The 72089-nt window shown below is 42.5% G+C and overlaps 1 protein-coding gene, 1 long non-coding RNA gene and 1 pseudogene across 2 annotated transcripts; all 3 read left to right on the plus strand.

Annotated features, from left to right (window-relative positions):
- The first annotated feature begins 13406 nt into the window (after window positions 1-13406).
- Window positions 13407-43563, plus strand: IFNAR1 (interferon alpha and beta receptor subunit 1). Its single transcript, XM_054468293.2, has 11 exons — window positions 13407-13656; window positions 23765-23888; window positions 28622-28797; window positions 30879-31036; window positions 31149-31290; window positions 32810-32924; window positions 36640-36839; window positions 36938-37092; window positions 40303-40453; window positions 41188-41333; window positions 42864-43563. The coding sequence occupies exons 1-11, from the start codon at window positions 13581-13583 to the stop codon at window positions 43095-43097; spliced, it is 1677 nt and encodes a 558-aa protein (XP_054324268.2). The 5' UTR covers window positions 13407-13580; the 3' UTR covers window positions 43098-43563.
- Window positions 22692-23605, plus strand: LOC129022695 (upstream stimulatory factor 1-like; annotated as a pseudogene).
- Window positions 43564-54130: 10567 nt separating the features above from the next.
- Window positions 54131-60653, plus strand: LOC134738973 (uncharacterized). The gene is made up of 2 exons (XR_010125279.1): window positions 54131-54364; window positions 59101-60653. It is a non-coding gene; the product is annotated as an uncharacterized LOC134738973 (long non-coding RNA).
- The last annotated feature ends 11436 nt before the right edge of the window (window positions 60654-72089 follow it).

The following is a 72089-nucleotide window of genomic DNA, read 5'->3' on the forward strand; positions in this document are numbered from 1 at the left end:
CTGGGATGCATTCAAAGCAGTGTGTAGAGGGAAATTTATAGCACTAAATGCCCACAAGAGAAAGCAGGAAAGATCCAAAATTGACACCCTAACATCACAATTAAAAGAACTAGAAAAGCAAGAGCAAACACATTCAAAAGCTAGCAGAAGGCAAGAAATAACTAAAATCAGAGCAGAACTGAAGGAAATAGAGACACAAAAAACCCTTCAAAAAATTAATGAATCCAGGAGCTGGTTTTTTGAAAGGATCAACAAAATTGATAGACCGCTAGCAAGATTAATAAAGAAAAAAAGAGAGAAGAATCAAATAGATGCAATAAAAAATGATAAAGGGGATATCACCACCGATCCCACAGAAATACAAACTACCATCAGAGAATACTACAAACACCTCTACGCAAATAAACTAGAAAATCTAGAAGAAATGGATAAATTCCTCGACACATACACTCTCCCAAGACTAAACCAGGAAGAAGTTGAATCTCTGAATAGACCAATAACAGGAGCTGAAATTGTAGCAATAATCAATAGCTTGCCAACCAAGAAAAGTCCAGGACCGGATGGATTCACAGCCGAATTCTACCAGAGGTACAAGGAGGAACTGGTACCACTCCTTCTGAAACTATTCCAATCAATAGAAAAAGAGAGAATCCTCCCTAACTCATTTTATGAGGCCAGCATCATCCTGATACCAAAGCTGGGCAGAGACACAACCAAAAAAGAGAATTTTAGACCAATATCCTTGATGAACATTGATGCAAAAATCCTCAATAAAATACTGGCAAACCGAATCCAGCAGCACATCAAAAAGCTTATCCACCATGATCAAGTGGGCTTCATCCCTGGGATGCAAGGCTGGTTCAATATATGCAAATCAATAAATGTAATCCAGCATATAAACAGAACCAAAGACAAAAACCACATGATTATCTCAATAGATGCAGAAACGGCCTTTGACAAAATTCAACAACCCTTCATGCTAAAAACTCTCAAGAAATTAGGTATTGATGGGACGTATCTCAAAATAATAAGAGCTATCTATGACAAACCCACAGCCAATATCATACTGAATGGGCAAAAACTGGAAGCATTCCCTTTGAAAACTGGCACAAGACAGGGATGCCCTCTCTCACCACTCCTGTTCAACATAGTGTTGGAAGTTCTGGCCAGGGCAATTAGGCAGGAGAAGGAAATAATGGGTATTCAATTAGGAAGAGAGGAAGTCAAATTGTCCCTGTTTGCAGACGACATGATTGCATATCTAGAAAACCCCATCGTCTCAGCCCAAAATCTCCTTAAGCTGATAAGCAACTTCAGCAAAGTCTCAGGATACAAAATCAATGTACAAAAATCACAAGCATTCTTATACACCAACAACAGACAAACAGAGAGCCAAATCATGAGTGAACTCCCATTCACAATTGCTTCAAAGAGAATAAAATACCTAGGAATCCAACTTACAAGGGACGTGAAGGACCTCTTCAAGGAGAACTACAAACCACTGTTCAAGGAAATAAAAGAGGATACAAACAAATGGAAGAACATTCCATGCTCATGGGTAGGAAGAATCAATATCGTGAAAATGGCCATACTGCCCAAGGTAATTTACAGATTCAATGCCATCCCCATCAAGCTACCAATGACTTTCTTCACAGAATTGGAAAAAACTACTTCAAAGTTCATATGGAACCAAAAAAGAGCCCTCATCGCCAAGTCAATCCTAAGCCAAAAGAACAAAGCTGGAGGCATCACACTACCTGACTTCAAACTATACTACAAGGCTACAGTAACCAAAACAGCATGGTACTGGTACCAAAACAGAGATATAGATCAATGGAACAGAACAGAGCCCTCAAAAATAACGCCGCATATCTACAACTATCTGATCTTTGACAAACCTGAGAAAAACAAGCAATGGGGAAAGGATTCCCTATTTAATAAATGGTGCTGGGAAAACTGGCTAGCCATATGTAGAAAGCTGAAACTGGATCCCTTCCTTACACCTTGTACAAAAATCAATTCAAGATGGATTAAAGACTTAAACGTTAGACCTAAAACCATAAAAACCCTAGAAGAAAACCTAGGCATTACCATTCAGGACATAGGCATGGGCAAGGACTTCATGTCTAAAACACCAAAAGCAATGGCAACAAAAGCCAAAATTGACAAATGGGATCTAATTAAACTAAAGAGCTTCTGCACAGCAAAAGAAACTACCATCAGAGTGAACAGGGAACCTACAAAATGGGAGAAAATTTTCGCAACCTACTCATCTGACAAAGGGCTAATATCCAGAATCTACAATGAACTCAAACAAATTTACAAGAAAAAAACAAACAACCCCATCAAAAAGTGGGTGAAGGACGTGAACAGACACTTCTCAAAAGAAGACATTTATGCAGCCAAAAAACACATGAAAAAATGCTCACCATCACTGGCCATCAGAGAAATGCAAATCAAAACCACAATGAGATACCATCTCACACCAGTTAGAATGGCAATCATTAAAAAGTCAGGAAACAACAGGTGCTGGAGAGGATGTGGAGAAATAGGAACACTTTTACACTGTTGGTGGGACTGTAAACTAGTTCAACCCTTGTGGAAGTCAGTGTGGCGATTCCTCAGTGATCTAGAACTAGAAATTCCATTTGACCCAGCCATCCCATTACTGGGTATATACCCAAAGGACTATAAATCATGCTGCTATAAAGACACATGCACACGTATGTTTATTGCGACATTATTCACAATAGAAAAGACTTGGAACCAACCCAAATGTCCAACAATGATAGACTGAATTAAGAAAATGTGACACATATACACCATGGAATACTATGCAGCCATAAAAAATGATGAGTTCATGTCCTTTGTAGGGACATGGATGAAATTGGAAATCATCATTCTCAGTAAACTATCGCAAGAACAAAAAACCAAACACCGCATATTCTCACTCATAGGTGGGAATTGAACAATGAGAACACATGGACACAGGAAGGGGATCGTCACACTATGGGGGCTGTTGTGGGGTGGGGGGAGTGGGGAGGGATAGCATTGGGAGATATACCTAATGCTAGATGACGAGTTGGTGGGTGCAGTGCACCAGCATGGCACATGTATATATATGTAACTAACCTGCACATTGCACACATGTACCCTAAAACCTAAAGTATAATAATAATAAAATAAAAATTAAAAAATTAAAAAATTTAAAAAAAGAAAATGGAAGGGAGGAAGTATTTAAAACATGGTGCAAGGATGAGACTTCTGCTTCTGGCCATGATGGAGTAACATGGAGCAGATTTATTCTTTCACCTTAAACTATAAATAAACAACCAAAACAGCACAAAAGATTTAAAATACATATTTTTAGATATTAGACAATAAAAAACTCAGGACAGTGATCCCTGAGAGAAGAGAAACAATTGAGATGATCTCTACAATTGCCCAAGCTGACTTACTGGAGAGAATTTCCAGGCCTCAGCATAGAGAGAAGGACTCCATATCCCTGTGGGTCGAGGAAACACAGCTAGCAGTCCAAGGAGGCCAGGGCAGCTAGATTTCATGGAGTAGAGAACCAGATAAGACAGAGCTGCACACACAGAAAAAGCTCCAAAGAGCTGCAAAGAGTATTAGGCTAATTACTGATCAGACAATGTGTAGTAAGGAAACTTGAGGCCAGGGAAAGAACCACACTAAAAAAGCAAAGGGATAAATCCCCAGGGTTCATGCTGGGCTGAAAATAGTTTCCAACCAGCATGGAAAATCTCATAATTCATGAAGCATCAGGTAGCATACTCAGGGGACTATTACTTCAATAGTGGGGCAAATGTGCTCTTACACCAAACACTTCTCTGGTCCTCTCTGACAAAAGCAAGCCTCAAAAGTACCAAACCATTTCCAAGTAGCTCAGCTGGATCCCAGAATAAAACTCAAGCAATATTTATAGGAATAAAGAAATATCCAGCACCCAACAATGTGAAATTTTTAATGTCTGGCACCCAATAAAAAATTACTAGGCATGAAAAAAGGTAGGAAAATACAACCCATAATGAATGAGAGTGTTTTTTTAAAAAAAAATTTAAACAAATTAAATTCAATAGAGTTTAATTTAGCAAAGAACAATTCATAAATTGGGCAGCCCCCAGAATAAGTTCAGAGCAACTTCAGGGCTGCCACATGGTCAATAACATTTTTAAACAGAAAAAGGAAAGTGATGTACAGAAAACAGAAGTGAGATACAGAAATAGCTGGATTGGTCACAGCTGTTTTGTTGCCTTATTGAAGCTGGCTTAAACAGCTGGCCACCTGTGATTGGCCAAAACTCAGCTGCTGTGATTGGCTGAGACTCCGCTACTTGTTACAAAAGCAAATTACAGTCTGTTTACACATCTAGGTAGGCTACAGTTCATGATGTACAAAGAAGCCTTTAGGCCAAACTTAAAATGTGTAAGGAGGCAGCTTTAGGCTAAATTTAATTTAACAAGAAGAAAAGTAAATCAATAGAAACAGTAGATAGAATTAGTAGATTGGGACATTAAAACAGTTATTGAAACCATATTTTATATGTTCAAGAAGATGAAAGAAAGTATTAGTATATTAAGGAAAGACATGGAATATATTTTTAAAAGACCAAATCCAACTTCTAGAGATGAACAGTACAATGTCTGAGGTGAAAAATATACTGAATTCAGACTAATAGCTGATTAGACACTGTAGAAGAAAAGAGCAGTGAAATTGAAGACATAGTGATAGAAACTATTCAAAATGAAAGACACAGGTGAAAGGACAAGAAAAATGAAAGAATAGCATTGAACACAACTTTAAGGAGTCTAATATATGTGCATTTTGAAGGAGAGTAAAGAGAGGATAAGAAAAAAATGGAAAGAATGGCCAATAGTTTTCCAAGCTTGATGAAAACTATAAACCCATCGATCCAAGAAGCTCACCAAACCCCAGCCACAAAAATAATACATGAAAATTTTCTTCAGCTGGAGAGACACAAGTCCTCAAATAGAAAGGGTCCACTGAATGGTGTCAAGCAATCAGGTGTCCAGGTAGTATTTAGGACAATGAGCTGAACTGAAAATAACAACCAAGCCTTTATTAACTGCAAGCAAGAAGCAAAAAGAGGTACCAGCACCCCAGTATTCCTTTTTCCCCTACAGAATGGCCAGGAATGCAGATATGCTTATGAACAGGGTTGGCCAGAGGTGGTGTGGGAGGTGGGAAAGCTGAGTCCTTAACCACAAATCCCTCTAGAAAAATGCAGTGCACTGTAGTGCACATGGAAGTCTGCTGTGGGGAGGGCAGTTTCTCCCCATGAGGACTGGCAGACAAAGCTTTGTAATTTCTGTGGTCGGGATTGAAAGATCACGCACAAGATTTTGGGATGGAGCCAGACTCCTCAAATAAGGAGCAGAATCATTAGGGGAATAAAAGCTCATCCTCCTCTTTCCAATACACAGATAGATACAAAATCTGGATATCAGGAAAGAAATCTAGGCTGAAGACCAATTTGGGAGCCATGAGCATAAATGACAGTCAGTGAACTCACAGAAGAGGAAGAGACCACTATGGGAGATGAGAAAAGAAGATGAGCCAGGACAAAGCAGTGAGGGACACTAATATTTGAGTCACAAGCAGTGGAGGGGGTTGTCCTGGAGATTGAGAAGAATGGCCAGAAAGACAGATGCAACAGCAAACGAGTATGGAATCATGAGAAGAAGAGCATGGGGAATGATAGATACCAAATGCTATGGAGAAGTCAAGTAAAATCAAGGCTATAAAATGTCTAATAGATCTGAATACTAGAAATTAGCTGATGATCTGGGTGAGAAGAGAATAAGCAAAATGCGACAGAAAGATAAGCTTAGTGGGCTGAGGAATACATAAGTGAGAAAACAAAGATAGTTGTGGACAAATGTAGACAGATTTGGCTACGAATAATAACAGGAAGGACAGCTTCTGGAGTGAATGCAGCATATACGCCTTTTTAAATTGGGAGAGACTTGAAAAGTTTAACTGTTAATGAGAAGAAACTAAAGAGAGGAGATAAAGTCATGCAAAAACGTAAAAATAATCAATGGAAAGCCATCCCTATGAAGGGGTGGCTCACAGAACCGGACAGAGAGATTTTCATTTGACTGAAAGAAGGATGTCTTCCCAATGACACGGAAAGACAGAATGGAAGCAGGTGCAGGTGAGTTTGAAGTTTTGGTGATGGAGAGCTGAAACCTGATCTGTTGACTGTATTTTCCAAGAAACTAGGAGCTGGGTGGAGGAACATCTGTTGAAAATCAGAAGAAAAGTTGTAGGGTAGAGATTTGAAGTAAGTGTAGGTTTTTAATTTCAGCTCAATTGAGGTTGCAGACTATGAAGTTTTGATCATTGGGGCTATTTGATCCTTCAGGTTTTCTCCAGAAAAACTAGATCTTCCCTCTGAGCCCTCCTGAAGTAGGAAAAACAATAACCACGATGGTCAGAAAAAAATAGCCAAAATTACTGAGCACACTGTGCCAGACACTAAACTAAGCTCTTGATGTGCATTAACTGATTAAAAATTCATCACACCACTATGATATAGATATTGTTATAGTCCCCATGAGGAAGCAGGAAAAAAGATTAAGTAACTTGCCCAAGATCCCAGAGTGATGGAGGTGGGATAGCAACCTAAGTGAACTTCAGAACTCGACTCTTAACCAGTAGGCCAGTCTCTGTTTAAGAGATACTTAGTACCACTTGAAAAGGCATATGGCTGTCTTCCATGTTACTGCTTAAAAACAGACATCTTTCTCAGTATGCAGTGAGCATGCAGCCACACTCAATCTTTCCTCAAGCTATGTGAACACAGACTAGACCTTCAAATATGCTGTTCCCTTTATTTAGAATGCTGTATCCCTCTTCTTTTCCTACTTATACTCTGCCTCCCCTTAAACATCTCTTACTGCAGGTCACCTGCTGCAATCTATATCCCTCACCACTAAACTAGTTTAGTGTTCCCACTGTTTGCTTCATCATCATCATTATTACTATTTTGAAATAGCATCTCACTCTGTCGCCCAGGCTGAAGTGCAGTGGTGTGATCATGGCTCATTGTAGCCTTGACTTCCTGGGGTTCAAGCGATTCTCCAGGCTCAGCCTCCTGAGTAGCTAGGACCACAGGCCTCTGCCACCTCATCCAGCTAATTGTTTGTATTTTTTGCAGATATGGGGGTCTCACTTTGTTGTCCAGGCTGGTCTCAAACTCCTGGGCTCAAGTGATCCTCTTGCTGCAGCCTCTCAAAGTGCTGGGATTACAGGTGTGAGCCACTGTGCCAGCTTCACTACTATCTTTTACTGAATTGCCTGCCTACTGGGATGAGGAAATGTATAGGATGATAAAGCACCAAGGAGAAAGACATTCTGGAGACTCCAGAGTAGAACGGCTCAGATTCCTTCCTGAACATCCCGGAGCTAGTGTTTGTACACCCTCAAAGTCTGTGCCACTGGGCTGCTACTCAGCTAGAACTCTTCTCCTTTCATCTACCAACCTCTCCTCCCAGAAAGAAGTGAATTTATTCTTCTGGAAGTTTCTAAAGCAGTGATTTCTAATCCAGGGTGCACCCACCCTAGGGGTTTGTGTTGGAATTCAGGGTCCACTGAAGTGCAATGAAATTCTATTTACATTCTTTAATAAGAAATAAATTAAGCTTTTGATATTTGATATATAACCTAGCACGAGCACCTTCACTCGGTCCAAATGCCAGAGGATCACGTCACATTCAGTGATGTGTGACACACTTGAGAACAGAGTGAGAAACTCACAAGGTGGAAATGTGCAGCGATGCTTCTGCTTGTACATTTTTGGAGCTTATGACTATGTCTAGCCGTTTACTTGGCTTGATGTGTGTTTACAGGTCGTTAGCTAGTTTTAACTAAATTAATGCTCACAAAATGGATGTGACAAGATTCTTGCAAATAAATTGGAAATTAAAGATAGTACTATTAATACACAAGTGAATAAGATAACAGCAGCCTTGACATATTAGCTAATCACAGTATGAAGCCATCACATTAGGAAGACATTTTCCAGAAAAGCAAACCCCCACAATTTCTTTCCGAGAGTGTTTAAAGTCATATGATACTCATTCGTTTTGGTTCTTTACAAAATTTCGTAATTGGTGACAGTGTTTAGAAACTGCTTTGGGGGTTCTTAATAGCAAAAGACAAAAAGCCACATGCCCCTTGTTCTTCTTTCTACAATATGACAAACTAAAATACATTCCTTAGTCAGCAATAGTGTTGGACTATGTACAGCAAATACGGCTGACAATGTGAAGAAACAAGAGTTCAATTTCACAGTGTGGGAAATCTGCCATGTAATCCTGTGGAAACATGCTCTAAAGCACAGATGTTTCTAACATGTCTTTTTCCAGAAAGTGAAATACACAAGGAACGACTTTTTCTTTGTTAGCCAAAAAGGGAAAGATAAAATATACACTCAACAGTAATTTACTTCCTTAATTAAAACAAAAAGTTTTAGTGCCCATATATTGGTTTCTAAATACCATCCCCCAATAAAAACAACAACAACAACAACAAAAAGCAGGGCCCCTTGAAGAAATGGCTGATTTTAGGGCTGCGCAGGAAAAATATAAGATGAATTTGGAACATCTTGTGCTAGAAAGTAAAAAAGTGTTAGAAAAAATTATGAGCATATTAGCAGAAGGAACAAGAGTCAGCTTGAAGTGGCTGCCACTGGCCAAATCTGGGACAATTTGAGCATTAAAATAAATAAGGAAGGTGAATTGGTAGAGCACAGGAGATATTTAGGGCGGTGAAATGCCTCTGTACGATGCTGTAATGGTAGATACACGACATTATGTTGCAAGTGGTTAGGTATGAGAGGGGCAGAAGACGGCTCTTCCCCCACCCACCAGGAACGTCAGGTGATGGTTCAACAATCACATTGCCTCTCTAAAAATAATTCAGCACCCAGCGCCGAATTATCTCCTAATGGTCCACAGCGATTACATTAGAGTGTTAATTGAATGTAGGCGCCAGGGAGAAGCAAAAAGAGCTTCCAATAATCTCCGGCATTGGGTGAGTGAGCTCGAGCAGGCACATTAAGAGACAAAATGGCAGAGTATGACCTTCCGGGGGCACGCCATCGGAAAAGGGAAGAAATCTTCAGATGGGCATGCGCACAACTTCCTAAACACACTGCACATGTTCACCTCCCAAGCGTAAGAAGGGCACTGCGCAGGCGGGCAGCCCACCCTAAGGGAAGAATCATGGGAAAGGGGTACAAGACCCCAGAAGTGGGCCAGCCTATAAATCCTAGAATCACAGTTAAACGCTGCACGTGTCCTTCAAGTTGCCCGCTTGGGTCTCTTCCAAGTGTACTTTCCTTTCTTTCCCGTTCCAAAGCCTTTTAAAATAAACTTCCACTCCTGCTCTGAAACTTGCCTCAGTCTCTTTTTCCGCCTTATGCCCCTCAGTCGAATTTGCTGTGCAGGTAACTGGGATGCCTTCTACCAGTAAAAATTATACATTGTAAAAACCCATAGAATGTACAACACCAAGAAAGAACTCTTACGTAAACTCTGGACTTTAGTTAATAATAATGTATCAGTATACGTTCATCAGCTGTAAGAAATGTACCACTCCAATGCAAGATGTTAACAACGGGAAACTGAAAGCAGGCTTGGGATGAGGGGGTATATAAGAACTCTCCACACTGTCTGTAAACCTAAAACTCCTCTAAAAGTTGTGCATTAATTTTAAAAATTTAAATAAGGATAGCAATGAACTATAACCAATGAAATAAAATAAGAATCTGTGAGTCTATACTAATAATAAATGGAGAACGGGCGCGGTGGCTCACGCCTGTAATCCCAGCACTTTGGAAGGCCAAGGCGAGCGGATCACCTGAGGTCGGGAGTTGGAGACCAGCCTGCCCAACATGGCGAAACCCCGTCTCTACTAAAAAATTAGCCAGGCATGGTGGCAGGCGCCTGTAATCCCAGCTACTCAGGAGGCTGAGGTAGGAAAAATGCTGGAACCCAGGAGGCAGAGGTTGCAGTAAGCCGAGATCGTGCTACTGCTCTCCAGCCTGGGCAACAAGAGCAAAACTCTGTCTCAAAAAATAATAATAACAATAATAAATGGAGGCTAGGTGCAGTGGCTCACGCCTGTAATCCCGGCACTTTGAGAGGCCGAGGCGGGCAGATCACCTGAGTTCAGGAGTTTGAGACCAGCCTAACCAACATGAAGAAACCCCGTTTCTACTAAAAATACACAATTAGCCGGGCATGGTGGCACATGCCTGTAATCCCAGCTACTCGAGAGGCTGAGGCAAGAGAATTTCTTGAACCCAGGAGGCAAAGGTTGCAGTGAACCGAGATGGCGCCATTGCACTCCAGCCTGGGCAACAAGAGCGAAGCATCATCTCGAATAAATAAATAAATAAAAATAAATGGAAAGAAAGAAAAGCTCTTTCTTAAATTGCGTCAACTAATATTTGTAGTGAGAGGGTTGGGGTTGAAAACTTACCAGTTCATGACCATCACAGGTAGGATAGTTCAGGCAAGGATGATTAATGGATGTTAATTCTAGAAGAAAAGTTTGATGAACAGCAGAATATTTGCAAGATTTCCGAGTGTCTTCCCACCAATTAGCTGCAGGAGGTGGGGTGGGAGGGGAGGTCGATAGCGGGCGGAATAGTAACTATACAATGGAGACTGTAACTATAATACTTTGATAAATGATCAAAATTAACATCACATATGAGGTACTAATAAACTTAATGTGCCTGTGAATAGACTGAGGACACCACACAAGCCAGGTACGCATAATCTGAACTTAATCAGGAGAAACCATCAGACAAGTCCAAATTGGAGAAGCATTCTATAAAATAGTTGGCCTGTGTTTAAAAAAAAAAAAAACCCAAATCAAAAAAATGTCCATGACATGAAAGACAATGGCCAGGGAATTACTCTGGATTAAAGAAAGCTAAAGAAGTTCAGGAAAATAAATAACATACATATATGACTTCGTATGTGTATTTAAAGAGGGAGTGCAGATATGGCAAAATATTAACGATTTGCCGAATCAGGGCAAAGGGTATGTGGGAGCTATCTTACTATTTTTGCAACTTGTCTGTAATTTGAAATTATTTCCAAGCAAAAAGTAAAAACGGGACTGGGTGTGGTGGCTCACTCGTGTAATCCCAACACTCTGGGAGGCTGAGGTAGGTGAATTACTTGAGGCCAGGAGTTCAAGACCAGCCCGGCCAACATGGCAAAACCCCGTCTCTACTAAAAATACAAAAATGAGCCAGGCGCAGTGGCACACGCCTGTAGTCCCAGCTACTTGGGAGGCTGAGGCAGAAGAATCGCTTGAACTCAGGAGGCAGAGTTTGCTGGGAGCCAAGATCATGCCGTTGCACTTCAGCCTGGGCAACAGAGCAAGACTCCCTCTCCCCTCCCCACCAAAAAAGGTGAAAAAGAACATGCTATATGGAAAAACCGCCAGTGCAATCTCTAATGGACTGTTTTGACTAGAATAAAGGAGAGAAGGGAGGTTCTGGGTTAAGGTTACAGAGCTAGCACCACAGGGGAAATTAATTCATGTCTTATCCTTAAACAAATTATTACAGCAAAAAAGTTGAAACTAAAGTACACGAAGTACTTACCACAGGGTGTCACAGCTGTGGCAAATTTTATTAAAGCACAATCCAATTTTATTAAAATACAATTCAATGTTTATAATAGGTTGTATTAAGATGTGGAAGACTGAAAATCTTAGGAAAGGAGGAAGAAGAGGGGAGGAAATTGTCAATGTGTTCAAAAATCTAATTAAACGTTTCAGTCGTTTTGAGCTCATTGTTCTAAATATAAAAATGCATCCTATTCCAACTAGTTTGCAAGAACTTTTGGACAGCAGGAAATGGAAATTTTAATTTAGACATGCAGAGTCATTTGAAAGGCTTTTAAAATAAGTATTATTTTGTAATCGCAACCAGGAATTTTTCCTCTTCCATTTGGATCCACGTATCTTCATGGGGTGTTTTTCCACCTTTGATGTTGTTAAAACGAAGTACTGACACACTCAGAATCAAACCCCCAAATCGATGAATCATAAAGTGATAATTCAAAGTTTTTTAAACGATACCTAACAACTGGATAGATTGCCTAAAAATCATTATTCACTCAAACTGTGTGAATTTCATGATACATAAATTATACCTCTAAGACGTTTTTAAAATAGGCATATTTCCCCTGGGCGTGGTGACTCACGCCTGCAATCCCAGCACTTTGGGAGGCCGAGGCGAGCGGATCACTTCAGGTCAGGAGTTCCAGACCAGCCTGGGTAACACAGCGGAAATCCCATCTCTACTAAAAATACAAAAACTAGCCGGGCGTAATAGCGCACGGCTGTAATCTCAGCTACTCAGGAGGCTGAGGCAGGAGAATCGCTTGAACCCGGGAGGCGGAGGTTGCAGTGAGCCGAGATCGCGCCACTGCACTCCACCCCAGGCGACAGAGCAAGACTTCGACTCAAAAAAAAAAAAAAAAATATATATATATATATATATATATATATGTTCCATTGCATTGTTCTTTACAAACATTCATTTAATTATGTAATTGCTAATTAATTGCTTGGTTGTTACAACAACGAAGTATTTGATTCCTTATTTTATCTCATCATTTAAATTTTATTTCGCATATTTTCACAATGCACTTGATCTATTACTGAGGAATTTAATTAAATAATCATTCGAACGGTGGGCTCGAATTGTTTACTGATAAAGCTCGACGACCAAAACAGCCTAGCGACTGCTGTTTGGAGCCCCTCGGCCCAGGGCCTGTGGCGGTAAAAGGGACCATCTCGCCCCTCAGCCAAGTCGCCCCGAAAACGAGCGCTCCACCGCCTCTGCGCCGCTCTCGCTCTGCACACAGTAACGGTCTGGTCGCTCAGCCACTTCCTCCTTCCAGCCTCATCTGGTTCCCAGGCCGCTGGGGACTCCCAACGCCACTGTCCAAGGCTCTAGGGTCAGCAAGCGCCCTGGGCGGAGAAGGGCGAGGACGAAGAGCGCCGGGCCGCGACCAGGACCCCACCCGCGCCCTCCGACTGCAGACAGGTGGAAGAGACGCGGGAACTCCAAAATCGCTGGGTCTGCGCAGGTGTGTGCCGCGATCCTGTGAAGGTCAAGGCCTCCGGTGAGGCGGAGTCTTCCTGGAATGCGATGGTGAACCGCTCCAGATCTGCCACTGGCCGGAAAGAGTGAGGAAGAGGATGCAAGAGGCCTGCAATTTCTAAGGCGCGCACGCACGGGGTGGTGCAACTACGATGCTGCAATGGGAGCTTGGAAAGGGGCTGCGGGCTAGGAAGAAAGACGCGTGCGCTGAGGGACCGCGCGTGCGCAGAGGGGCGGTGTGGGCCAGGAGAGGCGGCGCGTGCGCAGAGGGGCGGTGAGCGCTAAGAGGGGCAGCGCGTGCGCAGAGGGGCGGTGTGACTTAGGACGGGGCGATGGAAGCTAAGCGGGGCGGCGCGTCCGCGGAGATGTGACTGGTGGGACCTGCGGCGGCACCCAGATGATGGTCGCCCTCCTGGGCGCGACGACCCTAGTGCTCGTCGCCGTGGCGCCATGGGTGTTGTCCGCAGCCGCAGGTGAGAGGCGGGGAGGAGGGTCTCGGCGCAGTAGGGCGCGCAGCTGGGCTACGGGGGCGACGATGGTGTTGGGGGCGACAGACGCCCAGTCTGGGAAACCTTCGGTCCACTTTGCCGCGGCAAAGATTAAACCCGACCTGGGCTCGAAAATCAATCCGGAGAAAGTGGTGTTCTGGGTCCTCTCTCGCCGCTTGCCTGTGGCCCGTGTACGGGTCCTCCGGCGCGCCCGGGTCCCTCCCCCGTGAAGTGGCGGTGCCAGACCTTTGTGTCGAGTTTGCTTCTTTCCGGGAAAGTACCGCGGCTCCGCTGATCTGTTTGATAATAAACAAAACATTTCCCGAAATGCATTTCCTCAATCTGGTAAATAGGCGCCCAGTCCCACGGGGGAGTGAGCTAAGTGTGGCCAGGATTTCTCTGCCCTCAAGATTCATACAGGCCAATAAAAAATGACAGTCGGAGTGACTGAGGCATAATTCTCAGTCCTGGAGGTTTACTAAGCCTGCTTCAGGGCGCATCCGGGAAAAACATGAGCCACAGACACATCTGTGACTGGTTTTCCAGAGGTTTTCAGGAGGTGAGGCAGGAAGTTAGTGAGGCAAATAGTTCTGTGAGACTGTAGTTAGTGCCCAAGACATCTGTATTTTAAGATACCATGAGTGTCTTGAAGAGAAAAAGAGAGTAAAGAGAGTCAGTTATGCAGATGCCTCTGGGTAGGTGGAGTCTTGACTTTGGCAACTGAGAAGATAAGCTTGTAATTGACATTGTCAGTGTGGAAGGCCTGAACTAGTTTTTCAGGTTAACTTTGGAATGCCATTTGTTTAGAGGAGAGGTCCATTCACATTGTTGGGGGCTTAGAATTTTATTTTTGGTTTACTTAACTACCTACTTTTTTCCCAAAGAAATAATCATGTTCAAAACTCAATGAAATGTTATCTCAATGAAATTGTAATGTAGCTCAGTCTTTCAGAAGTCATAAAAATAGTCATACTTTTTAAACTACTAAATGCAATTCTAGGACCCAAGACTAAGAAAACTGTCCAAAATATGGGAAGACGTTTTTATTTATACTTTTTTTTTGAGACAGCCTGTTGCCCAGGCTGGTGTGCAGAGGTGTGATCTCAGCTCACTGCAACCTCTGCCTCCCAGGTTCGGGCGATTCTCCTGCCTCAGCCTCTTGAATAGCTGGAATTACAGGTGCACGCCACCACATCCGGCTATTTTTTGTATTTTTAGTAGAGGTGGGGTTTTGCCGTGTTGGCCAGGCTAGTCTCGAACTCCTGACCTCAGACAATCCACTTCAGCCTCCCAAAGTTCTGGGATTACAGGTGTGAGCCACCGCGCCCAGTCTATTTATGCTTTAGACTTTAGTTTTAGGAACTAGACTCAGGTTGTAGACCTGAAGTTACAGTTGGCATCCCCTTGTTTATGGGAGACCAGCAAAGAATTGACTTATGAATGATCTGTGGGGGTAGCCCTTCGCAGATGGTTGAGTCTTTTTATCCTTCCTTGGGGATTTGGCTGAAGCATAATGCTAGTAACAGCCATTCATTTGGAAGAGGGTGTTGCAGTCACTTGGCCTCTGGGCTCAACTAACTTCCCTTTTGCATAAGAAAGTTGGGAGAGGTCCTGAGATTTTTTTTTTCTTTTACAAAAATAATAAAAGAAAAATACAAAGGCAGGGCGTCACCAGGCTAATTTGCTGAAATTCTTCATACTTACTTGGGATGCATGGGGGAATGGCAACTATTACAAGGTTGATAGAGAGTGAGAGGTAATTTTGTAGTGAGGAGGGGTACCCAAAGAGAATCAGGGCTAGCATCCCACTTCAGGAGTCCAGGTGGTCTGTGAGCCTGCAAGTGAGTTCAAAATACTTTACCTGTTGGCTTAGGAAACCATATACCTGTGTGGTACATGATATCCTATTTCTCAAACTTTTCCACAAATATGTAGTATACTTTTCCTAGGATGTGGGTACTAGGGTCCTGGTGCATCCCATAGTAATTTCTTTGAAGTCTTTTGTTTATGAAAAACTTGCATTAAACTCGTGTTTGGTTTGATGTGAAAAGAGCTTTCCCAGAATTTTCATATAAAATTGACATTCCAGGAGGGTGCGCATTAAGAAATTAATTTAAAATTAGGTTAGAGGACAGGTGGCAAGATATAACTTATAGGCATTTATCATTTCTTAAGCTCTTAGCTGTGTGCCCGGCACTAATCTAAGTGTTTTAAAGGTATAAACTCATTAAGCTTTCAGAGCAGCGTAGATACTGTTATCCTTAGTTAACAGACAAGGAAACTCAGCAACGGAGAGATCGAGTAACTTGCCTGAGGCTGTATAGGCCAGTCCGTGGAGGAGTGGGGAGTCAAATCCTGAGTCTGGCCTAATAGCCTTGGGGCTTAACCAGACTAGACTGTTTTCTCAAAGGCCAAACAATTTAAATTCCTGATTGTCCACTTGTATGTTAAGGGCCTAATTATCAGTATCTTTCAGTTAACTGTGAGCCCAAAAATATCTGAGACCGGTCTGAAATCAACTTAGAAAGTTTATTTTGCCAGGGTTAAGTATGCATTCATGACACAGCCTCAAGAGGTCCTGGCCACATGTGCCCAAGGTGGTCAAGGTCCAGCTTGCTTTTATACATTTTAGGGAGACATATCAATCAGTACATCTAAGATGTACATTTGATTGGTTCGATCTGGAAAGGCAGGACAACTCAAAGCAAGGCTTCCAGGTCATAGGTAGATTTAAAGATTTTCTGATTGGTAATTGGTTGAAATCAATGGAAAGGAATGTCTGGGATGTCCTAAGGGGTTGTGGAGACCAAAATTTTATCATGCGGATCAAGCTTGTCCAACCCACAGCCCACTGGCTGCATGCAGCCCATGACGGCTTTGAATGCAGCACAACACAAATTCGTAAACTTTCTTAAAACATGAGGGGTTTTTGTTTTGTTTGTTTTCTTTCTGTTTTTTTGTTTGTTTGTTTTTTAGCTCATCAGATATTCTTAGTATATTTTGTGTGTGGCCCAAGACAGTTGTTCTTCCAGTGTGGCCCACGGAAGCAAAAACAATGGACACCCTTGATGCAGATGAGGCCTGCAGATAGCAGGCTTCAGAGAGAATAGATTGTAACTGTTTCTTGTGAAACTTAACGTCTGTGTTGTTGTTAATGGTGGTTAGCTTTTTCTGAATTCCAGAAGAGAGGAGTGTATAATGAGGCATATCCAAACCTCGCTTCCCATCATGGCCTGAAGTAGTTTTTCAGGTTAGCTTTGGAATGCCCTTGGTCAGGAGAAGGGGTCCATTCTGATGGTTGGGGGACTTAGAATTTTATTTTTGGTTTACGTAACTACCTACTTTTTCCCCAAAAAAAAATCATGTTGAAAACTCAAGACCTTAAGTTTACAGCTCAAGCTGATCCTGAAAGTTAACTCAGTGAGATTGTAATGTTGCTCAGTCTTTCAGAAGTTGTATAAATATACCTTTTAGCCTAGTAAATGCAATTCTAGGACTCTAGATTAAGAAAACTATCCAAAATATGGGAAGACATTTACTTACATATTTGTACAGATATCTATATTTGGATTTATGTCAGACTTAAAGATATAGTAAACCATTTTGGTCATGAAGATGAATGTGAAAGGTTGAAAGCAACCAGAATTATAAATGCATTATATATATATTAGATTAAATGTCCATTTATACATTTACATGTGGGGTAATAATTGTTAATATACTAATATAAAACATTTTAATATACTAGTAAATTAATATATTGTATGTTAATGTTACATAACAATTTATGAAAAAATTATTAAAAGGAGATTGCCAATACTAATAGAGCAAAATCTGTGAAAACTAAAATCCTGTTTAATAACTTTATTTCCAAGCCCCCGTCCATTTATCAGTCAGTTATTCGTTGGTCTTCCAAATGCCAACATGCCTGTAACTTCAGGGTCTCCTTCTTTTAGCAGTAAAGGATTTTTTTTCTCCCTGAGGAAATCGCTAGCTGTACCCTATAACATTTTCTATTCTTGTCTCAAGGCCGAAAATTACTAGAATTATAATATTCTGCACAAGATATTGTAAATACTACAAATGCCATCAGATCTTTTGTTAAACTCTGTAAACCCAGTTGCTACCCTTTGGCTGCATAGAATCTATAAATTCTAACAAATGGATGAGAAGCAAGTTAAGAATTCTAGAGTGGGATAAGGGGATGTGATGTATTCTATTCAGGGATGAAGTTTTAGAGACTCCAAGTATGAAACAGAAAATTGAGGATGGGGATACCTGATGGGTACCACATTAAATTAAAAAAAAAAAAAAAAAAAAAAAGACAGTGTTTTCTCAGCTGTCTCCCCTTTTGACCCCATACTATAAGATCTAACTGGAAAGAGCAAGAAGCTGTCACAATTAAGAAAGTTCTATACAAGAACCCCTGTGGTAGAACAAGTCTACAACGAGATAACATGATTGCCCCAAGGCAGAAGTAAAAAAAAATTGTAGGAACCATAAATAAATTTAAAAGCTGGTCTTTTAAAAAATATATAGCTTATCAAAGTGAGAGATCAGTCCTTTATGATATTTAAGGAGTTCCTGTGAACGCACCATCATGCTGTATACTCTGAAAAAATGCAAATCAAGTATGAAGCAATATAGATTCTGCCCTTAAGGAACTTGCAATCTAGTTGGAGATTTATGTTTAACACAAAGAAGCAGTTTTTACAAATACTTCTTTTGAGGATTCTGGAAAGATGGCAGAGTAGAAAGCACCAGGAATCTGTCTCCTCACCTAGACAAGAATTGTACTGGCAGAATCTGATGTAACTATTTTGGAACTCTGGAGTCTATTGAAGGCTTACAACTTCCAGGAGACAGGCTTAGATGGTAAATTGCAGTTAATTTTGGTCTATTTGAGCTCTTAGTACAGTAGCAGCTACCCATCTTCCACCTCTCAACCCTTAGCAGACAGCTGTGCACGTTATTAGAGCAATCTGCACACAACTTACAGGAATCAGGTGGGCAAAAAGAAACCCACCATCCAGCTATCTGGGATCTGTGCTCTGATTGCTCATTGCTCCTTCTCATCACAAAAGCACAAAGAGATGGGCGGTTGTTGTTGTTACACCTTACTCATTGTTACAACCCCCTCCCCACTCACCCCCCTGCCCCATGGATTTAAAGGGCTAGAAATCTCCCTCTGCTTCATTTTTCTCTTTTACTTTTGGAAGCCAGATATTAAAGACTAGGACGTTAAAAAACAACTGCATTTATGGGGAAAATTAGAAAGTCACTGTACATACCTAGGGAAAGGCTCAGGAGAGACCTTAAGTTTATAGCTCAAGCTGATCCTTGGCACAGGATTAACAACAATTAAACAGCAATTAAACAAAGCAAACACACACACACACACAGTGTAGTCTGGGAGAGTGATGTTAGCAAGATGGCCAACTAGAAGCCCCTTCTGCTCATCCCCTCATAAGACAGCCAGAACAACAGGTAAACAACTACATTTTAGCAAACTTAACTAAGAGTGCTAGAGTGCATCAAAGAAGTAACAGAAATCATAGTGAGCAGAGAAAAGTGGGATGGCCACATGGAGAATGGGAGGAAATGCCAGGATTCCTAGGATCATCTGGGAACCAGGAGGAACTTCTTCCTACGGCAAGGAGATAAACAAGAAGATCCCAGCTACACCATGGGCACCAACAGATCTCACCACTGGGGTTCCTTAGAGTCCGGACAGCAACTAAGCCAAGCTGAGGAAGCTGCCTAGAGTCTGCACAGCTGTGTTCCCTCCAGAGAAGGAGCCCACGCTGTGCTCCACCTGCTGTGGCCCACACAGCTACTGTGCCACTCCACCTTGGAACTGGAACTACTTCTGGAGTGTGTCTTGCTTCGGGAACTTGTAGCCATGGCTTCCTTTCATCTGAACCACCCCAGGCTGGTGGCTCAACATCCCTAAGCTAAACTTTAAGCAGCTGTTACACCCTTCCCTGTGGGGTCAAGCAGAGGTAGAACTACTCCACCTACTCCTACCCCACCTCCCTTGGGCTAGAGCTGAAGCAGTATCCTGGGAACACACTACCTTGGCCACCCAGAGCAGTCATGCACCCCTGTGCCTAAGCTGAAGTGGTATACTGCATTCCAGGGAAACAGGGCCTGAACCACCCAGAGCAGTCACACTCCCCGGGCCTCAGCTGAAGGAGCACATCACTCCCTGCAGAATCAGTGCCCTGGCCAAGCCGAGCAGCTATGCATCCCAGGGCTGAGCTGATGTAGTACCCTATGTCTCAGGGAAACAGAGCAGTGGCTGAGCTGAGACACCCTGTTCTACAGGCCAAACAACTGTAGTACCCTGCTTCCCTGGAGCTGGACTAGTCTTCTAGAGTCTGAGCTGCTGAGACACTCTGAGGAGTAGAGTCATCACTGTGCTGTTCCCTACCCCCCATTCCCAGCCCAAACAACAGCTATGCTTCACCATTTTGTAGTACTTGCTGCTGCTGCTACACCTGGCCTCACAGTCTGGGGTACTGCTTATCCCCAGCTATTCCAAGATTTAGAGTCATGACTTCATGGTGCCTCATCCCTTGGGACCTGTGTTGCCACTGAGCCCTACTAGCTCATATTCCCAAATTAAAACCATACCCTGCTCCCCAGGCCCAAACCTCCAGAGAACCCCTTCTTTAGAGTCAGGCCAGTGCTATGCCCTGACCCCCATAGGGGTAGAATCAAAGCTACAACCCATTCTCTGGGCCTGAGCTGCCAGGAAACACCTCCAGGTCACAAATCCTGGCTCTATGAGCAACTACGTCCAAGCCCTGCCACAGAGAGCAAACCCACCTCAGGAACCAAGTGTCTCAATAGGTTTGTGAGATCCTGAGCCTAGGACCTTTGCCCAGTAGCCACTCTGAATACCTTTACCTGGAATCAAGAGCTGCTGCAGCTGCATGTGTATAGCCCCTGTCAGACCTGACACCAAGAGGTATCCCCTTGGCTGAGTCTCCCCATTGTGGGGAAGACAAGAATAGGAGGATCCTAAAAGCCTTCAACACTGAGGACATTAACAACCTACACTACCACTGCCACAAACTTCTGCAGCCTAGGCCCCTGAGGCACCCATTTACTACTGACATTGAACACAGGTAAAGTAGCTGCTTTACCATACCACTGCATCTGTCAGGAAACAGTCACCACACCCTTCGAAACCAGCATACTGAAACCCAACTGCTAATAAAAGACTTTATCTTTGAAAGCCAGTGTCTGTAAAGTTTGGAAGAGGTAATTATCCTATCAACACAGAGACACAAAAACATGAAAAAGCAAGGAAATATGACACCACCAAAGGAAAGTAAGAACTCTCTGACGGTGGCCCAATGAAAAGAAGATCAACAAATTGCTGGAAAGGAATTCAAACTAACGATCTTAAGGAAACTCAACAAGATACAAGAAAATACAGATAGTTCAACAAATCAGGAAAACAATTCACTATACAAAAAATTCAATAAAAAAATTAAAACATGATGAAAAAGAACGAAACAAATCCTACAGTTGAAGAATTCAATGAATTACATTTAAAAAATACAATAAAGAGCTTCAATAACAGACTTGGTAAAGCAGAAGAAAGAATCTCTGAACTCGAAGATATATCATTTGATATTACCCAATTGTAGAAAAAACAAGTGAAACCCTACAAGACCTATGGGACATCATTAAAGGAACAAACGTTCATGCTATGTAAGTTGCAGAAAGAGGAGAAAAGGTAAAAGGCTTATACAAACTATTTAATGAAATAATAGCTGAAAACTTCCCAAGTCTGGAGAGAGATACAGACATCCAGATCCAGAAAGCTCAATGATTCCCAAATAGATTTAACCCAAAAAGGTTCTCTCCAAAGCACATTATTATCTGTTGTCAAAAGTCAAAGACAGAGAATTCTAAAAATGGCAAGAGAAAGGCATCAAGTCATATTTAAGAAAATCCCCATTCAGCTAACAGCAGATTTCTTCACAGAAACCTTACAGTACAGAAGAGGATGGGATGATATACTCAAACAGCCAAGAATGCTATGCCCAGCAAAACTATCCTTCAGAAATGAGGGAGAAATACAGTTTTTCCCAGACAAGCAAAAACTGAGGGAATTCATCACTGCTAGACCGGCCTTATGAGAAATGCTCCAGGGAGTCCTACATCTGGAAGTGAAAAGAGAGCAGTCAGTATCATGAAAACATGGAAAAGTCTAAAACTCACTGATAGAGCAGATGCACAAAGGAGAAAGAGAAAAGAATTAAACCTTATCACTAGAGAAAACCATCAGACCACGGTGATAAATAATAAGAGAGGAAGAAAGGAGCAAAGGATATTATTAGAAAACTATTAACAAAATGACAAAAGTAAGTGCTCAAATATCAATAATAATCTTAAATGTAAATGGATTAAATTCCGCACTTAAAGAGACTGGCTAAATGAATATTTTTTAAATGACTCAATTATATGCTTTCTATAAGAAACCCACTTCACCTATAAAGACACGTATAAACTGAAATTGAAGGGATGGAAAAAGTTATTCCAAGCAAATGGAAACCAAAAGCTGTCAGGAATTGCTATACTTCTGTCAGATTAAACAGACATTAAGTCAAAAACTGTAAAAACAGACGAAGAAGGTTATTATATAATGATAAAGGGACCAATTCAGCAAGAGGATATAACAATTCTAAACATACATGTACCCAACACCAGAGCACCCAGTTATATAAAGTAAATATTACTATACGTAAAGGGAAAGATAGACTCCAATATGATAGTAGTTGGGGACTTCAGCACCCCACTCTCAGCTTCGGACAGATCAGCAAACTCCAAGTACAGTGAACTCAAAGAGACCACACCAAGAAACAGTCAAACTTTTGAAAGCCAAAGACAGAGAAGTGACTTGTCATACACAAGGGATTTTTTATAACATGATCAGCAGATTTCTCACCTGATACTTTGGAGACCAATGTATTCAAAGTGCTAAAAAAAAAAAAACAAAACCAAAAAACTCAAAACCCTGTATACAGCAAAATTGCCCTTCAAAAGCATAAGGAAATTAAGATGTTCCTAGATAGACAAAAGCTAAGGGAGTTCATTACCACTAGACGTGCCCTGCAAGAAATGCTTAAGGAAGTCCTGAAAGGTGAAATGAAAGGGAACTAGACAGAGGGGACAGTGCAGATTCAGGCAGGTGCAATGGCTACTGGGGAAGACCCAGCCAGTGGGGCTATTGCCAGCATCCAGTCAGCTGCCACCTTCCCTGACCCCAGTGTCAAGTGATGCGCAGGGTGATCCAGGTGTGTGAGGGGCAGCTGGATGTCCAGACTGAGGGCACTGGTGCCATCAGTGGCTATCCTGCCACTCAATTTGTGACCCAGGTGGTGATCCAGGGTGATATCACCAGTTATGATGCAGTTAACACAGAGGGGAAAGCTGCTGAGATACACTATACTTTCCCACCCCTGCAGTGGGAGATGGGGCAGGGGGTACCATATCAGGGAGTACAGCTGCTGTTGTTACTACCCAGGGCTCAGAGGCACTGCTTGGGCAGGTGACTCTTCCTGGCACTGGTCAATTATTTGTGATGATGTCACCACAAGGAGTACTGCAGGGAGGAAGCCAGCACTTGATTGCCCCTAGGACTCAACCTTATTTATCTGGAGGTAACACCATTGTAAGTCAAGAAGCATCTCTATCTATCTGTGAACACACAATGTGAAATCAAATTGAGGCCATAAAACAGTTGAACCTCGTCATAAGAGTGACTCATTGGTGTCACTTCTAAGACCGAGAAAAATTCTATTTTTATGCAGAGACCATTTGTTTTTTAATTAAAAGACAACTCTTTTTCAAAGAGGAAAAAAATCAACTCTTTTTTCAGCTCTCTCAGATGCAGAAATGTAATTATCAGCATCCCTGTGCTGGGAGCAATCATTAGATTTTTTTAGATTTTTAAAATATACTTCATTATGTTTCACTGTATTCATTCTTTAGTCAGGGATGTGAGGGATAGAATAACATTTAGAATATCTGTACAGTTTGTATATAATGTTCTTATTTCTTGTTGCTTTTATAGGTGGAAAAAATCTAAAATCTCCTCAAAAAGTAGAGGTCGACATCATAGATGACAACTTTATCCTGAGGTGGAACAGGAGCGATGAGTCTGTTGGGAATGTGACTTTTTCATTCGATTATCAAAAGTATGTGACTCTACTTACTGATTTGTCAGAATGACCTGAATAATTTTTACAAGTTTAACACCATAATTTTCAGATTTGGAAAGTATTTGGTTTTTCTATTTTTTAGAAATGTTATGCCTATTTTACATAATATTTTTAACTTTGTTTCTGTAGAGACTTAGTCAAATACATCTTTGGGTGTTGAAGCAAAAAACTGGGGATGAGGATGGTAGACAGCGTCTCTAACCCATAGCCATTCCTTCTTTCTTCTGGGTGTTCCAGCTTCTTTCAATATAAGTTAGGGTCTGAGCTAGGGTATATCTTGAAGATATGACATAGTACTCCAAAAGGCCCATCCAAGACCTTGGAATAGGCCACCAGATTTCCTGTGATCAGGCTTTCCTATTATCTCCATGATATTCTATATTTTAATTTTAGATACGCTTTTTTTTTTTTTGAAATGGAGTCTTGCTGTGTTGCCCAGGCTGGAGTGCAGTGGCACAATCTTGGCTCACTGCAACCTCCACTTCCCGGTTTCAAGCGATTCTCCTGCCTTAGCCTCTCGAGTAGCTGGGATTGCAAGCACGTGCCACCATGTCTGACTAATTTTTTTTATTTTTAGTAGAGATGGGGTTTCGCCATGTTGGCCAGGCTGATCTCAAACTCCTTACCTCAGGTGATCTGCTCACCTCCGCCTCCCAAAGTGCTAGGATTACAGGCATGAGCCACTGCCCTGGCCTAGATACACTTTGTAAATACATTGTTAACTGGGCATGGTGGCATATGTCTGTAATCCCACCTACTTGGGAAGCTGAGGCAGAAGAATCGCTTGAACCCAGGAGACAGAGGTTGCCGTGAGCCAAGTTTGCACCACTGTACTCCAGCCTGGGAGACAGAGTAAGACTCCATCTCAAAAATAAATAAATAAATAAAATAAAATAAAAATCAATATATTGGACCTTGCATTTCTAAAGACTCAGTTTTTCTGGAGTGTCGATGTCTCTTCGTTAGTACTTTCTACTTAATTATTCAAGAGGAGAGGCAGACAGGAGGAGGAATATAGAAGGGAACACAGATCAGGAAGTACAGTACTTTGCCTTCTGGTTATGTGTTGGGGCCCCACCTGCTAACCATGTTCCCCTGTCCAAGAAAAAGCAGGCAATGAAGAAATAAGGCATTAGGTCCTCCAGAACCAGGATCCCACCACTTCAGCCACAGCTGTGACACTATTCTCGAGTTGTAACTAAAACTGGGATATGAATCTCACAGCTTCAGTAATTGTGTATGCATATATAAATAAATACACACTGTATATATACATATATACAGTATATATACTGTATATATACATATATACAGTATATATACTGTATATATACATATATACAGTATATATATACATACTGTATGTATACATATACACACATTGTGTATACATACATATACACACATTGTGTATACATACATATACACACATTGTGTATACATACATATACACACTATATATACATATACACACTGTATATATATGTATATACACACACAAATTCATATATGACTTTTCTCAGAATTGATAATTTAAAATTTTTTACCTCTAGAGATTTTCATTAAATCGAACTTTGAGTTTGGTTACCAGTTTTGTTTTTTCCCTCAGTTTGGAATTTCCTTATGAACAACTATTTTAGGTAGAGAAGGAATTATTTCAGATACCCTTATTTAATGTTACTTGTATAAAGAAACTATTTGCAAAATATGCATCCAACAAGAGCTTAATATCCAAGGAGCTCAAACAATCAACAACAAAACCCAAATCCATCAAAAGGTAGGCAAAAGATATGAATAGATATTTTTCAAAAGAGAACATACGGTGGCCAACAGGTATATGAAAAAATGGTCAGCATCACTCTTATCATCAGAGAAATGCAAACAAAACCCGCCATGAGATATTGTCTCCCCGCAGTCAGAATGGCTGTTATTAAAAAGTTAAAAAAGGCTGGGCATGGTGGCTCACACCTGTAATCCCAGCACTTTGGGAGGCCAAGGCAGGTGGATCACCTGAAGTCAGGAGTTCGAGACCAGCCTGACCAACATGGTGAAACCCCGTCTCTACTAAAAATACAAAAATTAGCCGGATGTGGTGGTGCATGCCTGTAATCCCACCTACTCGGGAGGCTGAAGCAGGAGAATCGCTTGAACCCAGGAGGCACAGGTTGCAATGAGCTGAGATCGTGCCCCTGCACTCCAGCCTGGGTGACAGCAAGACTTCATCTCAAAAAAAAAAAAAAAAAAAAAAACCCAACAAATATTGAATATATTTCATGCCAAACACTCTTCTGACTGCTTAGAATGCCTCAGTGAACAGGAGAGGCAAAGATGGCATGAAGTTATATTACGAAACGGATTTCATGAAGTAAATATTACATTAGTTACATATTCATATTTCATATTCTGTTCTGAGCTAATTATTGCATGTGATAATGGTTTTTTTTTGTTTTTTTTTTTTGGGATGGAGTCTTGCTCTGTTGCCCAGGCTGGAGTGCAATGGCACAATCTCGGCTCACCACAACCTCCACCTCCCAGGTTCAAGCGATTCTCCTGTCTCAGCCTCCCGAGTGCCTGGGATTACAGGCATGCACCCCTACGCCTGGCCAGTTTTGTATTTTTAGTAGAGACGGGATTTCTCCATGTTGATCAGGCTGATCTCGAACTCCTGATCTCAAGTGATGTACCCCGCTCAGCCTCCCAAAGTGCTGGGATTACAGGTGTGAGCCACCGCACCCGGCCAATAATGATTTTTTTAAGAAAATATAAAAGTAGCTTCTGCTGCAATATCTTGATTAGATGTGAAACAGTTTTAATGGAGCATGCATCAGCATCTCCTGAAATAGGAAAGACAGATGTGAACAGTGAGGTTGGGTTGAAATTATATTAAGTTTTAAATTTTTGATAAGGTTTTCTGTTTATAAAGAGAGCTTCTGGATTTTTAGAAATAGATTCTGATGTGGAACCTTTTCAAGAATGTTTAAGGTATTTTTAATGCCAGCTCTAATCTCAGGCCTCAGATATGTAAAAGTGGAAGTGAAAACTGGCCAAGAATGAAGTATTTCATATGCTAGTATATATTTTTGGTAATTTCTTAAAATTGTTTCCATTTTGAAAAACAAGGTAGACTTGATTTGGTTCAGCAACAAAATTATTTTGGTATTATCTCTGGTTTCTAATATCTAAATCATCTTTAAAATGGCATCTGTGATATTATTAAAAATAAATAAATCAGCTAATGAATTAGGCTTGACAAAAATGCCTTCCCAGAAGATAGTTTCTCTGCTACTTACGGTCAATGGGCTTAACATAGGTAAAAGTTTGGAAATCTGCTAAATTGGCCGGGCATGGTGTCTCACGCCTGTAATCCCAGCACTTTGGGAGGCTGAGGTGGGCAGATCACCTGAGGTGAGGAGTTTAAGATCAGTCTAGCCAACATGGCAAAACCCCATCTCTACTAAAAAAAAATACAAAAATTAGCCAGATGTGGTGGCACACGCCTGTAATCACAGCTACTCGAGAGGCTGAGGCAGGAGAATTGCTTGAACCTAGGAAGTGGAGGTTGCAGTGGGCCGAGATTGCTCCACTGCACTCCAGCCTGGGCAGCAGAGTGAGACTCTGTCTCAAAAAAAAAAAAAAAAATGAAATCTGCTAAGTTCATTTCTATCCCTCACTTTCCCTGCAAGCTCTTCTTCCCCTTTCTGGGCAACATGTCCTTTTCTGCTTTAGGGACTCCATGCCCACTTGATTCTTCATGTTGGCCCCTTTTTCGAAAGGAAGAATCTAATATCAATCACTTCAGCTTTCTGATTGGCCAGTTCCACTTCCAAAAATTTATTTGTTTATGTAAACATTTTAAGTTTTGTGGTTTCCTATGATGTAATAGAAGAAATTACGGAGACAGACAAGCAGAAGGGATGGTTTGCTTTTGGAGAGGGCAGAGGAAACCTTGAAACCATACTGATTCTGAGGTCTTTCTTAGGGAAGGTAAGTCTATTCATAGGAGGAGGTCAGAAAGGAATCATCAAATCCAATTCCCCAGTTTCTATTTAATTTTATTTTATTAAGTAGACAGGGTCTTGCTCGGTTGCTGAGGCTGAAGTGCAGTGATATGATCATAGCCTACTGCAGCCTGCAGCCTGCAGCCTTGAACCCCTGTGCTCAAATGACCCTCTCACCTCAGCCTACCCAGTAGCTAGGACTGTGGGCACATGCCACCATGCCCCGCTTTGCCTTTTTTTTTAAATTTCTCATAGAGACAGGGTTTGCTATGTTGACCAGGCTCCGAACTTTCAATAAGGAAGATAAGATCCAGAAACACAAAATAGTTTACCAAAAGTCACACAGCTATTTTTAACAGAGCCAACATACTAAATCCACTTTTACCTTATGGGTCATTTATTTCTCTGCTTCCTTGAAATCCTGAAGCAACCACCCACAAAATTATATAAAGAACTGTATTTTAAAATTCAATTTTATAAGTAATAACTTGGCTTATATGCATTGAAAAAGAGTGGAAGGGTGTACGCTAAAATGTTAATAGGACATTAGCTCAAGTAGAAGAAATAACTCTTAAACCAAAAATAGAAATAACTCTTAAACAAGAGTTATTAAGAGTTAAGAAATAACTCTTATACCAGTAAAATAGAAAGTATTTGACAGTTATATTTATACATTTGCTCACTCATTCATTTGTTTTTTTTACTTTAAAGACCTGGGATGGATAATTGGATAAAATTGCCTGGGTGTCAGAATATTACTAGTACCAAATGCAACTTTTCTTCACTCAAGCTGAATGTTTATGAAGAAATTAAATTGCATATAAGAGCAGAAAAAGAAAACACTTCTTCATGGTATGAGGTTGACTCATTTACACCATTTCGCAAAGGTAAGAAAAAGTTGCTAGCTGAATTATATTCTTTAGTAAATATTACCAGAGCCATTCATTTGCATGATGCAAAATCTAACATCTTTTAAAAAGAACAAAAATTCCCTTAAACCTGTATCTTCTTCCTGCTATGGCTCCATTTGTCCTGCTTTCCCTGTAGCAGTAGTTCTCAAAGAGTGGTCCTCAAGGCCCTTTCAGGGGGCCGTAAAGACAAAGCTATATTTATGAAAAATCTAAGACTTACTTGCCTTTTTTATTTTTGTTCTTTCTTGTATTCACAGTGGAGTTTTCTAGAGGAGGCTGTTTGATGTGTGATGTGGTGATATGGTCACTGATTTAATGTAGAATTCAATGTGAAATTCATCTGCCTTCTTTATTAATCCAAACATTCAAAAGATTTGGAAAAAAATGTAAAACAGCACCACTCTGAAGTTTTTATGTTCCTGTGGCAAATGTTTGTTACCATCAAATAGGTTTATCATTGTTATTTCTTTTTTTTTTTTTTTTTTTCCTTTTGAGACAGAGTTTTGCTCTTGTTGCCCAGGCTGGAGTGCAATGGCATGATCTCGGCTCACTACAGCCTCTGCCTCCTGGGTTCAAGTGATTCTCCCGCCTCAGCCTCCCCAGTAGCTGGGATTACCGGCATGTACCACCATGCCCGGCTAATTTTGTATTTTTGGTAGAGACAGGGTTTCTCCATGTTGGTCAGGCTGACCTCGAACTCCCAACCTCAGGTAATCCACCCACCTCAACCTTCCAAAGTGCTGGGATTACAGGCGTGAGCCACCATGCCCAGTCCATTGTTATTTCTTAATGGATTAATTAGTTAAAATGGATTGAAAACTTTACCAGTTTTAATGTTTAATATGCTAATATAAAAATATACAGCCCACATAAATAACGGCTGTTTGGGATTCTCAATAATTCCTTTAAGAATGTAAAGGAGCTGAGTGTAGTGGCTCACACCTGTAATTCCAACACTTTGGGAGGCTGAGGTGGGAGGATCACTTGAGGCCGGAAGTTCAGGACCAACCTAGGCAACATAGTGAGACCCCAGCTCTACAAAAAATATATAAAAATTAGCCAGGCATGGTGGTGCACACCTGTAATCCCAGCTATTCAGGAAGCTGAAGAGGGAGGATCACTTGAGCCTGGGAGATCAAGATTTCAGTGAGCCGTGTTTGTGTCACTGCACTCTAGCCTAAGCAACAGAGCTAGACCATATCTCAAAAAAAAGTGGGGATCTTGAGACCAAAAGGTTTGAGAACCACTGCCCTTTACCAAGAATGATCTGTACTCCCTTTCTATACTACCTATCTTCCCATTCCCTGTCAGCCCTCTCCATTCAAACTCTGTTCCTCATCACTATTAAAATCACTCTTTTCGGCCGGGCATGGTGGCTCACACCTGTAATCCCAGCACTTTGGGAGGCTGAGGCAGGCGGATCACGAGGTCAGGAGATTGAGACCATCCTGGCTAACATGGTGAAACCCTGTCTCTACTAAAAATACAAAAAAAAAAACTAGCCGGGCATGGTGGCGGGCGCCTGTAGTCCCAGCTACTCAGGAGGCTGAGGCAGGAGAATGGCGTGAACCTGGGAGGCGGGGTTTGCAGTGAGCCGAGATCGTGCCACTGCACTCCGGCCTGGGTGACAGAGCGAGACTCCGTCTCAAAAAAACAAACAAAAAAAACCACTCTTCTCAAGGTCACAGCAGCCTCCACAATGCCAAGCAAATTCCCAGTCCTCTTCTGGCTTCATCCCTCTGTAGCATAGATGTGGTCATCACTCAGTTTTTCCTTTACTGGATCTCTAGGGCACTGCTCTTTCCTAGTTCTCCTCCTGCTCATTGATCGCTTCATCTTCCCGACTTTTCAGTGTTAGACTGCTGCCGGGCTCAGTCGTTGAACCTCGTCTCTTTCTGTATCACTCCACTGGTGATCTTACAGCTTTCTATGCTATCTGTATGCTCTTAACTCCCAGAAGTGACAGGCACATATTAAGTGCTCAGAATTTTTGTTGAATGAAGGTTTTGGCATTGTATTCATAAAGTTCCATAGTAATTGTTTTGATTTTTTTGCAGCTCAAATTGGTCCTCCAGAAGTACATGTAGAAGCTGAAGATAAGGCAATAGTGATACACATCTCTCCTCCTGGAACAAAAGATAGTGTTATGTGGGCTTTGGATGGTTTAAGCTTTACATATAGCTTAGTTATTTGGAAAAACTCTTCAGGTGTAGAAGTAAGCATTATTTTTACCTTTGTTTAATCGATGTGAGAGAAAAATTAGATGAATTAATCCTAAAATTTGACTTTATACTTTTTTAAAGAACCAACTTATATTTTTATTATAGGAAAGGATTGAAAATATTTATTCCAGACATAAAATTTATAAACTCTCACCAGAGACTACTTATTGTTTAAAAGTTAAAGCAGCACTACTTACGTCATGGAAAATTGGTGTCTATAGTCCAGTACATTGTATAAAGACCACAGGTAAGGAAGATGTTTTGTTTTAGGTTCAATAAATATATATACAGATTGTCAATTTTGGCATCTTCCTCATATTGCTGAAGTTTACATGATAGGTTAATATATGTTAAAAACATTGTAACATTTACATAAGCAAAATAAATGTTACTTGGGATTTTTGTCTCAAATAGTAATGAAAATTAATTCTACTTAAAAGTTCAGGCTGGGCATAGTGGCCCACGCCTGTAATCCCAGAACTTTGAGAGGCTGAGGTAGACGGATCACTTGAAGCCTGAAGTTCGAGAACAGCCTGGCCAACATGGGAAAACCCCGTGTCTACTAAAAATAAAAAATTAGCTGGGCGTGGTGGCATGCACCTGTAGCGGTAGCTACTTGGGAGGCTGAGGCACAAGAATCCCTTGAACCTGGGAGGTGGAAGTTGCAGTGAGCCAAGATCTCGCCACTGCACTCCGGTGGGGAGCAAGTGGGACAAAGAGTAAGCCTCCATCTTAGAAAAAAAAAAGTTCAAATATTTTGTAATGACAAAACTTTTCATTTGTTCAGAATCCACATAAAGCGGGAGGTAGCTGAACTGTGAGTTGTGCAAGTGGGAAGAAAAGGTGGGGAAGTAGTTGCTAGTAGACAAATTATTCTTCCAGAAAGCATACCTTTGTAAGTGGAATGTTAAAATATAAAAGCATCCTGATATATTTAGTCAGTAACATCTTTCCAATAATTAAGGTCAAGGGCAGGAGCTGGGATTTGTTTATTTTAATTGTAAATTTCATATGCTTTTTTTTTTAATCAAACATTACAGAAGGGTTTAAAGTGAAGTCTTCTCCTCCTCCCTTCTTATCCCCAATTCCATTCACTAGAGATAAGCATTGCTTAGCAGTTTGTGTATATCCCTTCACAACTTTTTTCAGGACTGATGTCAGCATATACACAGACCCACAGTTTCTTGGGTTTTGTTTTTTAAAATTACAAAATAAAATCTTACTAGAAGTATTTTATAGCTTGCTTACTTAACCCAGTGTGTTGGGGATATCATTCTATATCAGTCAATACAGATCTATTACATTCTTCTTTTTTTTTTTTTTTTTTTGAGACAGGGTCTCACTCTGTTACCCAGACTGGAGTGCAGTGGCTCAATCTCGGTTCACCGCAACCTCTGCCTCCCAGTTTCAAGCGATTCTCCTGCCTCAGCCTCCCGAGTAGCTGGGATTACAGGCGTGTGCCATCATGCCCGGCTAATTTTTGTATTTTTAGTAGAAACAGGGTTTCACCATGTTGGCCAGGCGGGTCTTGAACTCCTGCCCTCAGGTGATTCATCCACCTCAGCCTCCCAAAGTGCTGGGATTACAGGCGTGAGCCACTGCGCCTGGCCTGCAGTCTTTCAAATGGCTGCATAGTATTACCTAGTGTGAGTACAAACCGTATTTAACTATTACCTTATAATGACGAAATGTGGCCTTTATCTTCTTGCCAGTTATCTCACTTGAGTAAAAATGTGTGCTTTTTTTATCTGTTCTTTGGCTTCTAGTTGAAAATGAACTACCTCCACCAGAAAACATAGAAGTCAGTGTTCAAAATCAGAACTATGTTCTTAAATGGGATTATACATATGCAAACATGACCTTTCAAGTTCAGTGGCTCCAGTAAGTTCCATTCCATAAATTTCCTTTTGCCCAGTTTGTTTTGATTATGCTTCTTTTCACTCTGCGTCCGTCACCAGGTCCTTGCACACAGAATGACCGACTGGGAGGTGGGTGCGATATATTGGAAACGTGAGAAATCTCATTTCTAACCCCAGTTCTGCCAGTAACTAACTGGATGACATTGAGCTAATCGCTTAACCTCCATGGGCCTCAATTTCTTCACTTGTAAAATGGATGGATTCTAATATCTGGGGTTCTTACTGGCTTAAGAAAAAACAAAAAATTGTGACTAGTTGCATGTGTTATTTCCCCAATCTGGAAGACTTGACACTTGACCCTGATCTTTTTCTTAAGAACTCACTTCTTCTATGAGTCCTTAAAATGATCTCAGTCCACTCACTTATTCAATTCAAAAAATTAGCCTTCCTATTTTCTTTATTACTTTAGTGGTTTTGACAAAATTTTGTAGTAGTTACCTCGGTGGGAAAGAAAGTTGGAAAGAGCTATGTTCTGTGTGGTTGAGCAGAGGCTAGCTAAACACGCATGAAGTCTAGGCACTGCATAAATGAAAGAGAACTGGCCTGGTGCAGTGGCGCATGCCTAGCATCCCAGCTACTCAGTGGGCTGAGGCAGGAGGATTACTTGAGGCTAGGAATTGAGGCTGCAGTGTTCTATGATCACACCTGCTAGTAGCCGCTGCACGGGAGCCTGGCAACATTGTGAGACCCCCATCTCTAAAAATTAAAATTTAAAAAAAGCTGATAAAAGAGAAGTGCATGTAGTTTATATTGATTGGAAAATTGTAGGAGATGGATAGAGAAAAGAGAAGAGGAAAATTAAGTAGAAGGAAAAGTGGGTTATGGGGAGAAAAGAGATGGAAAGATAGATATACTTTGGTGGCAGAGGAGTAGAGAGAGCAAAGGCAAGTATAGCTAAGACAGGAAAGGAAAAGTCAGAAGAAACTGGAAAGAAGCAGAAAAAGTGAGGGAGAAGGGAAGTGTGAGTACTGCTATGATCAGTTTCGCTCTATCTTTTACTGTTAATTTTTTACCAAGGGTGACTGGTAGAACGCAAATGCATTTATGTGCATATGTGCCCCACAATGCACATATAACCTCACAAACCAATCAGGAAACTGTTCAGTAGTCTTTTGTGTATACCTCACTTTCAGAAGTGAATAAATAATAGGGTCACCAAATAGATAATGAGAGATATTTCTGATAGCTGATCTCTAAGCTTCTTTTGGGTACTTACCATATTGTACAAAGCACGGAAGAAATGGAAAGAGTCAGCAGAATCAAACGTGGTTCAAAAATTGAAAGCAGTTAGCCGACATTGCAAAGTGTTGTGTAGTTTAGGACTAAAGAGTGGTATACAAATTATAAGGGTTGCAGAAACTGAAAATGTAAAGGTGAATAGGGGCTAAAGAGATCAAAGAAGCCATAAGGAAAGAGATGAGGTATGAACAAGGCCTTGATTGTTAATTCAGATTTTTTTTAAGTAGACAACTATTAGATATCAGTTTTCTATGTCTGTAACAAATTACCACAGACTTAGCAACTTAAACAGCTGTTTATTGTCTCAAAGTTTCTGTGAGTCAGGAGTCCAAGCGTGGCTTAGCTGGGTCTTCTGCTAAGCAGTCAAGGAGTCAGTCATTCGTACAAGACTTGGGGGCCACTCCCAAGCTCACATGTTGTTGGCAGAATTTATTTCTAGAACTCATGGTGGCTCGCTTCTTAGAGGCCATCACAAAGGGAGAGTCTGACCTCTAGATCCTTTTTCTTTTTTGAGACGGAGTCTCACTCTGTCACCCAGACTGGAGTGCAGTGGCACGATCTCAGCTCACTGCAACCTCCGCCTCCCGGGTTCAAGTGATTCTTCTGCCTCAGCCTCCCAAGTAGCTGGGACTACAAGTGTGCACCACCACACCCAGCTAATTTTTGTAGTTCTAGTAGAAACGGGGTTTCACCATGTTGGCCAGGCTGGTCTTGAACTCCTGACTTCAGGTGGTCCACCCGCCTCAGCCTCCCAAAGTTCTGGGATTACAGGCGTGAGGCACCGTGCTCAGCCAGTTTTTTTGTATTTTTAGTAGAGACGGAGTTTCTCCATGTTTGCCAGGCTGTTCGCAAACTCTTGGCCTCAAGTGATCTGCCCACCTCAGCCTCCCAAAGTGCTAGGATTAAGAGGCATGAGCCACCATGCCTGGCCTTTTAAGGGGCTCATCTGATTAGGTCAGGCCCACCCAGAATAGTCTCTCATTTGATTCAACTGATTTGGGACCTTAATTACATCTGTGAAATACCTTCTCTTCTGCCACTTAATGTAACCTAATTATGAGAGGAGGGCCTCCATCGTATTTACAGGTCCTGCCCATGCTCAAGAGGAGGGGATTATACAGGATGTGTACACCAGGGGGCAGGAATCTTGGGGGCCATCTCAGAATTTTGCCTTCTCCAGTGGGGAGGATGTCCTTCTAGAGTAGCAGAACATTTGGACACCAGGTTGCAATGGGAAGAAAGCTGAATAAGTAGAATGGGACAAGATTAGGGTCAACCTCAGGCTGTCCTGTAGGCTTTTGGGGATTTTGTGTTGGGGTGATAGTTAACCTGAGCTCTGGATTTGAGGAAGGTGCACACGGCGACATGGTATGTGGGAGAGTGGACTAAGGAGACACTAAAGAGAGACAAGGAAACCAGTCAGGAGGCTATTAGAGTTCTGGGCTTGAACTGAGATGCTTTTAGCTGTTGGTTTCTGGGCAAGTTACTTCACGTCTTCAGTCTCGTACTTACACTTGCTCTCATAACCCCGCAGTGTGTCTCTATTTTAGCACTTAATCATTGTCCATTGGTATGTTGGCGCATGTTTATCAGCTGGCTTTGCAGAAAGAAAAAGTCCTATTTTGTAGTGTTTGCTGATTTTTATGATAGAAATATTCCCACCATGGCCACTTTCAAGCCACCTGATGTCCCTGAACGTGGAGTTGGGAAGATATGCATAGTAGCACACCACTATCATATAGCTACAATAGATAAAGATAGCCCGAAGAGCTTAGAAAATAAAATGTAGTAAAATAATTAGGACAAGATGAATTTATTACCTCTGTCTTTAAAACAATTTTTTATTTGCAAATTTATATAACTTAATTTTTAGTAATGGTTTTTTTTAAAAAACAAGTTTGTACTTTGGGAGGCCGAGTTAGGTGGATCACCTGAGGTCAGGAGTTGGAGACCAGCCTTGCCAACATGACGAAACCCCCTCTCTACTAAAAATACAAAAATTAGTCAGGCCTGGTGGCGTGCGCCTGTAATCCCAGCTACTCAGGGGGACAGAGGCAGGAGAATTGCTTGAACCCAGGAGGCAGAGGTTGCAGTGAGCCAAGATCCTACCACTCCACTCCAGCCTGGGTGACAGAGCGAGACTCGGTCTCAAAAAAAAAACCAAAAAAAATAAACCAGCTTGCAGCATTCCTGGAAATTCTGACTAACAGATGTTCTTGCATATTGATATGAGCCACCTCCAGCAGAGACAACATGATCACAGTCTGGAACAGTCTTTGGTTTTCTTTTATGTTAGATGCATATCTCTTCCATTGTTTGTGAGTTTCCTGAGTGTGGATACTATTTATTTCTGTAACCTTAGCCCCTAACATAGTGTCTGGCATATTGTAAATACTTAACAAATATCTAATGAATTTAAAAAATATTTGTCTTAAAAGCGCCTTTTTAAAAAGGAATCCTGGAAACCATTTGTATAAATGGAAACAAATACCTGACTGTGAAAATGTCAAAACTACCCAGTGTGTCTTTCCTCAAAACGTTTTCCAAAAAGGAATTTACCTTCTCCGCGTACAAGCATCTGATGGAAATAACACATCTTTTTGGTCTGAAGAGATAAAGTTTGATACTGAAATACAAGGTAAGGCAGTAGTTTTTACTGCAGATTGTAATTCTCTGGTGCAAGTTCTTAAAATTGTTTTTCTAATTGAACATTATTTCTTTGCAAATTTTTTCTAGCTTTCCTACTTCCTCCAGTCTTTCACATTAGATCCCTTAGTGATTCATTCCATATCTATATCGGTGCTCCAAAACAGTCTGGAAACAAGCCTGTGATCCAGGATTATCCACTGATTTATGAAATTATTTTTTGGGAAAACACTTCAAATGCTGAGGTAAAAAGACTGTATAGTATAATTTTGTAACTTAGAGTTATAACTATGATTTGGGTAAATAAAGCTTGAATTTAAAATTTGGGGGAAATTTTTAAACTTTATGTGGGCTGGATGCAGTAGCCTGTAATCTCAGCACTTCGGGAGGCCAAGGCGAGAGGATTGCTTGAGCCCAAGGGTTTGAGACCAGCCTGGGCAACATAGGGAGACCCTGTCTCAATAAAAATTTTAAAAAATTAGCCTGCTGTGGTGGCATGCACCTATATTCCCAGCTACTTGGGGTGGGAGGATCACTTGAGCCTGGGAGGTCAAGGCTGCAGTGAGCCATGGTCGTGCCACTGCACTCCAGCCTGGGTGACAGAGTGACTGACAGCCTGTCTTTAAAAAAAAAAAAATGTGATTAACTCAGATATTAACAAAATGAAGAACATGAGCATTTTTCATGTTTTGCACTGTAGAGTTATGGGTGAGCTGCATCTGGGCCCCAGTTTGCTTTTAAAATACAGATTCCTGAGCCTGTTGTTATTGAATCATTATCTCTGGGGATGGAACTCAGGAATTTGCATTTTTAACATGATTCCCGTGTATTCATCTAAACCTGGGATTCTCAGCACTATTGACATTTGGGCTGGATAGTTCCTTGGGAGGGGGCTGTCCTGTGCAGTGCAAGATGCTTGGCAGCATTCTGGTTTCTGCCTACTAGATGCCAGTAGTGTTCCTTCCTAGTTGTGACAACCAAAAACATCTTCAGATATTGTCAAATGTCCCTGGTGGCTCCTCCAAGGAGACAAAAATTGGTTCTTATGGGACAAAAGAATTTATGTAGTACAGTTTGTTTTCCTCCAAAACCATTGGAAAACATTCTTCCAAAGTTCAGCTTTGCCCAACAAAATCTTATTCCTTAGTATTTAATTTTATGATTGGGGAAGGATTAGGAAAAAAATTGCCCAAAAAGTTGTTTAGTTGGGGAGGTAATGAAAAAAGGGTTGACAAACACTGGTCTAAACCCTAAAATTCAGATACCACTGACAAAGATAATATATACCATCAGATAATATACATGTTTCCCAGATCACTTCCCCCTCATTGAATTGTAGTCAAGAATCGACCTTTAAAACTCCTGTCCAGTCAGGCTGGTAAATTCTTTAACTTCACTTCATTTTCTATTGGAAATCTAAGCAAATTCCATTGATTTGGCTGCTTCCCTTTTTAACTGTCTGACAACCCTGTAACCATAGCTTAATGTAGCCCATTGAGAATTATGGTCAGTTTTCAGATGTCTGTAGATCAGACAAACCTAAATTTCTATCTCACACTGCTAAATTGTGTAACCTTACGTATGCAAGGTGCTTTACCTCTTGGAGACTTTGCTTCCTCTTCTCTGAAGTGGTGGTAATCATAACAACTAAATTTTTCAAAAGGATGTTTATAAGGTTTAAAAGGAAGTAACAAATATGAAAATACCTAGCACATTGCTGGACAAGTAGTAGAGATTCAATAAATTGTAGTTGCCATCTTAGTCTATACTGGATAATATATCAATAATTGTTACTATAGAAATTCTTATTGAATACTTATATGTAAGGTACTATGCTAAGTATTGCACATGAATTGTCTCAGTCATTCTTCAAAACAACCCTGCCGGATGATGTGATTGGTTAAATTGCTGTTTGGCAAATACTTGGGATGGTGACTTCATCCCTGCGTCACCAGACTGTAGATGCTGGAGCCCAAGTAGATGTGCTGAGAACAGAGGCCTTAAGTGTGCTTGCAGGGTTTGGCTTGGCTCTTGCACTGCTCCTGTTTGCCAGGAAGAAAACGTATTCCACATAGTCTCTGGTCCAAGGAGGATTAGAGGCTGCTGGAGCTGACCTAAACCCCATGCACAGCCTCCATGGGAGCTGCCCAGCCAGTCTGTAGACTTGCGAGTGAGAAACTACATAATCGTGTTGTGAGCCACTGAATGTTAAGGCAGTTCTGTTATCTATATATATATTTTTGTTTGTTTGTTTGTTTGTTTTTGTTTTTTTGAGACAGGTTCTCATTCTGTTGCCCAGGCTGGAGTGCACCCATGTGATGTCAGCTCAGTGCAGCCTCGACTTCCTGGGCTTAAGTGATCCTCCCACCTCAGCTTCCCAAGTAGCTGGGACAACAGGCACATGCCACCATGCCCAGCTAATTTTTTGTATTTTTGCTAGAGATGGAGTTTCACCATGTTGCCCAGGCTTTTTTGGTGGTGGTGGTGGTTATTGTTTTGGAAATAGGGATTTCCTCGGCCTCCCAAGTAACAGAGACTACAGGCTCACACCACCATGCCTGGCTAATTTTTTTGAAATTTCTTGTATAGACAGAGTCTAGCTATGTTGCCCAAGCTCGTCTTGAACTCCTGGGCTCCAATGATCCTCCTGCTTGGCCTCCCAGAGTGCTGGGATTACAGGTGTGAGCCACCAGCTTGTTAGACATTATTCTGGCGATAGCTGACTAATACAGATAGAAGCAATAACTGTCCCGATTTTATAGATCAGGGAATCAGGTAGAGAGAAATTAAATAATGCTTGCAAGACCACACAGCTGTAAGTGATACCTCTTAATAAGGCAGTTTGAGGCCAAAACCCCTACTCTTAACCATTCTGTCACTAATCAGAGGTAATACAATGGCAGTTACCCCAGACTTGGCATGTACTTGTAAATCAATTAGAATTCTCTTAGGAATAGATCATATGCTTTTTTGGCAGCAGCATTTTTAACTTTCTGATTTGGTTATAGTGGTGTATCTAAAACAAATTTATATTTCTTACACATATACTCTGTAATCCCAGTACTTGGGAAGCCGAGGTGGGTGGATCACTTGAGGCCAGGAGTTCAAGACCAGCCTGAACAACATGGTGAAACCCCATCTCTACCAAAAAAAAAAAAAATTAGGCGTGGTGGCATCTGCACCTGTAATCCCAACTGCTCAGGAGGGTGAGGCAGGAGAATCGCTTGAACCCAGGAGGCAGAGGTTGCAGTGAGCCCAGATTGCACCACTGCACTCTAGCCTGGGTGACAGAGCGAGACTGTCTCAAAAAAACAAAACAAAACAAAACAGAAAATACATACCAACTACGTGGGAGAGGCCAATGTTAGACTGAACATAAAAGAATTGAGAAAGTACATATTCCCTGATTTCATGAGGTAACTAAATTTTATCAATGATTTAATTATATTTTCTAGAGAAAAATTATCGAGAAAAAAACTGATGTTACTGTTCCTAATTTGAAACCACTGACTGTATATTGTGTGAAAGCCAGAGCACACACCATGGATGAAAAGCTGAATAAAAGCAGTGTTTTTAGTGACGTTGTGTGTGAGAAAACAAAACCAGGTCAGAATCTTCTACTGTCTTTTTAAAAAATTTAACTAGACATAATAAAAGTAATTCTATACTGTACATTGAAAGTTGTAAAACATTTTCTCTTTACTGCAAAAAATATATAGGAACAATGTTTTCTTCATGAACTACATGAATCAAAAGTAGACTTTTTAGAAAATATTTGTAATGCTTAACTCTCAAGTCGGTGTTGTTGGATGCTTTATGTTTCATCCAGTATCCCTATAATTAATTTCCTTAATTTATTGCTCTTTAACATTTAATAAGACTATTAGTTTTAAATTTTTAAAATATAATCCTTAACATAATTATCACGTAGAAATCACTTAGTTCAATTGTGAGTTTTCTTAATGTGGGAATTGGTTTAGTCTCATTTTCTATTTGACAATTTCTAGTGTTGAACAGCAGAGGCTTAGTCACAGAATATCTATTAAATTTTGCTAGTTGTATGGTGTAAAAGTGCTGAAGGATACTTGCATGTTTGGCCTTTATGTCAATATTGTATTTCTCCCTGAGGATCTCTTACTTCAGTTCCCACACCAATCTTTAAATGTAAATGTCATTGCCTACGGTTGCTGTGGACTCAGTGCTACCAGAAATATTTTTAAGAGTATTATTTAATAGATTTTATATTTCCTTTCATGTGGCTAGTCTTTCACACAGCTGTCAGCACTGTTAAGGCATTTGTATGTCAAAATATATGCTAAATATCACGTATATCTTTTTAGGAAATACCTCTAAAATTTGGCTTATAGTTGGAATTTGTATTGCATTATTTGCTCTCCCGTTTGTCATTTATGCTGCGAAAGTCTTCTTGAGATGCATCAATTATGTCTTCTTTCCATCACTTAAACCTTCTTCCAATATAGATGAGGTATGTTACTTTTTTAATTTTTTTGTCAACATCTAGGAAATGAACAGAAAATATGTTTGATTTCAACAGGATATATATAGGTTTTCTTGATATCCAGAAAATAATAGAGACTGATTTGGGTATTTTCTTCAAAGCTTTAGTCAATTAACTTTAAAACAGTAACTTAATGTAATAACATAGCATGAGATAGTAATGATTGTCCTTAATTTTGTATTTTTCTGGCAATTCCTAGATTCACTGTGGCATTTGTTTTACCGTTTAAAGCCTGTGATTCTTGGCCAAGCGTGGTGGCTCACGCCTGTAATCCCAGCACTTTGGGAGGCTGAGGCAGGTGGGTCACTTGAGGTCAGGAGTTTGAGACCAGCCTGGCCAACATGGAGAAACCCTGTCTCTACTAAAAACATAAAATTAGCCGGGCGTGGTGTGGCACATGCCTGTAATCCCAGCTACTCGGGAGGCTGAGGTAGGAGGATCGCTTGAACCTGGGAGGTGGAGGTTGCAGTGAGCCAAGGTCGTGCCACTGCACTCCAGCCTGGGTGACAGAGCAAGACTCTGTCTCTAAATAAGTAAATAAAGTCTGTAATGTGATTCTTCTCAGTACAGACAGTCCCCAGCTTATGCTGTTTCAATTTGTGATGCGGTTGTCAGAACATAATTCCACTGTAAGTTAGGAGCATCTGTATATATCCAGAAGACTGAAATATTCTATCAGTGTAGAAAGTATATTCTGTGGATGAAATCACACAAAACAAAATAACTAAAAACATGAGACTTTTTTTTTATGACACATCACAGTTTTTTGTTTGGCACGTCTATGAAGTTAGCATATTAAAAGAAAGCACTGAATGGTGAAGGCCTAAGCATAGAATCTGTTCCTGGGAAACCATGTGCTCATCTAGGGTGGGTTTTATGAATTTGAGCAAGTCACTAAGGGCAGGTAAGCAAGTACCCTTGGCTGTAAACCACCCCGTAGAGGTGTGAGGAGCAAAGGAGATAAACCATAAGAGCCTTACCACTCTAAAAATGCTCCATAAATATTAACAATTTTACTATTATACCCGAGTTTTTAAATGTCATTCCTGTGTACTCTAATATTCATAGCTATTATTTAAAATAGACTTAAAAACTAGTTACAATAGCTAATAATTTCTCAGTTGTGCTTCTTCTGGATATATATGGGTTGGATACAAACATTTTTATTATTTCAAAAAAAAAGGTCATGATCCCAGAGCCCGCCCGCTCCTGTCCTTTCCCATGTTCTTCCCCACCTATCCCGATGGCACAGTGTACCTTTCTTAGGTACTCTTCAAAGACTCACCACAAAAGGTACTAAGATACGAGTGACCTCACTAATGATGCTTTTAAACATTATAAGGCAATTAGTATGTTCTTAGGCAACTTTTTAATATGCGTGCCAGAAGATAGGTTTTCTCAGTAATGGACGTAAGAAACTAAAGCTATTATAACTAGAAAAGAAATTTTTATTATTTTAAATAATTGATTTCTACTCTTTCCCTTTTTTTAAATTAGTATTTCTCTGAACAGTCATTGAAGAATCTTCTGCTTTCAACTTCTGAGGAACAAATCGAAAAATGTTTTATAATTGAAAATATAAGCACAATTGCTACAGTAGAAGAAACTAATCAAACTGATGAAGATCATAAAAAATACGGTTCCCAAACTAGCCAAGATTCAGGAAATTATTCTAATGAAGATGAAAGTGAAAGTAAAACAAGTGAAGAACTACAGCAGGACTTCGTATGACCAGAAATGAACTGTGTCAAGTATAAGGTTTTTCTGCAGGAGTTACACTGAGAGCCTGAGCTCCTTGCCTTCCTGTCAGTAACTACAAAGAGGACATTTCCCTGTTTGGGGGAAGAAAAAACATCTTCAGATGATAGGTCCTAAAAATACAGGCGTGGTGGCTCACGCCTGTAATCCCAGCACTTTGGGAGGCCGAGGCAGGCAGATCACGAGGTCAAGAGATCGAGACCATCCTGGCCAACATGGTGAAACCCCGTCTTTACTAAAAATACAAAAATTAGCTGGGCGTGGTGGCGGGCGCCTGTAGTCTCAGCTACTCGGGAGGCTGAGGCAGGAGAATCACTTGAACCCAGGAGGCGGAGGGTGCAGTGAGCCGAGATCGCGCCACTGCACTCCAGCCTGGCAACAGCGTGAGACTCTTTAAAAAAAAAAAAAGAAGAAAAGAAATTAAAAGAGTTGAGACAAACGTTTCCTACATTCTTTTCCATGTGTAAAATCTTGAAAAAGCCTGTCATCGGACTTGCATTGGATGAGATGAGTCAGATCAAAACAATGCCCACCCATCTTCCTCCTGTGAGCCTAAGTGCAGCTATGCTAGCTCTGCACCGTGGCTAAGGATGACGTCTGTGTTCCTGTCCATCACTGATGCTGCTGGCTACTGCATGTGCCACACCTGTCTGTTCGCCATTCCTAACATTCTGTTTCATTCTTCCGCGGGAGATATTTCAAATATTTGGTCTTTTCTTTTAACACTGAGCTTAGGCCCTTAGGAAATTTATTTAGGAAAGTCTGAACACGTTATCACTTGGTTTTCTGGAAAGTAGCTTACCCTAGAAAACAGCTGCAAATGCCAGAAAGATGATCCCTAAAAATGTTGAGGGACTTCTGTTCATTTATCCCGAGAACATTGGCTTCCACATCACAGTATCTCCCCTTACATGGTTTAGGATTAAAGCCAGGCCATCTTTTCCTATGCATTAAGACTTCTGATTCAAAACTTATTAGAACAGTAGCTTCTGGCTGGAATTTGCAATCACTGAAGTAATAGAAAATAGGTAACTATCTAATTAGAGAAATAATTGTTGTATTTTAAGATCTGAGAGTGTATACAAGTTTTCATATACATGCCATGCCAGAAGATAGTGTATGCAAGAAGTCTTGGGACCAGAAAATGGCAATGATAGGAGACGGGCACAGAAGAAGAATGCTTCCATAGGAAAGAAGTCGCTGGCTTTGGTGCAAGAGGAAGAATAATGTTCCACTGAGAGCCTGAGCACGTAATCAGCTCTCAATGATTAACCCATTCTGTTGTTATGGGTGGTCTCTGTCACTTTGAATGCCAGGCTGGCTTCTCTGCACTGTCTAGCAGTATTCAGATACCCCTTCTGCTCAGCCTGCTTGGCGTTAAAATACAAATCATTGAACTGAGGGAAAAAATGTAACTAGGAAGAAAAACCTAATTTAAGAAATTACATAATGCTTTCCAAAGGCACCTACAACTTATTTTTAAATTACTTGCTACTGGGGATTACCCATGGATATCCTTAATAGGCAGGAAGTCTGGGAATTCTGGTGGCCTCTAGGGCAGTGTTCTCACAGCACCGTTCCAGCAGGGACCAGTGAAAGAAAAGAGACAAAGTTAGAATGTGCTGGGGAGCGGCCATTGCTAAGGCCAGTCTGATTTAAGTAGTCATTTCTGCTGAAAAAACATGATCTGGTGGAAGAAAAGGTTGAAGGCAGCTGCCCTTGGGAGGGCTGTGATGCTCAGCACATCCTGGCACACGTGTCTGCAGGCCACACCGTGCATGTTCCCGGACCTGCCGCCTGGCTTCTGGAGTGCTTCAAGCAGAGCGTGGTGGGCCATTGAGGAGACCCAGGAATCTCCTCTGAGACCCACTCTCTGCCAGAGAACCCCACAGTGACACATTTTCATCTTTCTGACCAGAGGCTGTTTTTTTTTTTTTTGAGACAGTCTCATTCTGTTGCCCAGGGTGGAGTGTAGTGGCTTGATCTCGGCTCACTGCAACCTCCGCCTCCCGGGTTCAAGCAGTTCTCTGCCTCAGCCTTCAGAGTAGCTGGGATTACAGGTGCCTGCCACCACACCCCACTAATTTTTGTATTTGTATTTTTAGTAGCGATGGGGTTTCACCATGTTGGTCAGGCTGGTCTTGGACTCCTGACCTCATGCTCCACCCGCCTCGGCCTCCCAAAGTGCTGGGATTACAGGTGTGAGCCACCATGCACGGCTGGCCTGGCCTTTGGAAAAGCCTTGTCACTTTGGACGTCTGCATCTTTGAAGAGGCGATGGGAGCATATCGTGACTGCCTGCCACCAATGCTTTTCAGACTACTGCAACTCAGTCATGCTGTCCAGGACCTCTAGCCCTGTGTTCACCACTGGGAAAACGTGCTTCAGACTGGATAGCCTAAAAAGGAGCAATGCCCTTGTAGGATGTGGAGAAGGGAAAATACAGACATTAACATTAAAAGACACCAGTGAAATTGTTAGGTCTCTAGGAAGTTGGAGCACAAGGCTTCACGTTTTGAGACCATCGGTGGTTTTCAGTGAACAAGCACAGCACCAGCAGCAAAAAACAACAACAAAAAACCTCGTTTTTACCTTGTCTTCTAGACATGAAAAGGCAGTTGCATTCCACTCTGCATTATGTCCTACATGTTGCTTTATCAGCATATGCTTAGCTGTAAGTGACAAGTGTTTTTTTCTGAACAGAAGTTTACTTAGAAATACCATGCACGTGGGGGTACCAATTAACTGCCTCAAAATTAGCATATTGATAGTTCTTGGAGAGACCAGATATAATCTAAGAATTTATATGAAAGATTTGTATCATTAGAGCCAGAAATAATTTTATATTAATATATAATAGAGATTAACATTATATATAATATGTACCTGTGTAACTTCTGACATGAGCCTGTAAACATATATTCATATACATACCTGCACATGTACCACGTGATGTGGGTCTTATTCCTTTAGTGTGGACTTAAAAGTACGTATTCATATAGCTTGTAACTAAAAATTAGAACAGCTCCCTAGAATTATGAACTTTTAAGAGTCTGACCAGAAATTTGCAACTTATAAAAAAGTTACTTTTAAAAATATAAATTAGGGCTAGGCACAGTGGCTCATGCCTATAATCTCAGCACTTTTGGGAGGCCAAGACAGGAGGATCACTTCAGGCCAGGAGTTCAAGACCAACCAACCTGGGTAACATGGCCAGACCCCATATATATATATATAAAAAACTTATAGAGTTTGTATCTTCCCCTAAAAGAGGCTGTGATACTTGCAGCAGCCTCAAATTGCTCTTAAGGGGTTTGGGTGTGCAGAAGCTTTCCTTTCCCTACCCAGTAACCATGTGACTACCTAACGTTTATTGATTTATTTTGTTTACTGTCTGTCTCCCCTGCCCCACTGCTAGAACAGAGGCTCCAAGAGAACAGGGACTTTATTATTCATTACTGCATCCCCAGTAATGAAGGTACTTAGAAAATCATTATTGAATGAATGAAATCTAAACTGTGAACCTGAGGGTGTTTGTGGCAGTGTTTGTTTTACTGAATTGTAGAAGGACATAACCTTTTTTTCAGTGTTCCTATGGAACAAACTTGTACATTTTATTTAACTTGTGTTTTGTCTTAAACCCAACTGCTGGAAACAATTTTATATAATAAGCAATGGGCCCAAATGTCTAGGGGTTCTTTTGTACTTAGTGAATTTGTATGCAACAGAGATGCTGCAGCTGATGCCTTTAAAAGGTATTGATCATGGAAGGTCTGAGGCCTCTGCTTGGTGTTGCAGAGCCCAGGGTTGAGCATCCTGAAGGAGCCACTGCAGCCGTCACTGTCCCCAGAGCCTGTGGAGATAGAGCCCGTTTGCTGCTTTTTCTTCCCGCTTTTTTTTTTTTTTTTTTTTGAGATGGAGTCTCGCTCTGTTGCCTAGGCTGAAGTGCAGTGGTGCCATCTCGGCTCACTGCAAGCTCCATCTCCCGGGTTCACGCCATTCTCCTGCCTCAGCCTCCCGAGTAGCTGGGACTACAGGTGCCCGCCACTGCGCCCGGCTAATTTTTTGCATTTTTAGTAGAGACGGGGTTTCACCGTGTTAGCCGGGATGGTCTCGATCTCCTGACCTCGTGATCCGCCCGCCTCGGCCTCCCAAAGTGCTGGGATTACAGGCGTGAGCCACCACGCCTGGCCCTTCCCGCTCTTAAGACGTGGCTGGAGCACAGTCTTCATTGAATGAAAGTTTGCTGTGGTATTGCATAGCCTTGCTTTCTTGAACTAAACTGTTTGCCCTTCACAAGTATTTCTTCTTTCAGGATTAGTTCGTTCCAAGGAGGCTCTTCAGTCTCACAGATAAGTAGATGTCTCCAGCTGTCTGGACACATTTCACTCGGAAATTGAATACAATTTGTATTCAGGCTGGGAACCTGAACACACACTTGTGTTTTTAAGCTTCCCTTTTTTACAGTGGACAAGGACACAAATAATAAGTAAATCATCCCTAATGCCCAAGAAATGCCCTATTACTTAGTAATGACAAAATACCAGTAACTTCCAGTTGTTTCTCACTATCTTTTTTCTTGAGTAGGATGATAATAGAATTACAACTCTTGAGGGCAACATAAATATAGGTGGATATTTGTGGTGTGATACTGATGGAAAAATAGCATTCTTTTTCTTTAGCTGAGGGGAACAAAGGCAAGAGGGGAATTCGATAGCGTCTCATAACAGAGGATTTCTGAGTTTTCCTCCCGTTTCTGTGATCTGTCTCCACTTGGAACTCATGTTCTAGCAAAGGACATTTTGTGGGTGAAGAAGTGATTAATGATGAGGATGAAGAAAATGTTGGCAGTTCCAACCTGGCCAACATGATGAAACCCCGTCTCTACTAAAAATACAAAAATTAGCCGGGCATGGTGGCATGTGCCTGTAATCCCAGCTACTGGGGAGGCTGAGGCAGGAGAATCGCTTGAACCCGGGAGGTGGAGGTTACAGTGAGCTAAGATCGCACCACTGCACTCCAGGCTGGGCGACAGAGCGAGACTCCATCTCAAAAGAAAAAAAAAAAATGTTGGCAGAGAAGATATTCTGTTGTTTTTTTTTTTTTTTTTTTTTAAGGTCTTGGGAAAAGGGAGGAAGTTGGAAAATTTTACCACTCAATAGCTGGATTAAATTAAACATTACTTCTCACAGTGACCCACCACCCTTGAGCCTCCCTCCCAGATTTTCTGGATACATCAAAGTTAAGAAGAAAAACCTATTTTCCTATCTTTCCAGTAAAAGGACCCTTTTTTCTAAACATAGTCCTTAAATATGTAATAGGCTTTTTGTGTACTTGACTCTGTTGTCTATTCCCAAATTTTATAATACTTTTAATATTATGGAATTGTACTTAGAGAAAGAGATGATTCTAAATGTTGTAGTATAAAAGTACATCATCCACTCTGAAATCTCCCTGAAAGACCTTCACTGCATACATGTGTAGAAGTCATCATGCCCCATCTGTGTCTGTACCTGCGGGTGTGTCTAGCGTGCTCCCTAGGGAAGGGATTTTATACCATTTGCTTATATTTATTTGGCAAGCTCCATGAAAACAAGGACTGTTTTTTAACTTTGTGGCTGACACTTGGTTACCTAAGTGTTTAACAGTGATTGAGCGGGGACGTTGACGGTGCAGACACTGATTGGATTTACCACTAGGGAGCAACAAGTCACCCTGTTCAGGCTGACAATCGGTTACTATTCAATAATTCGATTCCCAGAAGATACTCCAAGTATGTTTATACAGGTGGTTTCTTAAAGTTCTGTTTGTGATTATCTCGTCTTGAGCAAATGAGGAAAGGATGTGAAGGATCTGGTGTCCCCATGATCTCACCCAGAAATGGTTTGGTAGTTACAAAGCAAGATAGAGCAGTTGAGCAAATACTTAGCCCACCGCGTCCTCTACCACTACCACCTTCGCCTTTTAATGAGCAGGACTTTGTAATAAGCGAGTTGTTGAAAAGGAGCTCCACATCCCTAGTACCAGCCTTGGAGCGGATGGGAAGAAGTAGGCATTGCTGCAGAGCTGAGATGAACCTGCAAGGAGACAGCCTTGGCCCCTGGGAATGATCACTGCACTGCGCCCCCTACTGACCTGTCTGAGATGACTCTAGCTGTGATTCCCTCCTTAGTCTCACCTGTTGAAGATGGCGCAGAACAGAGCCATGATCAAAAAAAATAATTAATACTTTAGTGTCTCCTGCCATATCCGCCCCCAGGGAGAGGCCAGACCATTCAGGGTACCAGCTGGAGGTTATAACTAGGGTGGAGTGTGGAGACGGTGTTTTGTGTCACTACAATTTTTTTTTTTTTTTTTTTTTTTGAGACAGAGTTTTGCTCTTGTCACCCAGGCTGGAGTGCGGTGGGGCGATCTTGGCTCACCCCAACTTTTACCTCCCAGGTTCAAGCAATTCTCCTGCCTCAGCCTGCTGAATAGCTGGGATTACAGGCGCCTGCCACCACGTCCAACTAATTTTTCTATTTTTAGTAGAGAGCTTCCTGATAGCTAAACATGCAGAGGCTGCTGGGAAGGGTATAGAATCTCTGCAGTCCTTCTCACATACCTTATCCTATGCATCTCTTCATCTGTATCCTTTGTAATAGCCTTCATAATAAACCGGTAAACATAAGTTAGTGTTTCCTCTAGTTCTGTTAGGCAATCTAGCAAATCAGTTGAACACGAGGGGGCCATGGGGCCCTCAATTTATAGTCGTTCAGTCAGCACAGGTAAAACCTGGGGCTTGCAATGGGCATCGGAAATAAGGGGGCAGTCTTGTGGGAATGAGCTCTCAACCTGTGGGATTGAAGCAGCATGGTTTGTCTGGGGTAATACGTGAGGTTTGTTGCCCCATGCCAAGGAAATCGAGGATGGGGACACATAAGGAGTGGGTTTAAGAGCGGAAGTTTAGCAGGCAAAAGAAAGAAGAGACCTTCCCTGTGCAGAGGAAGGGGTCCCAAACAGGTTTCCGGGTTTACAGTGAGATGCGGTTGCTTTTATAGATGAGCTTGAGGAAGCGGTGTCTTATTTACGTAGGGCACAGAGGATTGGTTGGACCAGGTGTGCCGTTTACATAGCACAGGAAGAGGCTGACCATCCCACCCTCATCTGTTGTTATGCAAATGGAGCCTCTACCTAGCCCAGGCCATGTTGCCTGCTTTTTTACTGCACATGTGGCGGCAACAAAGAAAAGGGAAAAGGGAACTTCCATATTGAATATACCTGACTTCCAAGTATCCCTTTCCTATTGGCACAGCTGCTGGCATTTGCCTATGCAAGCTTCCAGTTTGCTTATCTGTGTTTGAAGCTTGATTTTTCAGGCCCTTTTTGTTAGAAAAGAAATGATTTGGGGCTTCTTTTTATTAAAAAAAAAAAAAAAAAAGTGCTCAGCCTTACTGAGGACTCTCTTATCCTCACTAACTGCCTAAATAAATTTTGTTTAGGTCTTGTATCAGGATCTGATGCAATCTCTTGGTAGACAGTGTCAGAATTAAATAGGAGGATACCCAAACAGTGTCTGCTGCAGAACTGATTGCCTTCTTGTTAATGGGGAGAAATCACTATACATTTGGTCACAGAAGTCTTCTGTGTTGATTGTTGTGGCATGAGAGCAGAGGAAAAACGGTTTGAGATTTTTCCCCTCAAAAAACATAGGGGAAATCTTCATGATTTTGGACTTGGCAGTGATTTATTGGCTGTGACACCAAAAGCACAGACAACAAAAACAAAACTAGACAAATGGGACTACATCAAACTTAAACACTTCTGCATGTAAAAGGAAATAATCAATGGAAAAGACAACCTTTGGAATTGGAAAAATTATTTGCAAAATATTTTCTTTGATAGATTAGCAGATAAAATGTGGTGTTCACATGCCACGGAATATTATTCAGCCTTTAAAAAGAAGGAAATTCTGAGGCCGGGCACAGTGGCTCATGCCTGTAATCCCAGCACTTTGGGAGGCCGAGGCGGGCTGATCACGAGGTCAAGAGATCGAGACCATCCTGGCTAACACAGTGAAACCCCGTCTCTACTAAAAATACAAAAAATTAGCCAGGCGTGGTGGTGGGTGCCTGTAGTCCCAGCTACTCGGGAGGCTGAGGCAGGAGAATGGTGTGAACCCGGGAGGTGGAGCTTGCAGTGAGCCGAGATCGCACCACTGCACTCCAGCCTGGGCGACAGAGGGAGACTCCATCTCAAAAAAAAAAAAAAAAAAAGGAAATTCTGTCATGTGCTACAACGTAGGTGAAGCTTGAGGACGTTATGTATGCTATGTGAAATAGGCCAGCAACAAAAATATAAATACCATGTGATTCTACTTTTATGAGGTTTCTAAAGCAATCTAATTTATAGAGACAGAAATTAGACCGGTGATTGCTGGCGGCTCAAGGAAGGGGAAAATGGAGAGTTGTTTAGTGGCTATAAAGTTTCAGTTTTGCAAGATGAAAAAGTTCTGAAAATAGGTAACACTACTGAATTGTACATGTAAAATGGTTAAGATAGTAATTTTTTTTTTTTTTTTTTAAGAGACAGGGTTTCACTCTGTTGTCCACACTGGCCTCAATCTTCTAGCTCAAGCGATCCTTCCGCCTCAGCATCTGGAGTAGCTGGGACTATAGGTGTGCACCACCACACCCAGCTTTAAAAAGGTCACTATTTTATTTATTTATTTTTAATTAGGGCAGACTTAACAGTAAGTGATTCATCCTTGGTTTCTGATACATTATTTCCTCCTTTCTCTAAAGGAAGTCTGCTCTCTGCCATTATTTTATCTGCCCAGAATACAAGTATAGTAACGTCTTATTACAAGCTATACAAATCCTTTTTCAAAGTGAGTGTGCAGACTGGGCGTGGCGGCTCACGCTTGTAATCCCAGCAATTTGGGAGGCTGAGGTGGGTGAATCACTTGAGGCCAGGAGTTCGAGATCAGCCTGGCCAACATGATGAAACCCCATCTCTACTAAAAATGCAAAAATTAGCGGGGCATGGTGACACACACCTATAATCCCAGGTACTAGGGAGGCTGAGGCAGGAGAATCTCTTGAACCCGGGAGGCAGAGGTTGCAGTGAGCTGGGAGTGCACCACTGTACTCCAGCCTGGGCAACAGAGTGAGACTCTGTCGTGAGTGTGCAGCTAATCACGTAGGCTTGTGTTGATGTCAACGTAAGGCAAGTACTTCCTCATTGCTCTACATGAGTGAAGAAATGTGAACGCCAAGGTTTAGACTGAGAAGTAGGGCAGGGAGATTGGATGGAGGTAAACTTTAAACATTTCATGTCTTAATTTCTGCTTGTTTACCCCCAAGAGAATTTTATAAATCAATTTACTTCTTCATGTTTTAATTAACATCTAAAATATTTCCTGACACGTTTAAATAGTTGCAAAAGGAATACTTTACAGTAGGTTGTAAATATTCACATTTTAAAATAAACTTGCTTTATCGCTCTTATAAATGCATTCAATGGAATCTCGTATCAAAGCAATTTGATACCCATCATTGTCTACTTTGAAATTAAAGCAACTCGGCCGGACATGGTGGCTCACTCCTATAATCCCAGCACTTTGGCAGGCCAAGGCGAGAGGATTGCTTGAGTCCAAGAGTTCAAAACCATCCCGGGCAACATAGTGAGACGACCTTGTCTCTACAAGAAAATGAACAGAATTAGCCAGGTGTGCTGGTGTGTGCCTGCAATTCTAGCTACTTGGGAAGCTGAGGTAGGAGCATCTCTTGAGCCCTGGAGGTGAAGGTATAGTGAGCCAAGATTGTGCCACTGCACTCCAGCCTGGGCAACAGAGCAAGACCCTGTCTCAGAAAAATTTTTAAAAAATTTTTTTTAAAAAGAAACTCCAGAAACTCTTCTTTATAGGTTCTGAAACTTTACATCATTTCCTTTCCTCCTTGAATTCATATTCTTATTCCCACAAAAGTTTATCTTCATGCAGTAGATTTATTGATCATCTATCATGTATCTTTGCAACAAAAAATTATATAAATTGATATATTTCTTTTTATATGATCATAGTCTCTGAATGTTAAAAAGAAAAAAATCTGGTCAGGTACGGTGGCTCATGCCTGTAATCCCAGCACTTTGGGAGGCCGAGGCGGGTGGATCACGAGGTCAGTAGTTCAAGACCAGCCTGGCCAAATGGTGAAACCCTGTCTCTACTAAAAATACAAAAATTAGCTGGGCACAGTGGCAGGAGCCTGTAATCCCAGCTACTCGGGAGGCTGAGGCAGAAGAATCACTTGAACCCTGGCGACAGAGGTTGCAGTGAGCCAAGATCAAGCCACTGCACTCTAGCCTCGGGGACAGAGTGAGACTCCATCTCAAAAAAAAAAAAAGAAAGAAAAATAGCTTTTCTGGATTATTATTGCAATTATTAGTATACAATTGATCAAAACAAATATTTCATAACCTTTGATAAATAATTTTTCAGCATAAAAAGTCCGATTTCACTGGAAATGCATCTCTTTTATTTATTTATTTATTTACTTATTTATTTATTTTGAGACAGAGTCTCGCTCTGTCACCCAGGGCTGGAGTACAGTGGTGCTATCTCAGCTTGCTGCAACCTCTGCCTCCTGGGTTCGTGCGATTCTTCTGCCTCAGCCTCTCGAGCAAGTGGGATTACAGGTGCATGCCACCATGCCCAGCTAATTTTTTGGATTTTTAGTAGAGACAGGGTTTCACCATATTAGCCAGGCTGGTCTCGAACTCCTGGCCTTAAGTGATCTGCCTGCCTCAGCCTCCCAAAGTGCTGGGATTACAGGCATGAGCCACCACGCCCCGCCTGGAGATACATCTCTTAATGAACTAGATGGAGCTTCTTCCCTCTTCCTTCAATGCCTGCAGGTGTCACAGATTGAAACATGCATTCTTGCCACATGGAGACAGGACCTAGTGCCTCTGCTGCTCCTGTTTTCCATGTTTTGGGGTGAGGCTTTGTGATGGGCTTGGAAGGAATCCCAAAATGTCACCTCCACTCGAGTCTTTGGATTCTTTCTGATTTATAGGTCAAAAGCTATTTAGTGAACGTTTATCAAAAATTATCTCTATCTAGTTGCTGAGCATGATATGAAAGGAAAATAAAAACTTGGGACTCCCAATTCACTCTGCCAAAAGAAAAAAATTAAGCTGAAATCTGAGTCGTACAAGAAGCTGCCTTTCCTTCTGTTCCTAAGCAGAGAGCTACAGGTAAGGTAAGTATCTTGGGGGGATATTTAGCCTACTCTGTGTTCACCTTATCTTCTGTAAAGTGCCGATTTTCTGAACATCCAAGGAATACATAATTGAAATTGACTATTCCCCTACCTGCTCCTTTTCTCTTGAAACCTGTGGATTCAATAATGTGACCATACCCTCCTTCTTTCCACACCAGCCTGTTTTTTCCCTTATATTGAAGCCCTCAAAATCATCTTTGGAGAAAGGCACAGACCTGTCTCCTGGGCATTGCCCTTAACCTTGGCAAAGTAAACTTCTCAGTTGAGACCTGTCTCAGATACTTTTCAGTTTGACTGGGTGTGGTGGCTCACTCCTGTAATCTCAACACTTTGGGAGGCCAAGGCAGGTGGATCGTTTGAGCCCAGGAGTTTGAGACCAGACTGGGCAACATGGTAAAAACCGTCTCTACAAAAAAATACAAAAAAGTAGCTGGGCATGGTGGTGCACACCTGAGTCCCAGCTGCTCAGGAGGCTGAGGTGGGAGAATCACTTGAGCCCAGGAGGTGCAGGTTGCAATGAGCCACGATCAAGCAACTGCATTCCAGCCTGAGTGACAGATTGAGACCCTGTCTCAAAAAAAAAAAAGAAAAAGAAAAGAAAAAACCCAGCAGCTAACATTATAAAAACAGAAACTGCCAAATATTATACATCTTGTGATGGACAGATCAGGAGTAGTCTTGAGAAAACCCATTGTTAGGAATGATAAATTCCTCTTCAAAGGGTTTAATTGTGTAAAGTTCTTGCTCTTTGTTCAGAAGCCCAACCTCCTTGTACTCTCTCATTTCTAGCCTGCAAACAACTCTCCCGCTCTGGTTGTGCCCTGACATGCCCAGACATGTTCAGACATGCCTTGTACTCTTAACAGACAAATACTCCTACCCCATCCTTCTCTTAACTGCACGTTTACCATATTTAGAGAAAGTTTAAGTCTTATCCAATTGGGTTAGTTTAGATTGTGCGATCCAACTCCAACCAATGGGGAAAGGACACAGGAACAGAAGCTGCATGCAGGGTAAAAACCCTTCTCTCCTTTGTTCGGTGTGCTCTTGCAAGCAGATGGACACAGGCAGCACCCTTCTGCAGAAGTAAATGAGGCCTTGCTGAGAAATTTTCTGTCTAAGTGCTGGTTTTTCTTTGCAGCACTGAGCACTTGTTTCTAACACCATCCTGACCTGGCCTTAGATCGAATTGCCAACTTATAGAAAATACAGGGGACAAAGAAACAGGTTACGTGATACTGTACAGATGCAAATTCCAGACTATGAGCAAGTCTCTATGACAAAAGGGCCGGTTTCATTAGCGAATCAATTGCAAGGAAAAAGAGGGAGAGCTTATCTCTTTTCTTTTCCTTTCTTTTTTCTTTTCTTTTCTCTTCTTTTCTTTTTTGAGACAGAGTTTCACTCTGTTGCCCAGGCTGGAGTGCAGTGGCACAATCTCAGCTCACTGAAATCTCTGCCTCCCGGGTTCAAGCGATTCTCCTGCCTCAGCCTCCCAAGTAGCTGGGATTACAGGCACCCGCCACCATGCCCAGCTAATTTTTGTATTTTAGTAGAGACAGGGTTTCACCATGTTGGCCAGCTGGTCTTGAACTCCTGACCTCAGGTGATTCTCCCACTTCAGCCTCCCAAAGCGTTTGGATTACAGGCATGAGCCACCACACCCAGCCAAGTTTATCTGTTTTCAGTTGTGTGTGTGTATGTGTGTGTGTGCACATGAGAGAGAAAGAGAGAGGAAGTTACATTTATGAGACTGATAGTGGCAAGAGGCAGGCAAATGCCTAGGTGGATAACAGTGGGTCCCTGGTGAAACCCCACTGCCAAGCCAAAAACAGTTTAAAGCCTGAAAGTCAAGCTACAGGTCAAATCCACGGACTGGATTGAGAACCTGTCTTCCCATTTGGTGCACTTTCCTCTGATTGATCCCCACCCTTCACCTGTTTTATATATACCTCCTAATTGGTTCTCTACGCTGTCATGCCCACCTTTGAGTGGTGTCTTTGCTTTAGCCTTTTTTGCATACTCACAAACCAATCAGCATGCACTCCCCTATTCTGAGCCCATAAAGACCCCAAACTCAGCCACACTGGAGAGAGAAACCACCTGACTGTGGGAGTGAGGCACCACCCCCACGTCCACTCTCCGCTGAGAGCTGTTCTGCTCAACAAAATTCTCTGCCCATCCTCGCCCTTCGAATTGTCAGCGTACCCTCATTCTTCTCATTCTTCTCATTGTCAGCGTACCCTCATTCTTCTCATTGTCAGCGTATCCTCATTCTCATTGTCAGCATACCCTCATTGTTCTCATTGTCAGCGTACCCTCATTCTTCTCATTCTTCTCATTCTTCTCATTGTCAGCGTACCCTCATTCTTCTCATTCTTCTCATTCCTCTCATTGTCAGCGTACCCTCATTCTTCTCATTCTTCTCATTGTCAGCGTACCCTCATTCTTCTCATTGTCAGCGTACCCTCATTCTTCTCATTCTTCTCATTGTCAGCGTACCCTCATTCTTCTCATTGTCAGCATACCCTCATTCTTCTCATTGTCAGCATACCCTCATTCCTCTCATTGTCAGCGTACCCTCATTCTTCTCATTCTTCTCATTGTCAGCGTACCCTCATTCTTCTCATTGTCAGCGTACCCTCATTCTTCTCATTCTTCTCATTGTCAGCGTACCCTCATTCTTCTCATTCTTCTCATTGTCAGCATACCCTCATTCTTCTCATTCTTCTCATTCTTCTCATTCTTCTCATTGTCAGCGTACCCTCATTCTTCTCATTCTTCTCATTGTCAGCGTACCCTCATTCTTCTCATTCTTCTCATTGTCAGCATACCCTCATTCTTCTCATTCTTCTCATTGTCAGCGTACCCTCATTCTTCTCATTGTCAGCGTACCCTCATTCTTCTCATTGTCAGCGTACCCTCATTCTTCTCATTGTCAGCGTACCCTCATTCTTCTCATTGTCAGCGTACCCTCATTCTTCTCATTCTTCTCATTGTCAGCGTACCCTCATTCTTCTCATTCTTCTCATTCTTCTCATTCTTCTCATTCTTCTCATTGTCAGCGTACCCTCATTCTTCTCATTGTCAGCGTACCCTCATTCTTCTCATTCTTCTCATTGTCAGCATACCCTCATTCTTCTCATTCTTCTCATTGTCAGCGTACCCTCATTCTTCTCATTGTCAGCATACCCTCATTCTTCTCATTCTTCTCATTGTCAGCGTACCCTCATTCTTCTCGTTGTCAGCGTACCCTCATTCTTCTCATTGTCAGCGTACCCTCATTCTTCTCATTGTCAGCATACCCTCATTCTTCTCATTGTCAGCGTACCCTCATTCTTCTCATTGTCAGCATACCCTCATTCTTCTCATTCTTCTCATTCTTCTCATTCTTCTCATTGTCAGCGTACCCTCATTCTTCTCATTCTTCTCATTGTCAGCGTATCCTCATTCTTCTCATTGTCAGCGTACCCTCATTCTTCTCATTGTCAGCGTACCCTCATTCTTCTCATTCTTCTCATTCTTCTCATTCTTCTCATTGTCAGCGTACCCTCATTCTTCTCATTCTTCTCATTGTCAGCGTACCCTCATTCTTCTCATTGTCAGCATACCCTCATTCTTCTCATTGTCAGCGTATCCTCATTCTTCTCATTGTCAGCGTACCCTCATTCTTCTCATTGTCAGCGTATCCTCATTCTTCTCATTGTCAGCGTACCCTCATTCTTCTCATTGTCAGCGTACCCTCATTCTTCTCATTCTTCTCATTGTCAGCGTACCCTCATTCTTCTCATTGTCAGCATACCCTCATTCTTCTCATTGTCAGCGTATCCTCATTCTTCTCATTGTCAGCGTACCCTCATTCTTCTCATTGTCAGCATACCCTCATTCTTCTCATTATCAGCATACCCTCATTCTTCTCATTGTCAGCGTACCCTCATTCTTCTCGTTCTTCTTGGACAAGAGCTTGGGAACTGGGTACAAGCCATAATGCAGGTGGGGCTGAGTGGTCAGGATATCTCCAGCAGCAGGCCTGGGGCTGAGCAAAGCCCAGGCAAGGTTGGGGGTGGGGGTGTGGGTCCCCAGCCATGGAGGTCCCTGCTTGGCAAAGTGGTAGAGAAAAATCCTGTGTCAAGACAATTAAAACTTTTAACACCAACAATTTTTTTTTTTTTTTTGATACAGAGTCTTGCTCTGTTGCCCAGGCTGGAGTGCAATGGTGCAATTTCAGCTCACTGCAAACTTCACCTCCCAGGCTCAGGAGATTCTCCTGCCTCAGCCTCCAGGGTAGCTGGGACTACAGGTGCACACCACCACACCTGTCTAATTTTGTATTTTTAATAGAGACAGGGTTTTGTCATGTTGGCCAGGCTGGTCTTGAACTCCTGACCTCAGGTGATCCACCTGCCTCAGCCTCCCAGAGTGCTGGGATTACAGGCATGAGCCACCACGCCCAGCTACATTTTTTTGTTTTCTTTTGTTACATAGATGAGGGCTTTCTATGTTGCCCAGGCTGGTCTCGAACACCTGACCTCATCTCATTATGTGATTATGTGCCAGCACAATAGGCCTGAGCCACTGCACCTCCCACAATTTTTATAATATGAATTACTAACTTATTTTGTGCCAGCTAATAATATTATGGTATCTTGTGCTTTAAATAAGATGCATCTGAAATGTTTATAGATGAAGTAACATAATATTTGAAATTTACTTCAAAGGAACACTGGAAGAAAGATACAGAAATGCAGGGCAGTGCAATGGCTGTAATGCACTGTGCACAAGGGAAGGCCTTATTCCCCCACCTGCTGAAGCATTGCCAAGAGACAGCCTGGCTCTGTCAGTATCTTCGAGAAGCACCTCACTGAGGAGTACCAGCCTGTGCTGAGCCCTTGTCTGTGACAGCCCACATCCAGTGTCTTCTCCATCAGGGCTTGCCCCACTGGGTCAGCTCCCAGGTCCATCCCCTAGAACTCACTCTTCCCAGCCCTGCTCCTTCTCTTCTTTGCACAGATTTGATCCTGGGAGCACTCCCTATTCAACTTCTGCAAGCTAACCTGGATCTCAGAGTCTGCTCCCAGAGAATTCATCCTGTACAAGTTGAAAAAAAACTGGCCATGAATGGATAATTCTTAAAGCTGAGTGTGATAGGTAGAATTCAGAGATGGTCCCCAAGGTCCCCACCTCTGATATAAACACCCTGTATCATCCCCAGTACTGTCTGGCAATAGATTTTACTCCTGTAACTAGGTTCTATGGCACAGTTGACCTCTAGCCGGGGAGAGTATTCTGGTGGGCCTGACCTAAATCACATGAGTCCTCCAAAAGCAGAGTTTCCTCTGGCTCCTCCCAGATGCAATTCAAAGCACAGGGATTCAACAGACCACTGATGGCTTTAGGATGGAGGGAGCCACAGCACATGGATGCGAGTGGCTAGTAGCAGCTGGGGCAGCCACTGTGGGCAGTCAGCATGGAAACAGGGTCCTAGGTCCTACAGCCACAAGGAATGGAAGTCTGCCAACAGGAGCAGACTTCAAGGAGAATTCTCCCGCCAGAGCCTTCAGATGAGAACACAGCCCAGCCAACACCTTGACTTCAACCTTACGATATGCTGAGCAGAAAGCCTAGCCATGCTGGACTTCCGACCACAGGGTGTGAGCTAATCCATGGATATTGTTCTAAGCTGCTAAGTTTGTAGGAATTTGTTGCACAGCAACAGAAACCTAATGTACTAGGTGACAGGCACAGGGAGGTTCATAACCCTAGTCTCTCTATTTTTGTACAAGTCTGAAATTTTCCATAGTGAAGAAAACCAAAATATTTCACCCCAAAATATATTTCCTTGACATAGTTCAAGATGGTGATTCAGAAGGGCTAGAAATACAAGAGTAACTAAAACGCTGTCTTTTGTCAGGGAGATTTGCATCTGTCGAGAAAATCTGCACTGATGCAACCAGGCTTCCTCTCAGGCCCTCCCTTGTCCTATCCAGGAAAGATTAACTGAGAGTCAGACATCTTTAAAAGTCTGAAAAGCATTCATCATCTATTCTCTCTGAGCACTGCTATCTGTAAAGTTTCTAACAAGACCACCTTTGCTAACCAGACCTCCTCTTCTCCCCCTCCCATACCTGTTTTGCCATGATTCAAGTCCCCATTCTGTCTGTCCACTCAGGAAGGCGTGGAAGCTACTGAGCCCCACTGGGGAGTTGGGGTCATCGCTCTGGGGTTCTCCTGTGTGCATGTTAATACATTTGAATGCCTTCTATCCTTCTAATCTGCCTTTTTTTTTTTTTTTTTTTTTTTTGAAATGGAGTCTCACTCTGTTGCCCAGGCTGGAGTGCAGTGGCATGATCTCGGCTCACTGCAGCCTCTGCTTCCCAGATTCAAGTGATTCTCATGCCTCAGCCTCCCAAATAGCTGGGATTATAGGCATGCCCCACCACACCTGGCCAATTTTTGTATTTTTAGTAGAGACAGGGTTTCGCCACGTTGGTCAGGCTGGTCTCAAACTCCTGGGCTTAAGCGATCCACCCACCTCAGCCTCCCAAAGTGCTGGGATTATAGGTGAGAGCCACCAGGCCCAGCCTTAATCAGCCTTTTGTCCATTGATTTTTCAGCAAAACCTCAGAGGGTGAAGAGGAAGTTTTCCCTTGGTCCCCATAACAGTCACCATAAATGTTTAAAATCCTGATTTTCATGTTGCTAATCGAAGCTGAGTGTTGGGAACTCAGCTGAGTGGCTCATTATACTTCTCTCTAATTTCAGGAACATATAAAATTTCCCATAATAAAACCTTCAAAAATTTGTATAATGATTGATTGGTCAGCAGGCAATTTGAGTAGTTCCTATTTACATTATTTTTGTAAGCAAATATTAATAAGTGCCAGCATTCTTAAAGGGCTTGTCACCCAGTCACTGAAATCATTCTGTTTCTCAACTGAGTTGTCTCTTAGCTTGTGCCCCAGAGATTTTCACACCCAGGTCATCCTAGTGAGAGTCCAAGGTGGGAGAGAGGAGCATGCTTTTCTTTATGAAGTGAAGGAAGGGTGATTGTGGAAGGGAAGGTGGAAACTAACCTCAAAACATGGGCCCTGAAGATGAATTGTAGGCAAAAGCACTTATGGAAGCTGAGAGATTGCAAATTAATTGCATTAAAGCAGTGGTGGAAGTTTTACCCCCAGAGGAATTTCGCATTGTCTGGAGACATTTTCGGTTGTCACAACTGGAGGGTGGGGGTAGGTGCTACTGGCATCTAGTGGGTACATGCACAGAACAGTCCCTTTTTCCCCACCCAAGTATCATCTGGCCCAAAACATCAACAGTGACCAGGTGGAGAGACTATGCCTTAAACACATCTGTGTCCACACTTCTGGAAAATCACCAGGAACCCCTAAAATTGTACATACTCTTTTTTTTTTTTTTTGAGATGGAGTCTCACTCTGTCGCCCAGGCTGGAGTGCAGTGGTGCAATATCGGCTCACTGCAAGCTCCTCTTCCTGGGTTCACGCCATTCTCCTGCGTCAGCCGCCCAAGTAGCTGGGACCACAGGCACTCGCCACCACGCCTAGCTAATTTTTTTTGTATTTTTTTAGTAGAGACAGGGTTTCACCATGTTAGCCAGGATGGTCTCGATCTCCTGACCTCGTGATCCACCCATCTCGGCCTCCCAAAGTGCTGGGATTACAGGCATGAGCCACTGCGCCTGGCCGAAGTGTGCATACTCTTGACTTTGTTACTTTGAGAGAGGTATTTCAATTTTTCTGCTACTAAAAGTGATTGCTTCTACTTGGGGAGGTATGAGTATGGGATGTAGCATTTGTCACTGTAGAGAGGCCAGCAGCCCCCAGGTCTGTAGCAAGACACTCATGCCCTCACTTAATGCTGAAGGAGACCATTGGACTGGCTCCAGAGGGCACCTCCCAGGTGCGTGGGTGCGGTAGGATTGTTTTTGGGGAATCCTGGGGCCAGGCCTCACCTTGTGGGTGGAGTAGAGAGGTTGCTCCTAAAAGAAATGAGAATGGGCCGGGTGCCATGGCTCACACCTGTAATCCCAGCACTTTGGGAGGCTGAGGCGGGCAGATCATGAGGTAAAGAGATCAAGACCATCCTGGCCAACATGGTGAAACCCCGTCTCTACTAAAAATACAAAAATTAGCTGGGTGCGGTGGTGCGCACCTGTAGTCCCAGCTACTCGGGAGCCTGAGGCAGAAGAATTGCTTGAATCCGGGAGGCGGAGGCTGCAGTGAGTGGAGATCGCACCACTGCACTCCAGCCTGCTAATAAAGTGAGACTCCGGGAAAAAAAAAAAAAGAATGAGAATGAGCCTCAGTCCTCCTGGGAAGCAAATGAACTTCAGGCCAGGACATGAAGGCTTGAAGGAATCCATAACCCCTGATTCAGGGAGGTGCCTCTCCCTCCCTCTGATCTCAAGATGCGTGGGCATCTACCAGGGTGAGAGATTTGCCTGAGGGCACTGGGATTCTGAAGAGGCTGGCCTGGCTCCTTAGCAGACAGGAGGCCCTTCAAGGCCCTGAGTTCATTCCTGTGGATTCCAAGCATGGCCCCAGCATAGCAGCGTTAACAAGTGACTGCCTGGGTAGGAATTCCCTTCCTTTACCCGTAAACCTTCAGGGAAGTCATATTAAAGCTGTAATCTTGTCACCACTATCTCTTTGGAAAATGAAGGGAGGGATTTATGCCCAGAGTTGGCTGAACCAGTAGAGAGAAAAGCAAAAGGCAGGAGGTGCCAGTGTGGTGAGCAGACCCCTCAGGGAATAGTAAGCAGGCTCTGCTATCAGGTGACCAGTTGCTTTGAAACTGGGAGAATTCATCTGAAATGATTATTTATGAAGTTCAAGTATATATTCACCCTGAGCAAGAAGAGTTTATTTGACTTCATTAAAAGCATAACTGCATGGAAAACAGTACGTGATTTGTTTTTCTTTTTAAACAGATAAGTTGGTAAAATAAAGCATTTGTGTTGCACGTGTTTTCCTCTAAAATTAAACGGGATTGTACCCAAAAGCTTCCTTCTGTAACCAGCTCTGTACCAGTTTGGCTGGTATCTACTTTCTGAAACTCACATCTTTATGACAATAATCATCAAGAATAAATACATGAAGCAAAGCTGGGTCTTCCTAGTTCTGTTGCTGCTTGTCACTTCAGGGAAAGGAAGTTGAAAGAAAGAAGACCGAGTGTGTTTGTTCATCCTACAAACTGTGCGCATGTATTGTATGCCCTATAAGGTGCACATCTACCCATTGCCAGGTTCAAGGATCTTTGACTTGGACAAAGTAGAAATTTGGGATGTATACTGCTTTTGGGACTTTCCTTCAATTGTAAACAATTATTATGGAGAAGCATACATTTCTCTGATTCTTTGCTGGCCTTTCGGCCTCTTGACCCACTTCCTCAAATGTATAGTGGTTTTTATATTAAATTTTCCCCTTGACTAAGCAAAGCATGTAGTGTCCAGTTAACACTTCCTCTTCAATAGGGAAATGCTTATTTTTTCTATTTGTAGAACTTAAAAGCAAACAGTTGCAATATGAAAAAATTATTTAGTTCACCGTCCTAGAGTGTGGAAATGGATGATTCAGAATTATTATCACGTATTTCTTTTGGAGGTTGTACAAAGTTCAGATTCGCAATTAGGCACAAAACAATGTCTTGAAGGGATAGGGACTCCAGGGTACAGTAACCCAATTTGAGTCCCAGCCCTGCCACCTACTGGCCATGTGACTTTGGGCAAATAACTTTATGTCTCTGTACCTAAAACCCCAAGCAGTGCTTGGTAAGTATTATATCATAATTATAGTAATAAACATAAAATCGACATGCTCATGCTCACATCGGCGTCACAGGGACATTGTAAAGAGAAATGATGATGAGCATGCAGCTTCTAGCGCAGTTCATAGTATTATCTAGCTGATTCTAGGGTCATGTGCTTCAGTCACTTTTTTTTTTTTTTTTCAATAGAGGCAAGTTCTTGCTATGTTGCCCAGATTGGTCTTGAACTCCTGGGCTCAAGTGATCCTCCTGTCTCAGCTTCCCAAAGTGCTGGGATTACAGGCATGAGCCACTGCACTCAACCAAGACACATTTTCTTTCACATACACACAAAAGTCTTCCGTTATAAAATGGGAGGTACTGATGCTGATTTGAAACCAAATCAAACACTCTTCAGTCTTTTCCCATCAACATAAGTAGCCGCTCCTTCCTTCCAGTCGCTAAGGTCAAAAACCCTATGCCACCCCTGACTCCTGCCTTTCTCATGCCCCGCATTCTGTCAGGAAATCGCACCCATGCTACCAAAATACCTCCACTCTGACCACTTTTACCACCTCCACTACTGCTACCCTGGTCCAAGCCACCATTCACAAAATTAGGACACATCTAAAAAACACCTTCACAGAAACATCTAGAATAATGTGTGACCGAATGCCTGGGTATTGTAACCTAGTGAAATTGACACATAACATTAACTATCACATGATGTTCAATAAATGATCAAATAGTTGATCCATTAAAATAAGAGTTCAAATGGCTTAGTTTAAGCTAGCGTCATTGAAAGAAAAAAACACACCATTTAAAAAATATGTTCAGGCTGGGCGTGGTGGCTCACGCCTGTAATCCCAACACTTTAGGAGGCTGAGGTGGGTGGATCACCTGAGATCAGGAGTTTGAAACCAGCCTGGCCAACATGGCGAAACCCCATCTCTACTAAAAATACAAAAATTAGGGGGGGTGAGGCAGGAGAATCGCTTAAACCCAGGAGGCAGAGGTTGCGGTGAGCTGAGATCGTGCCACTGCACTCCAGTCTGGGAAACACAGCAAGACTCCATCTCAAAAAAAAAAAAAAAAAAGTTCAAATTTCAGAGTTTTTAAAATAGACATTTTTTTCTCTAATGCTAATTGTATTTAAGGTGTTTTCAAAAAGTTAAACAAAAATTTTTCTAAAACTAGATTGTGGTAGTATTTATATAACTCTGTGAAGTTAATAAGAATTATTGATGTATACATTTAAGATGGATGAGTTTGTGGCATGTAAATTATACCTAGATAAGGCTGTTTTTTTAATTGGGCAATAAATGAGCTGTTGATTATGTAAAAACATTCTATTTCAGGAAGAATATTTAAACAGAAAATTCCGGGGCTGAGACAAAACTGCACTTGATAGTATGCAATTATAAGTAGGATAAAATCAGGAGACACTTGAAAATTAGTATTACAGACAAAATCCTGAGTAGACACAAGAAAATAATCTTTTAAAAATAATCTTTGGCCGAGTGCGGTGGCTCACACCTGTAATCCCAGCTCTTTGGGAGGCCGAGGCAGTCAGGAATTCAAGACCAGCCTGTCCAACATGGTGAAATACCAGCTCTCCTAAAATTACAAAAATTATCCAGGCATGGTGGCAGGCACCTGTAATCCCAGCTACTTGGGAGGCTGAGGCAGGAGAATGGCTTGAACCTAGAAGGCAGAGGATGCAGTGAACCGAGATTGCGCCACTGCACTCCAGCCTGGGTGACAGAGCGAGACCCTGTCTCAAATAATAATAATAATAATAATAATAATAATAATAATAATAATAATAGATCTTTTTAAAAGGTAATAAATTTTTTTCTTATAAATTTGAATGACATTGAAAATATCAACTGCTTTTGGAAGGAAAGCACTAAAATGCACCCTTTGGATTTAGCCACAAAGAAGCCACTGGTGCCGTGACAGTGACACTCTCCCTTCGTGTTCAGCAGCATCAGCACTGGGCTTCTGAAGGCACCTGGAGGAGGGAGCTTCCTTCCTGCCTTGTCTTCCTCCAGCGCCACTCATCCCATGTAGGGGACAAACAAAACTTTCCAGAGGTGGGCACTGCTCACCTTTCGGTCCCTCATTTTCTCCCAGCAATCACACTGTGCTCAACCTGCCCTTTTCCTTATTTACTCTCCTTCTTTCTATCTAGCACAGCCACCTTCTCTACTTTCTCCAATTTGCCAGTTTTTCTGGGATTTTTTTTTCCATGCTCTTAAAAATGTCCCATCCTCATGGCAGCGACCACAGTCACTGCAGCATTTTGACAGGTATGAAATGAGACTCATAGTTAGCCACTGTGTGCTCACCTGCTCTGAATGTGGTGCCCTGAAAGTCCCTGGACTGTGTGAGTTCACAGACACAGATGACCAGTCACCTCGTGACTCACATGAGGTCCAGAAACCCATCTGTAGAGCTCCCTTCTTGCAAGGGAGCTTAACTGGAGGAAGAGAAAACTCAGCCCCTTTTGATAAATGTCTCATGAATGCAGAGGCTGGCTGGCGATAGAAAGGGTGGCAGAATTTGGAGACTGTAAGAACATACCCCACCTAATTACCCCTTGGCCCAACCTCTATCATTCACTTGCTTCTCCAGTGCCCAGGAGCGATGGGACTAACCAGGCAGTGCTGAAAGAACTGTGGGGACTCTGTCTGAAAGACCTGGCCAGAGAGCCGGAGCAGTCAGCAGCAGTGTCAGCAGCACAGAAAAGGCATAGCCAACAGCAACACAGCAGAGAAGGCATGGCACAGCCAACAGTAGGGCTGCTTGCTGCAGGTGCATCTCTGAGGATATGTGTGAGCCCTCCTTCTCTGCCTAGGCTTCCCATCTGCTCTTCTCTCCCTACCCAGGAGCCCTTTGAAGAAATGGCTGAAGAGAAGGAGCCCTTCAAAAACCTGGATTCCCAGCAACATAGCTAAGGGACATCTGGATTGTTGAGATTTGAGATTCTCTATAAAGGCGATACAGTATACACACACACTGAGTGGAGCCTGGGACATTCCAGAGATGTTGGTATATGGTAAAGCAATTTATTTGCATACATTTGACATGTATCCAGTCACTTTCCCAAGCTCAGGGATACTGGCAAAGCTGTCTTGTTTATTTGTTTGTTTTGAGACAAAGTCTTGCTCTGTTGCCCAGGCTGGAGTGCAGTAGCACCATCCTGGCTCACTGCAACCTGTGCCTCCCAGATTCAAGCGATTTAGAACCTCAGCCTCCTGAGTAGCTGTATTTACAGGTGCGCCACCACACCCGGCTGGTTTTTCTACTTTTAGTAAAGACGGGGTTCTGCCATGTTGGCCAGGCTGGTCTTGAACTCCTGGCCTCAGGTGACCCTCCCACCTCGGCCTCCCAAAGTGCTGCGATTACAGGCGTGAGCCACCATGCCCGGCCATGGCGAAGCTTTTAATTGCATCTAAATGTTTCAGAACAGTAGTTCTCAAAGTATCCAGAACTCCTTTCGGGGGGATGCAAGGTCAAAACTGTTTTCATAACCAACCAAGAGATGAATTGTCTTTTTCACTCTCATTCTTTCAGTGGGATATGCAATGTGATTTTCTAGCGGCTGCATATGTGATACTGCACCTGTGCAGAGCAGAGCAGATGTAAGAACCCAGCTTCCTTCTATTAGGACAGAAACTAAAGAGATTTTTTTAAATCTCTTTTTAAAGAATAGCAATTTTGGCCAGGCACGGTTGCTCACACCTGTATTCCCAGCTCTTTGGGAGGCCGAGGCGGGCAGATCACTTAAGGTCAGGAGTTTGTGACCAGCCTGGCCGACATGGTGAAACCCCATCTCTACTAAAAATACAAAAAGTTAGCTGGGCATGGTGGCATATGCTTGTAATCCCAGCTACTTGGGAGGCTGAGGCAGGAGAATCGCTTGAACCCAGGAGGCAGAGGTTGTACTGAGCCAAGATCGCACCGCTGCACTCCAGCCTGGGCAACAAGAACGAAACTCTGTCTCAAAATAAATAAATCAAAATTAAATGGCAAGACCCCGGAGGATGCAGGAGAAATATGTGACCTCAAAATTGAGCAGAGCATCTGTGAGCTGGGATCCCATACCCGTTAGCAGTCACTCCCCGTCTCCCCTCCTGCCAGCCCCTGGCATCCATTGATGTACTTTCTCTCTCTATGAATGTGCCTATTTTGGAAATTTTACATAAAGAGGATCCTACAATACATGACCTTTGTGACTGGCTTCTTTCACTCAGCATCACATTTTTGAGGTTGGTCCGTGTCGAAGCGTGTATCAGTGCGTCTTTTCTTTATTGCCAAATAATTTCCGCCATTTGGATACGTCGCATGCTATGTATCTAGTTATAAGTTGATGGACATTTGGCTTGTTGCCACTTCTGGGGGCGATTATGAGCAGTGTTTTAGGGGCCCACTTTCTTTTTCTTTCTTTTTTTTTGAGCAATTTTATCAAAGAATACTTTTTTGTTTGGGAAAATATATTTTTCATGAAAAATATGTGGTTTGTGTTAACATGTAATTGGTATGTTACTTTTTTTTTTTTTGAGATGGAGTCTCACTCTGTCACTCAGGCTAGAGTGCAAATGGCGTGATCTCGGCTCACTGCAACTGCAACCTCTGCCTCCTGGGTTCAAGCAATTCTCCTGCCTCCCGGGTTCAAGTGATTCTCCTGCCTCAGCCTCCTGAGTAGGTGGGATTACTGGCAGGCGCCACCACACCCAACTAATTGTTTGTATTTTTAGTAGAAACGGGGCTTCACCATGTTGGCCAGGCTGGTGTCAAACTCCTGACCTCAGGTGATCCACCTGCCTCAGCTCAGCACAAACCACCCAAAATATGGCCATAGGAGATCAGAACATGCCAAAATATACTTCCTTGGCATATTTTGAGCTGGTATTTTGAGAAACTGCAGGCACAGGAGCAGCTGAAAAGCTGTCCTTTTGTGAAGAAAATTTACATCTACAAAGGAAATCTACATCAGTAAATTGTATCAGGCAGAAGGCCTGGGATATCTCTATTTTTTTTTTTAATACCTCTATTAGCTCAGAGACTGTTTCTCTGCAGAGCAGGACAGGGTTTGCTCACCAAGCACTTACTCCCCTTGCCCTGCCATGACTTGCTGTTGCTTAATCCCCGGAAGCCTCAAGCCTCTACTCCTTTCTGTAGAGCAGAATGCTGTATAAGGCCTGACATGGTGGCTCACACCTGTAATCCCAGCACTCTGTGGGGCAGAGGCGGCTGGATCACTTCAGGTCAGGAGTTTGAGACCAGCCTGGCAAATATGGTGAAACCCTGTCTACTAAAAATACAAAAAAAAAAATTAGCCAGGTGTAGTGGCACGTGCCTGTAATCCCAGCTACTCAGGAGGCTGAGACAGGAGAATCACTTGAACCTGGGAGGCACAGGTTGCAGTGAGGAGCCGAGATCGTACCACCACACTCCACCCTGGGCGACAGAGCAAGATTCTGAAACAAAACAAAAGAAAACAAAACAAAAAGCCCGAACAGAATACTGTATAAACCTCAATCATCTGGCCTTTTTGAGGCTCAGATTTGGTGGGACTTCCATGCGCATGCACATAATTAAAATGGTTTTAGTGGACAGACTGTCATCTGTCCACTGTCAGTTTACTTCATAGACTCGATTATCTAACCTTCAGAGAGTAGAAAGTTTTACTCTCCACCACACTAGTCTTTAAACATGCCCGGTGTCTCTAACACGCAGCCGAGCTGAGAACACTGGCTGGGCTATCTTCAGGCCTCCCACACCCTCCGCTGTGACTCGCTCTGACTCACACAACAGGATGGCAGAGGCTTGGCAAGACAGGAAGCCAACGCCTGGGGCAGCAGCCAGGTCTGTGCTCCCGGAAATCCACATTTGGTCAAAGGGGACACTTCGGGGTTGGTCCTCCCTCTGGCTGGGTTGGCCCAGTTTCTTCCTGCCTCACCCCCATGCTTCAGAGACTCCTCCACGCAGAGCTGGTCTTAAAGCATAAACAAAACCCATGGATGATGCGGCCACAGAGATGAAATGGCAAGACCCCGGAGGATGCTGGAGGAATGTGTGACCTCTAATTAAGCAGAGCATCTGTGAGCTGGATGTCCCATACCCGTTAGCCGTCACTCCCCGTCTCCCCTCCTGCCAGCCCCTGGCATCCATTGATGTACTTTCTGTCTCTATGAATGTGCCCATTTTGGAAATTTTACACAAAGAGGATCATACAATACATGACCTTTGTGACTGGCTTCTTTCACTCAGCATCACATTTTTGAGGTTGGTCCATGACGAAGCGTGTATCAGTGCTTCTTTTCTTTATTGCCAAATAATTTCCGCCATTTGGATATGTCGCATGCTATGTATCTAGTTATAAGTTGATGGACATTTGGCTTGTTGCCACTTTTGGGGGCAATTATGAGCAGTGTTTTAGGGGCCCACTTTCTTTTTCTTTTTTCTTTTCTTTTTTTTAACACGGTCTCACTCTGTCGCCCAGGCTGGAGTGCAGTGGCACAGTCACAGCTCACTGCAGCCTCACCCTCCTGGGCTCAAGCAATCCTCCCACTTTAGCCTCCTGAGTAGCTGGGACTACAGGCATGAGCCACCACATCCAGCTAATTTTTTTTTCTTTTTTTTTTTTCATAAAGACAGGGTTTCGCCACGTTGCCCAGGCTGGTCTCAAACTCCTGGGCTCAAATGATCCCCTGGCCTCGACCTCCGAAACTGCTGGGTGCTGGGATTACAGGTGTGAGCCACCACTCCCAGTCTAGGGGCCCGCTTTCAAATCACAAGCAGCCACTTTCTGGAAGGCACCTCATCATGCATTGGCAGGGCTATGTCCCTCACAAGTTGCCCCAGACGACGCTCTTCCCAAGTGACTTCTGCTCCAGGTCCACTGTTCAGGCTCCCCTTGGTCCTAACCCCTCCAGACATCCAGCCTTGGGGGGATCCTGGGCCCCTACTGTTCTTTCCTATATCAGCCTCAGCCAAGCTCTCCCCACCCCTCAATCCATCAGACGTCCTCCAGTGACACTGAACTTCAAAGAAAGAGCAGAGGCCGGGTGCGGTGGCTCATGTCTGTAATCCCAGCACTTTGGGAGGCTGAGGCGAGTGGATCACCTGAGGTCAGGAGTTCGAGACCAGCCTGCCCAACATGGTGAAACCCTGTCTCTACTAAAAATACAAAAAAAATTAGACAAGCATGGTGGCGGGCACCTGTAATCCCAGCTACTCGGGAGGCTGAGGCAGGAGAATTGCTTGAACCTGGGAGGTGGAGGTTGCAGTGAGCCTAGATTGTGCTACTACACTCCTGCCTGGGCTACAGAGAGAGACCCTGTCTCAAAAAATAAAGAAAGAAAGAAAAGAAGAAAGGGAGAGAGGGAGGGAGGAAGGAAAGAAGGAAGGAAGGAAGGAAGGAAGGAAAAAGAAAAGTAAAGAAGAAAGGAAAAGAAAAGAAAGGAAAATAAAAGAACGGAAGAAAGAAAGAGTAGAGAGGCCCAGTCGCTCTTCTCAGAGTCTCCGTGGCATCTCGGTAGATTTGCTGATCCCTTTACATAACCCAAGTTGAGGCATCCCCTAATTTCACCCACAGATGCTACTAAACCCAGGCCCTTGTCCAGCCAAAACCATCCTGCCAAGCTCCCACCACCTCCATCAGCATCATTTTCAGGTTGTTGTTTATCACTGGTTGTTGGTCATCTATGTCACCTAAGAGGCCACTCATGACATTAGCCCTTGACTTCAAAAAGGACCTCAAAGAAAATTCCAGTTTTCACTCCAAAAGGAGAAATCAGGCCAAGCTGTGATGGCTCATGCCTGTATTCCCAGCACTATGGGAGGCTGACGCAGGTGGATCGCTTGAGCCCAGGAATTTGAGACCACCCTGGGCAACCCTGTCTTTCCAAAAAAATACAAAAAATTAGCTGGG

This window comes from Pongo pygmaeus, chromosome 22 (genome assembly GCF_028885625.2).
Source record: "Pongo pygmaeus isolate AG05252 chromosome 22, NHGRI_mPonPyg2-v2.0_pri, whole genome shotgun sequence".
In the NCBI taxonomy this organism is placed as follows: domain Eukaryota; kingdom Metazoa; phylum Chordata; class Mammalia; order Primates; family Hominidae; genus Pongo; species Pongo pygmaeus.

Excerpts from the sequence above, each read along its gene's own strand:
- IFNAR1 (XM_054468293.2), top strand. The coding sequence starts at position 13,581 with ATGATGGTCGCCCTCCTGGGCGCGACGACCCTAGTGCTCGTCGCCGTG. Across the intron at positions 28,798-30,878 it reads ATTTACACCATTTCGCAAAG|CTCAAATTGGTCCTCCAGAA; the intron begins GTAAGAAAAAGT and ends ATTTTTTTGCAG. Across the intron at positions 40,454-41,187 it reads GTGTGAGAAAACAAAACCAG|GAAATACCTCTAAAATTTGG; the intron begins GTCAGAATCTTC and ends ATATCTTTTTAG.